The sequence below is a fragment of the Dasypus novemcinctus genome, chromosome 16 (assembly GCF_030445035.2).
Source record: "Dasypus novemcinctus isolate mDasNov1 chromosome 16, mDasNov1.1.hap2, whole genome shotgun sequence".
Classification (NCBI taxonomy): domain Eukaryota; kingdom Metazoa; phylum Chordata; class Mammalia; order Cingulata; family Dasypodidae; genus Dasypus; species Dasypus novemcinctus.
Genome location: NC_080688.1, coordinates 46,705,227 through 46,777,315, shown reverse-complemented (window position 1 = coordinate 46,777,315; position 72,089 = coordinate 46,705,227). Strand labels below are relative to the sequence as shown.

Sequence of the window (72,089 nt, the reverse complement as noted above, 5' to 3'; positions counted from 1 at the left end):
GGATATATCTATGTAAATAAATAGAATCCTATTTTTTATAAACTTTAAAAAATACATGTTATTCACATTAGTAGAGGAAGTCTACATGCATTCTAACAAGTAAAACAGTACATACTTAATTCAGGGAATGGAGTAGCCTAATTCAGGAGGAGGGCAGCATGGTTGGTAGCAAAATCACAAGAAATATCACTGAAAGGCAACTGAAAGCATATGGCAGGCATCTACCGTATCTGTGTGTTATCTGTCAACTGCATGTTTTCTTATTTACATATACTTTTATGGATGGTTTTTAAAACTGTTACTCTTTTCCCCAACTGCTAGGCTTAATTTTGTATATAATTTGTCAGTTAAAAACAAGTTAATGAATTTTTCTATCTTTCAGCTGTATGGTTATGCAACCACCTCAGATGGTTATGCTCCAGAGTATCCACTCCCCTTAGTATTCAAAATTGAAGATGATAATGACAATGCTCCATATTTTGAAAACAAGTTGACGACCTTTACTTTGTTAGAAAATTGCAAAACCGGTATGTCCACATTTTAGAGTGGTGTGATGTTTATTTGATCTTAAGAGTTGTTATAATTTTTAAGTTTTTAATTTATCATTGCTGCTTTCATAGTTCTAATTAAATTCACAATTTCTCTCATTAGAAATTGAGGTTATGTGATATTGCTATTAAGGTTTAAATTACTCTGAGAAAATTTTCTTAAAGTGAGGCAAGTTTATAAGACAAAATTCCATACTTTTTTTCTCTATAACATGACGTTATAATTCCAGCAACATTTATTTGACACAGATCTCAGTATGATGGGTTGTTATAAAAGGCGGTGTTTGATTTACTTGTGTATGCACAGGAACTTTGTAGTGGTGGGAGGATTGCTCATTGTAGGAAGTTGTTCCATTATGGGAATTAGTTGTTCAGTATCAAAGGGACTAGCCAGGAATTTGTAGATGATATGATAATGGGAGCTATGAATGGGCCGAGAACCATTTTGTCTTCCAGAGAAAAGACATTTTTCATTCAATCATTTGTTCACTCATTCATTCATTTGTGTTTTTAGTTACCATTAACCTAGGATATATGAATGGCTAGATATAGAAAAAATTAATCTTTTCCAAGTTAGGAAAGTACTGCCAAGGAGAGTTATGTAACAAAAGATATAAGAGAGTCCATTTTAATGGTGCTAAACAATATTTTTATCTAACAGACATTTTCAATACAAACGGATTGCATTTTTTGAGCCTATATATGTACAGTACCAGTTTTCATTGAAGTATTACAGTATCAGTGTTGCTTTTCTGAGTACTCTTTATTAAATGACTGTTGGATATTAGTTTGCATTTTAGTCTAAGGTGATAAGCAGTGTTTTCAATTTAATTTCCTATTAATGTTTTTAACACAATCGTGTAAAACATTTTAAAATTCTGAATTTCAAGGATACCCTATAGAAAACTTTATAGTCTTGTGAGATCATACAATTTCAAAGGCAAACATTTTATACTTATTTTACTAGGCACATATAGAAGGCAGCTAAATAATACATAAAGTTACTAACTAGTTAGATTAATCCACACGATCTGGAATGTTTGACATACAAATGCTGTTTATAGTCTCCTTATTTTTACCATGTAAACATGTATCACATAGGTACTTACGAAGCAGTATATCATTTGAATCTTGTTAAAGAACTTTCCACATATTTTCAAGTACTCAGAATTATATCATAACATAGACAAGTTTATCTGACTTATAACAACATATACATTGCTTTACTTAACATATCTTCGAAAGAAATTTTAAAGTATTTTGATAATATGTGCAGTTAAGATTGCAGCCAAGCCATGCCAAAGGGCATAACAAGACTGTCCCGTTCATTTTAAAAATTGGCAAGAAATGTTTTAGTCCTTGTGGCCTTCTCTGTTCTGTTGCCTTGCACATGTGAATCTATAATATTGCTCTCCCATAATAAGTGGTCTGCTAAAACAGCATTTCCAATTCTCTGATATCTAGGCCATGAAGATTGTCCAATGATACCGAGAGTGGTACCGAATAATGTTTGTGATATTGCAAAACCAGTCCGTTACTTGTACATATTAATACATTAGCACATTTATTAATAAAGTGAAATCATGAAATCTTTGTTGTCATATGCAAAGCTCTGCTATCCCTCTAGTTAAAATTATTAAGTTGGGCTGTAAAAGAGGCAAGGTATACAGAGAGAGTCCTTTCTAAAAAATGGTCCATGAACTTGGGCGGGGAGGAGGGGTAAGAAATTTGAGAACCACTCTTCCTGTGGGCAAACAACAACAACAAAAACGCTTCTCCTAAATGTAAAAAAATAAATCAGTTAGGTAACGAATCAAAGTTCACAAGTAAACTGTTGGAAGGGCTTAGATAAATTTTAGAAAACATTTACAAACTCAATACCTAAAAATATTGTACTCTGGTCTTTGGGGAGAATTAGCTACAACAATGCCTTGATTTTATTTCAGTCTGCAATTCACTTACATTACTATTTCAAAATTTTGACATTGGACTTATCTAAACAGGAACTTCAGTGGGACAAGTGACTGCCATAGACCTTGATGAACCTGACACTCTGCATACTCGTCTGAAGTATAAAATCTTACAACAAATCCCAGCTCATCCAAGGCATTTCTCCATACATCCAGATACGGGTGTCATCACCACAACTACACCTTTATTGGATAGAGAAGTAATTGATTGACTAATTTCCCAGTCACTAAAATATATTTGAACTGATAATTACTCCCAAGTGGAGTGATAATCTCTCTGTGACCTCCTCTTCAAGCATGCTTCTGTATGGGCTATAACCAAGGCTTCTGGAGCCTTCCTTTGTACCTACAGAGATGCTGGGAAGGTACAACATATTAGACGAGATCTCACTTGAGATCATTGTCCTGATATGATGTGTTGATGCTAAAATAGCTCTAAATTTTGACATGCTGTATTGGACACAGCTTCGGATTGTACTGGTTGGTCAATCTCTTGTTACTTATTTATATTTATAGTGCTTTGTTTTGTTTTGAGAAAAATATAATAAAAAGGATGCTTGAAAATAACCAGAAGCTACATAGTGGCTATGAGAATTGCAAGTTATAAGAGACAGAAATGTTCATCAATGTACCTTTTATCCTTTTTTTCAGGCATGTGATACTTACACGTTGATAATGGAAGTACGAGATATGGGGGGCCAACATTTTGGTTTATATAATACAGGAACAATTACCATTTCACTTATAGATGAAAATGACAATGCACCATATTTCACAGAAAATTCCGTGAGTATATCTTTGTATTCATTTATTTAGATTCATTTACTTTTTTCAAAAAACAAACCTAGAAGTTGGTAACTGTGAGATCACAAACTTTGTTTCTATAACAACCAATTACAAATAACATTGGGAGTAAAATATGATTTCTGTAAAATAATTGAAATGCCAGCTATTCGTGAATGCTAGAGAATAACTACTCTCTAGGCTACCTAAAAGCTTCTTAACACTTGATGTAGTTCATGTAATCAGTGTTTTTTTTCGGATGTCAACCTCTAGTATCTGATTATTTGGACTTGAATTCTTTTTGACGGGTGATGAGGGAGAGGTACTCTCCTCTATATTTCAACTTCTTAAGATTAGAAAGGTACTAGCTTTGTGTGCTTTCTGCATCTCCCCTGGTGGGAAGTCAATAGTACAGGCAGTCAGTAGTTCAGGTAGTCAGTAGTACAGGCAGGCAATAGTACAGGTTGTCAGTAATACAGGCGGTCAGTAGTACAGGCAGTCAGTAGTTCAGGTAGTCAGTAGTACAGGCAGGCAATAGTACAGGTGGTCAGTAGTACAGGCGGTCAGTAGTACAGGCGATCAGTAGTACAGGCAGTCAGTAGTACAGGCAGTCAGTAGTACAGGCAGTCAGTAGTATAGGCAGGCTGCTAACAACACTCAGGGTTCTTCTGCCCCATGTATCAGCAGACATTTCGTTAGGCAGAACACAATACAAAAATGAGGATACTTCCCAGAAAATATTATTTTTGCTTGAACCCCTGGTGAGTAACCTTCCATTTATTCATTAATCTAGGAAGTCAAAGCAGGAAGAAAATAAGAATTGTTGAAATTCCAGATACAGTGATAGGCACATTAACATTTTTTTCCATTAATCTGTAGAGATAACTTGTGAGGTTGTATTTTTTTTCCCCATAATTCATATGAAAAGGTAGATGTTCAGTGAAGGAACTTCTCCCAAATCACATATGTATTACCCAAACGAGATGAAATGCTAGAATTAGACTCTAGATCTCTTATGGTTACAATCATGCTTTTATGAATTCATCTCACATCTCTAGCGATTCTGATTCACTTCTTTTATTAGTCTTTAAACACCTTTCTTATGCTTCTGTAGCCATATTTCTGGAGGGGAAACTATCAATTCTCAAAAAAGGGACAACTTTTCTCTTAAGTTATTTATCAGTGTAAATTAATGGAAATAAAAATGAAAGTCAATTTAAAAATGATTGTATGTGGTAAGTTATCCAAGAATAAGAAGAATCCAATATATGTTGTAATTGTCTAAAAATATTGAGGGCTTAATAAATACATTTATTAAGTGCTTGCTATGTCTAAAAAGGTAAAGATTATAGCGGTTCAGGTTAGATACAAATAGGAGGCCTTGAAGTTTCAGGAAAGTCTTTTCAGAAAAGTTGAGAAATTGAGACATGAGTTAGTCTTTGAAGAGTAAGATTTGAGTAATAAAACAAAACAGTAGGGGGGAAAGAAATAAGCCATCCATTAAACTTGTAAATTCTTTTCCAATATATGTGTACTCATTTCCACATGCTTTTATTTTCCTCTTCTTTAATGGCTAATTTTAGAACAGAAACTCACACTGTTAAAGTTATACCTTAGTAATAATAAGAGACAATTATTTCAGTATTTTACAGAGGTAGAAGAAAACAGAATTGATATGGAGATTTTACGAATGATGGTACAGGACCAGGATTTGCCTGACACTCCTCACTCAAAAGCTGTGTACACGATCCTACAGGGAAATGAAAATGGAAACTTCAAAATTACCACAGATCCAAACACAAATGAAGGAGTTTTGTATGTTGTTAAGGTAAACAGTAAAATAATCAAGCAATCTGTTAAAGAATTCTAACTTATGTGTTTGGAAATTGACATATTAAAAATAACTCCTCTCTATATCTGAATTTCAGCATGATGCTGAAATGATTTACATTGGTTTATATAAATTTTTCTTTTCCATTAGAGGAAAGGCATGGTAGGCACGTAATTCATTATTTAATATATGAGGAAAACCAAGGCAGAGAAATTTTGAGTTAGTAATCTATTAGCCTTCTAAGAGGTCTTAGCCCACTTGTTCAAATCCATCATTTTATAGATAAAGAAAATAAGACCGAGAGAAATCAAAGAATCACTATTTCAAATTCAAACCTCTTGACTGTTCAACTCCTTTCATGCTCATATTATATATTACTTTTAACGCTTCACAACAGAGTTAAAGACAGTTGTATTAAATGTTCACAACTATTCCCAGGAATCCCCCCTATATTCAAGAGAGCTAGCGCTTTGGTTTATTTTGTTGTTGTTATTGTTTTTTAAAGTAATTGCAATTGTTGACCCTAAAATGATACATTAACTGGACTTCTTTTCTGATCCTTCTACACAAGGCCTGCATAGAAGCTCTTGCATAGCTTCTGCCCTCATTAATTTCTTAGAGATGATATATTTTCTTCGAAGCTATGTACAAAAATTATGTTTCTGCTAAGATTTTTAGAAGATATCTTTTTAATTATTATAATGCCTTTTTTTCCCTTCTAAGTTTCTTTCTCTAGCTTCCCTGTCTCTTTTTAATTCTGATAGATTTTAGTGTCTAACCATTTACCTGTTGTTTCCATTCTAAATAATCAGTGTGGGGCTGAGGATTTTGATTAGAAACAAATAAGTCCAAAATCTAATATGTTTTGAAAAAGTTTTCATAGATGCTGCTAAATAATATTATTATATGTGTTGACTCATTATACTCAGTATCTACTCTATTATGGCCAGAGCTCATATCTTAGTAGTCAATTCTAATTATTTTTATCTATTTGGCTTGGAGGTAACTTCTGCTGCTTTTGTTGTCATTGTTATTTCAAATGTTATTTCAAATTTTGTTGTCATTGTTATTTCAAAAATCATGAAGAATAAGTAGTTTATTTGAATATTTTTCAAACATTTATTCTGTATTTCTCTTAATATTTAAACTTGCAATGAAAAATGAAGGTGGGATCTTTTCAACAAAGAATGAGAAGAAAAATTGACTAAGTATTAGTCATTAACTGTATATTAGCGCTGACTTCCAGTAACATTTTATACATAAAAACATTTTTCTCTTTTGTGCTAAATCTTGCAGTCATGATCATGAGTTTTCTATTTATAGTGTTATATGTTGATGACAAAAGTATTTTTCTTGAATAGCCACTGAACTATGAAGCCCAACCCCAAATGGTTTTACAAATTGGTGTACTTAACGAAGCACAGTTCTCTAAAGCAGCAAACTCACAAAGTCCTTCTATGCGCTCTTCAACTGTCACTGTTAAAGTTAAAGACATTGATGAGGGCCCTGAATGCCACCCATCAGTAAAAGTTATTCAGAGTAAAGATGGCCTTGCAGCTGGCACAGAACTCCTTGGATACAAAGCACTGGACCCAAATTCAGGCCGTAGTGGAGGCTTAAGGTAATGTACTTTTGTAAAAGGTCCTTAGTTGTTATTGCAACGTGAATTAATTGCTTTTAAATTTAGAAAATTCTCTGTATTTTTTTTAATAGCAAATTTTAAGATATGCCCCCTCCTTGGAATGACTGTTTATATTTGATTTCTAAAAATTAGGTATGTGAAGACAGAAGATGAAGATAACTGGTTTAAAATTGATGAACAAACTGGCAACTTGAGAACTATGAAAGTTCTGGATAGAGAATCAAAATTTGTGAAAAACAACCATTATAATATTTCAGTGGTTGCAAGGGACGCAAGTAAGTGCCATTTTCTGGAAATAAAAGTATAAGATAAGTTTTTAAGGAAATCGTGGAATGAAGTCTACTTTCAGATCAAAATATAATGCAAACAATGTTTGAAGTATGATTGCCCAATTAATTCAGAAACACCCAATTTAGGTTCTAGTGGTTTGGTAAATACTGTACCTGGGGTGCGGTGAGGGGTGAAATGGTCAAAGTCAAAGTTTCAAGGACCTCTGCTGTGGAATAAGGTGCCATACTCTAGGATTTCAATTTTCAGAAGTACGGGTTTAGCTTGTTATGATTTGAACTTGCTGAAAGAGATCAACCCACCTAAAACAGCTGGCTTGTTCTGAGCTTCCTTAATCAGGAACAAAAGATTTATTCAGCTCCTAAAGAAATGATAAAATTATGACTCTTAAATGAGTATTTTGCTGAGGTTTGCAATCTCTCTACAAGGTTGATTCTAGAACTTCTCTTGTTCTACAAATGTCCTTCAAATGTCATAAAGAAGTGATCTCAAAATGCTTCTGAAAAAAAAAACCAAAACTCTTCTGAGCCTACACCCCTATCAATAAACCACCTTTGAATATGTACCTTGATAATTTGCTTGCATGTTTATTTATAAACATGTAACACTAAGATATTATATTGCATAAACATAAAAATAAACAAAATAAAAATCAAAAGAGGATGATAAAAAATATATAACTAGATGTTATACTATTTCATTTCCTCACACCAATTACACACACTCCCATTTGGGGCAAACTGCCATAAATTATAGAAATGAATGAACTTGGAATTTTATGAAAGAGTCTATCCTTTTTTATTTGCAAGTGTTGGATGCTCGAAATAAACTAGGTCATTCAAAAATACTGTAGTCTTTTTCTATAGAAACATTGAATTTCTAAGCATAAGCATAAATACATGTCAAATTTCATTTGAATTAACAAAAAGCAAAAGTAAGTAGTATATGTTTCATATTTGCTCATTTCCCACCTGGATATTTTGATAATAAAGTAAAGAAAAATGTTGTCCTCACATATCATTCCATTTTTTCAGTAGCCTTAAAAAGATGTTTGTCTGACAAGACAAAGATTTAAAATAATGAAGGTGCCAGCTGCTTGAATTCATATGGGAAGGGCAAATGAATTCATACACATTTGTCCCCATTCTGTTTTTATTTTCTTACATCTATACTCGGTTTGTTCCCTTCCTGTTTCCCTTGGAATAGAATTACTGTTCTGTAGCTCCTAATCACTTGGATGATCCAACATTTTAAAGAATTCTTCCATCAGCTGAAAACCCTTAGGTTTCAAAATCTGAAACATCTGAAGAAAACCTAAACGTGAATATTGTCACTCAATCACATATATCTTATCTTCCATGCTTCTTGATACCTTGCACACATACTATTAATGTAGGCTCTTTCAATGTAGGTAGAAAAACTACTGAAAAAAGATGGGAAAATAGTAGAGAAATGTATTTAATTTTGCCACTACTCTATAATCCTGGGTGATTTGCTACTTTTTTTTATAAGTAAAAGTAAAATCTAAGTAGTTCAAGAGCACCATTATGATGTCAAACAAGGATTAATATTTCTTCATTTATTCCACAAATGTTGACTGTTAAGTTCCAAATACTAGGGAAGTTGCCATAGGAACAACAATCCATAAGACAAAGACAAATCCTCACATAAAATCAATTAAAGGATTGTTAGGTTCTCATAAGAGATTCTGAAGATATGGAAAGTTTCTTTCATCAGAAAATAATGTGTCAGAACTGGAAATTCCAGATTAAAGGATAAAGGGTTGTGATTTCACAGAAATGCAGAGCCTTAATAAAAGGACAATGAAATACTATTTGGAGAGAAGGAATATATGGAGATAAAAAATTTAAGAAATTCATTCTGTCTCTTGGTGCTAAGAGTCTGTAAGTAGAATAAGCATAGTACAAGGAAATAAGAACCAATGCTGAACTGTGTGAGTATATATCCCAGGGTCATGGGTAAGCGGGATGTGCTCAAGAAAATGTAAAGATAAGGATGTTAAGATATGTAATGGAAGACTATATGGTGACATGAAGGATTTTTTTTCTTTGAAAATGAATCCATTAATATATTATTCCATAAGCCAAATACATAGTAATTATTTTTAGTTCTGCTTAAAAATTTACTTTTGTATTTTTTTAGATTTATTTCATTTTATTTCTATCCCACCCACCCCCCCTCCGCCCCCCAGCTCCGATCCCCCCATTGTCTGTTCTCTGTGTCCATTCGCTGTGTGTTCTTCTGTGTCTGCTTGTATTCTCATTAGGCAGCTCCGGGAATCAATCCTGGGAACTTCCAGAGTGGTAGATAAGTGATTACTCTCGTGTACCACCTCAACATCCTGTTCTGCTAAATCTTATTTCTCTCCTTTGCATTTCTTGTTGTATCATCTTGCTGTGCCAGCTCTCCACATCGGCTCACTCCTGTGTAGGGCATCTTTCCTGCATGGGGTGGTATTCTTATGCAGGGCAGCACTCCTGCATGAGGCGGCATTCCCATGTGGCCAACAATCTGCGTGGGCCAGCTTGCCATGTGGGCCAGCTTGCCCTCACCAGGAGGCCCTGGGCATTGAACCCTGGACCTGCTCTATGGTAGACAGGAACCCAATTGGGTGAGCCCCATCCATTTCCCTGAACATTTAGTTTTGATGCTCATAAATATTTCTGGATGATGATCTAGCTACTCTTCTAGATTATTTATCTCACTTATATCACTGCATTTCTTGTGTCGATCCTCTTTGTCAGTCAGGCTGATTTCCTTGCTGTCATTCTAGAAAACACCATTTTGTATTCCCTCCACCTAGAATGGCGATGCCCATCCTGTTTGAAATTCAAGTCCTTCAGCTCTTTAAAATTTACTGCAGTGACAACATCCATGATTGTTCCCACTAGTTTTTGTTCATTTCTTCCCTAGTACCTTTTAAGTATGCCTGCACTGGGCATAATACGTGAATATTCACATGTGATGTATCTTCTCTTTAAAAGGATGCTTTCATTGCTTTTCCGGTATGTTTCCCTCACTACATTGATTGTGCCCTCCTTTGTGTGAAGATCCTTTTTCTTTGGCGGATAGTCCCTTCAACATGCATCTGGGGCAGAGATTTGGCATGTTGTTGCTAAGTGCAGGTACTGGTCTCTTTCATCCCTCTGTTGTCTGGGAGTTCCGTGACTCTCCAAGTCCAGGCAGTGGTTTCACTCAGAAGAGCTTTGCAATTCCAGGGGCATCACTGGCACTATGAATAATTGGTTTTCATATAGAAAACTGAGTTAAAAAGTCTAGAAAATGCTTTGCTGTATTTGATTTCTGTAAAAAGATTTTTCTTAAAATAGCAAACATTTAAGGGTTATCATGGAAAAGATAACCAAAAAGAATGTGAACGAATGGTTGGAAATTATGAGGAGGCTTATTGTGGCTTGATAAAAAAAGACTCTAAGAACGTTCCAACAATTAACCAAAGAACTCTGCCTGTGGAGTGGGCTGATTGATCATGCAGTGAGTTTCTGATTTCTGAAAGCATTTAAGTGGAAAAGGGAAACCATTATTTTCTTGGAGTCCCTATTGTGGACATGTTGTGAGATCTAAGATGTACTTTCCAGCTCTTGGATTGTGATAGCCCTTATTTGCTGATCCTTGACATTTGCTTTTGTGTTTAATTTAAAGCAAGGTTTAGAGGAAGATAAACATGCCAAAGCAGTTACCTTTTCACAGTCTTCAAGCATTCTCAGTAATTACTTGGTTTAACTCTATTTCCTAGGGATAAAGTTAAAAACTTAATTTTAGAAGCCTTTGAGATTTTTAGCTCTCGCATTGACCACCATCCATTTTAACAATTTCAGGCTCCATTCATTCCATTTTTAACAATATGCTTAAAACAGAAACTGTGAAACAAAATAATAGTTATGAGATAAATGCTGATTGAATATAGGAATAAATGAGTGCTGATTTTCCTTCTAGTGGATGCATATTTCTTTGTCAGATTTTTAAAAGCATGCTTTCTTTGCTATTTTTATATAAAGAGAAACTACTCTCTATTAAATTTTTCTAAAGCCCAATCAGAATACAAATGTCGACTTAGGTTTAGTGCCTGTACCTACATTTCTCAATACCACCCACAAAAGCTTCTTTTTCATATTACTCACTTTTTGTTTGTTTGCTGATTTTGTAATTGTTAGTTGTAATAGAATTTCTTACACATTTTCGGGAGTCTTACATGCTGTTGCAGATTTCTTCTTATAAGAGCTAAATCTCTCTTCTCTTTCCAGATATTTAAAAACTGGCTCAGATAGAATATTTTAAAAATAGATACATTTAGTACTTATTTAAATAATTGACTTAAAGTCACGTTGAATAAATTAATTTGTGGTTATTCAACACAAGAAAGTTTCTCTGAAATATATTAATGATATTCTTAAATATTATTTCAAACTAAAAAGAAAAAATGGGTTATATTTGCATATGATTTATTAGTCTTTATGTTAAATTCAACGTTCATGTTCCAAACTTTAGACCAATGTTCAGGACAAAACAATGAGAACTTTTATCAATTATTTTTCTATTTATTTAAATTTTCAAATCCTAACATTATTGTAGTTCATTACCACAAATAGAGTTTAAATATGCATTCTGAACTTCATCCTCTCTTAAATACAAACAGTGGACATTGTGTTTAGCAAAAATATTTATGTATTGAGACATATGTGTGTGGCATCAGGGCAACAATAGTGATGATTTAGAGAGGATTAAGAAACCATTCTTATTCTTGAGAACAAATTAATTGAATTAGAATGGGAATGCAAACTTATTTTTCTGGTTTATTCAATTAGATTCTTGCAAAGTATTAAAATAATAATTGTATTACACCAATGTGTATTAAGTTAAAAGTTAGCTAAGAAATTCTGCACAGATTACCGAGCTTTCATGATGAATAAAACAGACCTTGTTATTAACATGTTCAGGGTTTAGTGTGTGAGCCAAGCTCTGAGAAAAGCGTTCTGGGAAGTTAAAGGAGAAAATGATTTTCATCGTCTGTGGATGTCACAGTAAGTTTCATGAGATGACCCTTTGAGCGAATTCTTGAAGGATATAATAGAGTTTTGCCAGGCAAAGTAGAGTAGGCAAGTATTCCTGGCAGTGGCAACTGTAGGTACCAAAGCAGAGAGTAAGGAGAGCACCTAGAAGGTCTAATGGGAAGCTTTACAATTTGAGCAAAGAGGATATGAAGAAAAGGGTCAGGAGAGGAAGCTGAGAAGGTTTTTGAGGACCAAATATTGTATTCTAAGGATAACTACTTGCCCTTAAAGAAAGGCAATGCAAAAAATCAATTTTAGTTTAAACTCATTGTTCTGTAGTAACATTACTTGAAATCTCATACCTCAAGAGATCATCTGACCCAGACATCTGCTTTCAAAGAAAGGTAAGATGTCAACATTTTGTTCTTATAGCTTTGGAGTCTGAGATCCAAGAAGTATTATGTGCCAACCCAAGTTCACACAGCTGGTAGAAAGCGGACACCACTTATAGATTATAGAGAATGTTGAAAATAAAAATTTTAAGCCAAGAAATAACTTATTTGCTATTTTTAGGTGGCAGATCTTGTACTGGAACATTAGCAGTTCTTTTGGAAGATTATAATGATCATGCACCACAAATTGACAACCATGTGACAATCTGTCGTCATGGAAAAGATTCTGCTGTCCTGACACCTGTAGATTCAGATGGTCCTGACAACGGTCCACCTTTTCAGTTCTTTTTGGATAATTCTGCCAAGAAATCTTGGAGTCTAGAATCAGTAGATGGTATGTAATTATGGTAAATTTTGTAATGGTAGGAACGTAAGATGTCTGATGGTTTTGACTTTTACTTTAGTTCATCTTAATAAATAAATATTCAACTTGGGAAATTATTTTATTAATTCTTATTAATTTCAAAATAAACAAATGATAATACTTGCTGTTTTAAAGCAAAGAATTTATTTCTTTTAAGCTCAGGTGCTTGTTTCAATATCTTTTTTTTTTTTTTTTTGGCGGTACCAGGGATTGAACCCAGGATCTTGTACATGGGAAGCAGGTGTTCAGCCACCAAGCTACATCTGCTCCCCAATGAGTGTTGGGTTTTTTTTCCCATCTGTTTGTTTGTTTGTTTTTAGGAGGTACTGGGGATCAAACCCAGGACCTTGTATAGGGGAAGCAGGTGCTTAACCACTCGAGCTACATCCACTTCCCTCCAATATCTTTTAAGAAAACATGAATTCATGTTGAGATAACATATGAATAAAATTTTAAGTGTATATTATTCTAATTTGAGTATAAAGCAATATCAGGCATTTTTCCTGGTTTTAAGAAACCAAACCATTTTTAAGAAAGAGAAATGAACTACTAGAATTTTCTTACCTAACAGTTTTTTCCAAGCACAACAAGTAGGAAAAATATTGCTATTGAAAGGTCAAATCAATATATATTTTAATTCTTCCTTATTTTCCCCTAGGTAAAACTGCCATTCTTCGTGAACGGCAACCTCTTGATTATAAGTACTATTCTGTGCCTATCCAAGTAAAAGACCGACATGGTTTGGCTGCAAAACACACATTATCAGTGAGAGTGTGTGATTGTACAACTCCATCTGACTGTAAAGATGAGAGAGATGTTAAGATGGCAAATGTAATACTTGGAAAATGGGCTATTCTTGCCATGGTGTTGGGTTCTGCATTGTTGTTATGTAAGTATAAATATCTATAATGTGTTTGCTGAGGTTTTATCTAATATTACAAAGAATTGGATAGTTCTTTACATCAAAAACGTGTAGCCTTTTCTATGGTAAATGCATGCTTTTAAAAATCTTGTCTCTATGACAAGATTTGTGGTTCTGAGTCACAGGAGAAGAAAATATCACTAACAGCTTAAAATTTGAATTAAGATGCAGAATTTATAGTCATAGTTCTTCCAATACTTGGCTGTGAGACATTGGGTAAATAATTTCCTCAACTGAGCCTCATTTTTCCACATGTAAAATGAAGAACTTGGACAAGATATTGTTAAGATTCCCTCCCATATAAAATATTACAGTCCTTCAACCGGCCAAGTTTAGGGAGGATATGCACAAAAAGAATTTGTGAATACAAGGTAATTCCAAAATTTTCTTTAATGTTGATGTTCTATGTTAATAAATGAAAACAAGTGATTTAGCCTATATCTTATGAAGGCTCCAATGAGTGGGAAATAGTTACTGAGGAAAAACTAATGCATGCAAAGAGCACTAAGACTTTGCACTCTGCAGACTGTTGCTTAGAGATGCAAAAATAATAGAAAACATTGTCTACAATTTTTTTTCTTTCAGAATCTGTTTGACTACACAGTCCCCACGTGTGTTTACAGACTTTTTCTCATAGCCTTTACTGTGTCCTAATTCACTGATTTGCATTTCAGGTTAAACTGGATGTTTATCTTAGCCCTGTAATAGTTAATGCACATTTTCAAAACCAGACACTGATTTTATGCAATTGTCTTTCTTCTTTGTATTCATGCTTATTGTTCTTTGTTTTGCAGTTCTAAGACCTTTTGAGTTCTATATACTTTTAGATACCAATAATATTAACTTGTATATCTACTGAGGGGTAAAGAATAAGGGTATGAGAAATAAAATAGGAGGGAGAGGTCTGTCTGAGAGTTGATGACTGAGAGTCATCAGTCAAATGAGGTTACTATTTCAGTGTGGAAGAGAGAAATGTAAGTTAATTCTGCATTTGGGAAAAGAAGCTATTAATATACTATGCTTAATTCATCCTTCTTACTTCATATCAATTTGTTTTTTGTGTAGGTTAATGACATTATCTCACTAAGGAAGAGCTATTCTTATATTATTACACTGGTTAACATTCTGCCTTAAATTTTATAACCCAAAGTCATCTCAATTAATGGAAAGGATTTTTAAAAAATATGTTTTTGTTAGAGAAGTTGTGAACTTCAAAACAATCATGTATATATGTGAAACTCCCATACAACACCCCTCCACCAACATACTATATTGTTGTGGAATATTTGTTACAGATTCTTACCACTAACTATGGCGTACATTTGATATATTTTTTTCCATACCCCTCTATTTTTAACACAGTCTGTCTTTGGAATTCATGCAAGAATATTACAGTATTGCTGTTAAATATAGTCCATATGTTACATTGATTATATTTTTCCCATACTTCTCCACAATCTTACCTTGGAAATGATTTTATTAAAGTGCTGTGAGGAAACTTTAGACAATCCTATAATTCAAATGGTTTAATGCATACCAAAATCAAAAAATATTGTTTTACCTATATCATTTCATCTTTTCTTAGGTGTTCTGTTTACATGTTTCTGTGTCACTGTCAAGAAAACAGTAAAGAAATGTTTTCCAGAAGATGTGGCCCAACAAAATTTAATTGTGTCAAATACTGAAGGACCTGGAGAAGAAGTGACAGTAAGTGAAATTTCACTCTCCCACAAATTGTGTGGTGATCCAATGATGACAGTCTGATTATAACATAACAATCGTAGTCATAATAATAGTATTTATTCAGCATTTAGTATGCCAGGCAGAGTTCTGAGTGCCTTTTTAGGTGTTAATTCATTTAAATGTCTAGTCCTATTATATGGGTACTATTCTTAGCCTGACCTTATGTATAGGGAACTGAGAGACACAGCAATGAAGTGATTCGACTCTGGTGGGAAAAAGATGAAAGCAATTTGTTAGTTTCAATTTCATTTGCTCCTTTTAATAACTTTATTTTTAAGAAGCAAATATTAAACTCCCCACACAGACTTGTAACATTTGTGATACAAGCATGTCTGCTGGCACTCTTGGTGGCCAGGGAATCAAAACACAACAAAGTTTTGAAATGGTCAAAGGAGGCTGCACTTTGGACTCCGGCAAAGGAGGTGTGGTGGACCCCGGCAGATGCGTGTATACCGACTGGCACTCTTTCACCCAACCTCGGCTTGGTGAAGTAAGTTGCAATTCTTTCCTAAGTTGCAAGTTCATGTTATATTATTTAAGCAATTGAATAGTTAAATAAGGCTTCTAACTCAGAAATACTTGGAAGTTTTACTCTTTACACACCTGGAACTCATAGTCATTTTTTCATGTTAAATTATCATGGATAAGAATGTCAGGCCCAAACCCAAAGAGAAAAATCAACTCTTAAAAGTTCAGTTTTTAAAATCAGGTTCAGAAAACTTTATCCAGGAGTGGCAATATAGTTCTATTTCGGGAGGATTATCAGGAAAACCACCTGGAATGAAATATTTGTGATAGAGTGACAAATGCATCATAAAGTAAAAATATTTTTATTGTGCTTCAGGCCTCTATGTGGCTATGAAGTTCTGGCTGTAAAAATGGGCCACAAAAAAAGGTTAGGATTTTATTTTGGGTTTGCAGGTCCTTATTTTGTTTTATGTTTAGATTGATAAGTACAGGTTGACACTAGCTGGTTCAACATATGAAATTATTACTGCTATAAAAAATAGTGTTTAAAGATAGGAATCATAGCCTCTATTGTTTTCCCCACATATATGAAGATGTTTCAGAGATAAAAATTTCAGCTAAGCAAATCTTATGCTCAGATGGGGCATTTAAGTTAGTTGTGTGATAAATGTGTAGCTTTCATGTTCATAAATGTGTTCACTAGGAGCATATATTTATTTGCTATATTTTCATAATGAATATAATGCAGACCAATCATGTGCATTTTTTATATGTAGGAATCCATTAGAGGACACACTCTGATTAAAAATTAAACAGTGAAAGGTAAATCAAAGACATTATTTTTATGCTTATATGTTAAGGTGTTTTTTAAAAAAATAATAAAATGTGCTCTTTTCCGCTACAGAAGGTGTATCTCTGTGGACAAGATGAGGAGCAAAAACATTCTGAAGACTACGTTCGTTCATATAACTATGAAGGAAAAGGGTCTATTGCAGACTCAGTAGGCTGCTGCAGTGATCGGCAGGAAGAAGAAGGGCTTGAGTTTCTAGATCACCTGGACCCCAAATTTAGGACGTTAGCAAAGTCATGTGTAAAGAAATAAACGTGCTTTCTAGTAAGAGTAACAGCTATAAATGGATATGCAGGAGTTTGCTGAATGTAAAATGATGGCTGCATCTGCTAATGTTTTTGTTATTGGAGGTAAACTTTATTGGAGTCCTGTATGGATAAGGTTTTCATAATATGCGAGGTTCCCCTAAATTTTCCTTGTCTGATAGGACTTCCCTGTTCTGTAGAAATAAAGGTATCATTTGCTAATTTTCTTTTATATGCATATATATATTGCCCCTTTCAGGATTGTGCTGTGTGTTTTCTTGTACCTTCTATTTGAAAACTTCAGTTACTTTGTTTGCTATGGAAGAGAATATGGGAGAGCTGATTATTGTGGAGGCTAATGAAAAATGAATTTTCATTTTAGATGTGCTAATTACATTTTTTCTTCAAAATTTGGGGGAGAATTATGCTTTTAGAGATTTTGTTTCGGTGCCAGATAATTGCTTCTTCTCTAACCCAGTGGCTATAAAAAGAAGGATTTTTAAGTATTCTTTGGTGTAGTCTCTGGTGGGTAAATAAGAGCTAATTTCTCACTTCATTTTTCACCCTGCAGAGGTGTCCCCAGCACCATCTGCTTTCAGGAGCCTTCAGAGCTCAGTTCTTGGATCTCTGATGTAGACGAGTTATCAGGTTCCTTCAGCTTCTAAGGTTGTCGGAAAGACATGGGCTAGAACAAGCACACAGTACCTTGAGCTGCAGAGATTTTAAAAGGATTGAAAAGAGGATTGCTATGAAAGAATGGCAGCGCTGATGCCCATAGGTTGACTTAAGCTTGCAAATTTGGTGTTCTTTTTTGCCCAACATGATGCCCTGTTAACTTTTAAAAATAGAAATTCCTTAGCAAAAACATATAGTCCCTAGATTGACAAAGGCCCATGCATCTCTGTGGTTTCCTGTGTACAATTAGCCAGGAAACCCTGGCTAATTGCAACCCTGATACACAGTGCTTAACTCTCTATATATGTCAAAAATTGAGTTACCATCTATGCTGGAACTTGATATTCAGTCTATATTGGTAATTACTTTAAGGGAATGAAATTTCAAAAACAGTGGGTAGGTAGTTTATATGTTTAAAAAAATGAAATCTATTAAAGCAATATTTACAAAAGATCAGTTGAATGATGGATAAGTGAATGAATACATGAGTAAATACATTATTTCAAGGAATAACCTTTTAATAGGGTATTCATCAGAATTATTATTCATCAGAAATAATCTGTATTTTTAAATCATGTTTTAATAACCTTTTGTGGCAAACTTTATGTATACCTAAACAATAGCAGTATACATCACAGAAATTTCTTATCTAAACAAAAATTGTTTTCTTATATCTTTTAGCTATTGAATAAAATGACTGGTCGGTTTCTAAAAATAATTGAGGGGTCTCATTGTCAGTTGCAGTTTCTAAGTAAATATGTTCTTGAATGAAGTTGAATATTGGAACAAAAGGGAAAAAGTAGTTTCAACAAGTCAGATATTATGATTAATATGATCATAAGGTATAATTTGTATAGTCATTGTAAAATAACTTATTTAGGTAATGTAATTTCTTCTGTCTGAAGGAAGTATATAAGTTACTCTGACAATGACACCAGGCTTGATATTTGAATATATATTATTAAACATTTGGAAATATAACATGTTGATAAGCTATTTTCTTGAATGTAGGTGCAGAATGCTTTCTGAGGAATTAAAAAGTATCATTAGCCAGAACCTTAATTTAATGTGTTTATGCCTTCATATTTCTCTTGCAATTCCTTAAGTATGAAAAGGAAAACTTATATCTGAACATAAAATACAATTAAATGCCAAAGGTGTATTTCTCCATCAACAATGTCTTCACATTCTAAAAGCATTAGGATTATTGGAATGTATGGGAAATGAATTTGTTTTCATCAGTTTCAGCTATTTAAAATGTTTCTGAAATATCATAAAAAATTTGTCTTACAGAGGAATGATGACTTCCTTATTTAGACAAGTTAAATTCATTCTCTATTCAGACCCAAATTAAAGATTGTTTGATAGATGAAATTCATGAAACTCTACCAGACTGTTTAGAAATTCACTTTAATAAAATATAAGTAATTTGTTAATAAATTCATTTTGTTTATACACACACACACACACACACACACACACATATGGTGGTACATATCTTTAGTCTCTGTTATCTTCTTTTCTAATAAATATGAAGGGACATTTTATTTGGCCAGATACTGTAATTGTCTTTCTACTTATGGAGGGAGAAGGAAAAAGAAGTCTAGTGGGAGAAAGCATTACTAAGAAGGGAGGGACCCTTGGATATTTTTTTTTTTGCAGAGTCAATAAAACTTAAGTGAATGTAATTTTAAAAAACTTTTTGAAAGGACAGTACTGCAGAATAAATTTTAAAATGCTCTTAAATGAACTCAAATTTTTATTGTCAACAATAAAATAATAACCACTTTCAAATATATGTGAAGAGACTATTTTAAGTGTTTAAAAAGCATTGTGAAAACAAACGTGCAAAGTTCATTAATAATATACAACTTTTGTGAAAATAAATCAAACTATTTTAAAATTCCCATTTCTTAATGTATATTTTTTACTTGATAGGAATAAAATATCTTTTGTTAAATCCAAATGACAAAGTGAAAAGTTGTTTATTTCCTAACTATAGAGGGGGAAAGATTAAAAAGCAGTGTGGTATTCTAATAGTCCTTAGTTAGTCTAAGAAGATAGGATTTCAAAATGTATTTAAAGTTAGTTTCCAGTGTGCAGCAATTAATATCTCTAATTGTGGAGTATTACTTATCTGTGTTTAGAGACTTTTCTTCCTTTATTTTTAAAGAAATTTTAGAATACTTAAATGTTACATCAAAAATATAGGGGATTCCCATATACAACACCCCCCCACACACACACAGTTGCTCCCATTAACAACATCTTTCATTAGTGTGGTACATTTGTTACAATTGATGAACACATATTGAAACAAGACTACTAACCATGATCTAAAGTTTACATTATGGGTGTCTAATGGGTACCTACTGAGAGCCTCCTTATTGCTCAAATATGGCCTCTCTCTAAGCTGAACTCAGCATATAAAAACAATAACTTCTCCCCAGGGTGGGACATAACTTCCGGGGATGAACCTCCCTGGCACTGAGGGTTTGCTATCAAGTATCAACAAGAAAAGCATCTGGGAGAAAAAAAAAGACCTTGACCAAAATGGGGGAAAGCTAAAGACAAATGAGTTTGTATGGTTAAGAGACTTCAAAGTGATTTGGGAGGCTATCCCATAGGTAACACTTATGCACATCTCAACAGGATCTCATTGACAACCAAAGTAGATACTACCCCAAATAGCAAAGGTACTCTGGGATATGGAGACATCCAGACACTATAGTCAGGGCAGATAGCTTAGGAATTTGGCCCCTTGCTAGTGGAACTTTATCTGGCATTTATGCTTCCCAGTGTGACAGAGTTAGACTCAGTGGTGGTTTCCCTATGCATGACTCTTCGGTCCCTCTATTTGAACCTATAAATAATACTAGAGTTGGTAAGTAAACATCCAAGTGACTTAAATCTTTAGGTTGTCCATGTGCCAACTGAGCCCTGAATCTCAAAGGACTTGCAACACCTACTCTCCAGTTCAATGGACTCATCCAGGATAACTAACAGGGAGAAGATGATGGACAAACAACATACTAAGGAAATGAGAGTGCCTAGAACTGCAAGCAAGAGAGTCCCATCCATCAGCTGTATGGGATTGAAGCCCCCCTCAATTAATAGTGGAGTGGGCATCACCATCCCAGAGTCCTCAGGACTGAGAAATGAACTAAGGACTAATATAAATTTACTAGTATTGTACTATAGACTTATTGTGATTCTAGCAATGAAAGAATAGAATACCATTGTTGTGTTGGCAGTGACCCATAGATATTCTGGGGTTAGGGAGAAGGAAAAACAGGTGTAATGGGGGCATTTTTGGGACTTGGGAATCATCCTGAATGACTACCACAAAGAAAAATGCCATTATATATCTGGCCATATCCTACAAAGTTGAATGGGAGAGAGTGTAAACTACAACGTAAACTATAATCCATTCTTTTTTTTTTTTTAAGATTTATTTATTTCTCTCCTCTTCCCCCCGGCCCCAGTTTTCTGTTCTCTGTGTCTATTTGCTGTGTCTTCTTCTTTGTCCACTTCTGTTGTTGTCAGCGGCACAGGAATCTGTGTTTCTTTTTGTTGCGTCATCTTGTTGTGTCAGCTCTCCATGTGTGCGGTGCCATTCCTGGGCAGGCTAAACTTTCTTTCATGCTGACTAGCTCTCCTTACAGGGTGCACTCCTTGCACATGGGGCTCCTCTATGCAGGGGACACTCCTGCGTGGCATGGCACTCCTAGCGCACATCAGCACTGCGCATGGGCCAGCTCCATATGGGTGAAGGAGGCCCGGGGTTTGAACCATGGACCGCCCATGTGGTAGACAGACGCCCTAACCACTGGGCCAAGTCCACTTCCCTATAATCCATTCTTAGTGGCACTGCTCCAAAATGTGTTTATCAATTGTAATGAATATACCACACTGATGAAAGATGTTGCTAATGTGGGAAAGTGTAGGAGGAATGGGGAGCAGGGCATATGGGAATCCTTTATATATTCTCTACCATTTATGTAATCAAAGTATCTTTTAAAAAATAAAGTGAAAAAAAAGTTTACATTATGGTTTACACTTTGTACTGCACAACTGTATATGTTTTGACAAATATATATAATGAGCTGTACCCATCATTGCAATGTTATGCAGGACAATTCCAATATTCCAAAAATGCCCCTATGTTAAACATATTCTTCCCTCTCTCTACCTCAGAACCTCTGGTGACCATTGTTTTTATATCAATGTTACAAGTTCTTCCATTACTAGAATAATACTACGTCTACTTTAGTCCATAGTTACATTCCCCCCTTATGTTTGTTCATTCCTCCATCTTGAGGATTTTGGGAGGTGATGCCCACTCTGTTTCTGATAGAGAAGGAGCTTAGATTCCATGGAGAAGATGAATAGAACTGTCTTGCTTGTAATTGTAGATATTCTCTGCTCTTTTGGGATGGGCATTCTCCATCATCATTCTTTTGTTACTCATCCTGGGCAAGTCTGATGAACTGGAGAGTATGTGTCAGCAGCAACTCTGCTGAGATTCAGGGTTCAACTGGCATATGAAGCCAGAAGATTTAAGTCTCTGGGACATATATTTAAAGGGTATAGTACTAATTATAGATTCAGGGGCAGAAGAACCATGTGTAGAAAAATTATAAATGAGTTTAACTCTGATACATTGGGGAAATAGGTAATCACATATTCCAAGATAAGGCTCACTGATGGGATGCTGATTTCCTGGGAGTTGTGTGCCCTGCCTATAGTATCTAGATGGCTTTAGAGCCCTCAGGAGAACCCTTGCTTGAGGCACTGTTTACTATGGCAGTCAGTAAAAACCTCCTCTCACTTAACCTCTAGAGGTTAAGGTTGTCCTCTAAAATGACCTCCTCCCTCACTTTGAAATCTCTTAGTCATAAAAACTCATTTGCACTTAACATTTCCCCCTTTTAGTCAAGGTCATTTTCCAAATGCATCACTCATTGGTTCTTGGTAATAATCCCTTGGTACCATTGAGACTCATCCCTGGGAGTCATGTCGCAAGCTGGGGAAAGGTAGGGGATTCCCATAAGCCCCATCCCTTCTTGCTTCTCACACTTTTCCCTATTAATAACATCTCACATAAATATGGTACATTTGTTACAATTCATAAGCAAATATTGAAGTACTGCTACTGACCATGGTCAATAGTTTACAGTATGGTTTACATTTTGTGCCATACACTTTTATAGGTTTTGAGGAAATTTAAAATGGCCTGTGTCCATTATTGCAAGATTATGCAGAATAAATCAAATGCCCCTCAAATGTCCTGTGTTACACCTATTCCCTTCCCCTCCCCTTGGAACCTAAGCTAACCACTAAGTTTCAAGTTTTGAAGAATAAGGTTCATTGTTACATGCATTAATATTGAGGGCTTGAAATAGTGGTCTGTTTTTTTTTGTTAGGCACAGCCTATGTTCTCAAGAGATTTCTTGGTCTTCTATTTGAGAACACAGTAGGACTCCTCAGGATGGGAGTTTAACATTTTCCTGTTTATTGTGTAGATCTCCACCCACAAAGATAATCTATGACAAGATGAACACACATATTCTGTCGAAGTATGAAGTATGCACAAGGTGCACCCTTTCCCCCCACTGCCAATATCCCCCCACTGCCAATGCCCTGCACCAGTGACCCTCCCCTGCCATATTTGCGAAAAGAATATTCCCACAATTGTAGTTTCAACCATGGACATACAAATCCCAAGAGTTCATCTGTTCCTTCCTCCAGCCCTTCCCCCAGTTCCATGGATAGTCCAACCCCTCACCCTGCTCACCCTCAAATTCCAACACTGTCAACCCCACTCACATCCCTGCACTACCTTCATCCCCCTTCCACTGCCAAATCACCCCCTTTCACCTTATCATAGGTTTTGTCTGGATTGCACATTTGTTCACCATATTCTATTTCCTGTCTCCTGATAACCTAACTTCCAGACTCTAGCCCTATGAGTCTGCTCAATATGATTAGGTCATATCAGACTTTTAAATGTTATAAAGAGGATTATTAATGTTGAAAAGAAACTTTAAGGCTTGTTTTTAGAGTCATGAACTTTTACTAGAATTCTTAATTAAATTCATGTAAAGTTATTTTCTATGAGGCATAGTTCAAGTAAAGCAAAAGAACCCCTGTGATCCAAAATGAAAGAACTGACTTGTTTTATTGTTGTCTCTTAATAATACATAGAAAACTTATGAATTAAGGTGGGGTAACATTTATACAATCCAGACTCTCCCGTTAAATTCACGTTCACAAAGATGGTCTGGGCATAGTTGAATCCTACAGGAGGGATATCATAATGATCTACTTCCACCACATTTCTTACCACTTTGGGATCCTAAATTTCTAAATCACTCATTTTCAAAGTGTGATTCTAGACTAGTAGCCTCAGTATCACCTCAGAAGTTAATTCTTGGGTCCTTCTCCCCAAATTTCCTGAATTGTAAACTTTAGGGGGGTGGGACCCAGCAACTTGTCTTATCTAGCATTCCAAGTGATTCTGTTGCATGGTTGAGTATGAGGACACCTGTATTTATTATAGTCGTTTTTTTTTTTTTTTTTAAAGATTTATTTATTTATTTAATTTCCCCCGCTCCCCTGGTCGTCTGTTCTTGGTGTCTATTCGCTGCGTCTTGTTTCTTTGTCCGCTTCTGTTGTCGTCAGCGGCACGGGAAGTGTGGGCGGCGCCATTCCTGGGCAGGCTGCTCTTTCTTTTCACGGGCTTTCCTCAAGGGCGCACTCCTTGCGCGTGGGGCTCCCCCACACAGGGGACACCCTTGCGTGGCACGGCACTCCTTGTGCGCATCGGCACTGCGCATGGCCAGCTCCACACGGGTCAAGGAGGCCTGGGGTTTGAACCGCAGACCTCCCATATGGTAGACGGACGCCCTAACCACTGGGCCAAAGTCCGTTTCCCATTATTATAGTCTTCACCTCAGTACCCTAATGCTTTGGTACTTGTGGTCTGCAGACCGATAGCATGAGCATCACCTGAAAGTTTGTTAAATAATCTATACTCAGGCTCCATCCCAGCCCTGTGGAAACACACTCTACATTTTAATAAGATTCCCAGGAGAACCATATGCACCTTAAACTGTGAGAAGCACTGCATAGATGTCAGGTAGGAGTACAGGTAACTAGCACTAAAAGTTAGGTGAGCAACACAATTAGCCAATTAGCAGACATAGCAACACAGCAACACAGGTAGCCTCTGGTAGCAGATCCACAGAAACTATATGGTACTTAAAAATTTGTCCCAGCTCAATTGGTAACCCAAATTCAAGACCTCCCTTCACCACCCACAAAGAAGCAACCACCACTCTGGACTTTGAGGTACCTGGATCATTGACTCTCTATAAACTTCATAACTAACAGGACCATATATTAGAGGGAATAGAGTGACACATAATGGAACCAAATTTAGGTAAATGAGATGCTCATTGCCACTTAGTAAATTTATTTTGGTAACTCATAATTAAGAAAAATCAGCTTGTCTTTGGTTGTTTTTGGTTGAGCTTATCCAACAAATTCACCCATTTATCTTTAAAAACCAACCTGAATAACTGATAGTTTAAGCAACAACCTGCAATATCCTGAGATAATTTTGATAAATAGGTGTTGTCTTACTATGCTAGGGCTGCTGTAACAAAGTGCCACCAACTATGTGGTTTAGAAAAGCAGAAATTTATTGTCTCACAGTTCTGGAGGGCAGACATCTAAAATCAAGGGCCATGTGCCTCTGAAGTCTTGAGGGAAACATCTGTTCCATTTCTCTCTCCTGGCTTCTGGAGTTACCAGAATCCTTGGTGTTCCTTGGTGTGTAGAACCTTCTCCTCTGTGTCTGCCTACATCCAATTCTCCACTTCTTATAAGGACCCCAGCTATAATGAATTAGAGCCCACTCTTTTTTTTTTTTGTCTTTTTATTTAATGTTACATTCAAAAATATGAGGTCCCCATACACCCCCCACCCCCCTCACTCTACTCCTCCTCCCATAACAACAACCTCCTCCATCATCATGAGACATTCATTGCACTTGGTGAATACATCTCTGAGCACCGCTGCACCTCATGGTCAATGATCCACACCATAGCCCACACTCTCCCACAGTCCACCCAGTGGGCCATGGGAGGACATACAATGTCTAGTAACTGTCCCTGCAGCACCACCCAGGACAACTCCAACTCCTGAAAATGCCCCACATCACATCTCTTCCTCCCACTCCCTACCCCCAGCAGCCACCATGAGGGCCCACTCTTAGCTAACTATATCTTCAAAGATTCTATTTCCAAATAGGGTCACATTCATGAGACTATGGGTTCGGGCTTGAAAGCATCTTTTTGGGGTATATAATTCAACCCATACCAGGTGTCTCAATGTAGCCTCTTCTGACTGAGCCACTTTATCATCAAGTACATTTTTAAAGTTTCATTTTTATGGGTGTACCTGACTTACACCATCAAAGGTGTATCTAAGAGCCTGTCAGAACCAGATGCATTGGATTATGTTAGCATATTCTGCTATAATTGCTTCTTTTTGTTTCATATTGTAAAATCAGTAGGAAAAAATAAGACCCATTTTTAGAGTTATTTTAATAATAAATCTATTTACAAGTAAACTTCAAGTCTGCTCTTTGGTATTTTGTGGAAGTCATGGCAGAGACTGCTGGCTGTCTATCAACTATCCCCTTACCCCTTTCTTTCTTGGAGCTCTGAATTTGATTCCAGGTGGCTATGTCCCTAGCTCAATCAGTCAGCCAAAGGGGTGCTAATGCAAAATACCAGAAATTGGTTGGCTTTTATAAAGGGTATTTATTTGGGGTAAGATCTTACAGATACCAGGCCATAAAGCAAAAGTTACTTCCTTCACCAAGGTCTATTTTCATGTGTTGGCGCAAGATGGCTGCCGACATCTGCAAGGGTTCAGCCTTCCTGGGTTCCTCTGAGCTCAGGTCCTCTGTTTTCTCCACAAGGTCCACTGTAGACTATGAGGCTCTCTGGGCTTTGCCTCTCTCCCCAAGATTAGCTGTAGACTATCAGGCGAACAGCTCTGTCTCTCTCCCTGGGGCTCCAGTTTAAGACCAGCATCAAACTCCAACATCAAAACTCCAACATTAGGAACCCCTCCAACTCTGTCCTTTGCCCTGCCTTTTATCTGTGAGTCCCCATCCAAGGTGTGGGGACTCAATGCCCTAATGAGGTGGTCCAATCAAAGCCCTAATCATAACTTAATCATGCGCAAGTATGGACCAGATTTTAAACATAATCCAATATCTATTTTTGGAACTCATAACCATATCAAACTGCTGCACTAGCTAAGAGGCCATTATTTCCCATCTGCCTTGAGCTCAATGTGATCGTGTCCTGAATTCTGGCCAATGAGAAGCAAGTGAAATTGCTGCACATAAGACTTCTGTGTAAATGTCTTAAAGGAGTTGATAAAGTAGGAAGATTTGGTTTTGCTCCCCTCAGTTCCACTTCATGATATCTAGAAAGTGATGCCTGCTGCTTAAGTAGCCATCTATGGGCTTCAGACTGAGAGCCACGTCCTGGGAATGGTGAAGCAAAGAGGGAGCAAAAGACTACATCTCTGAGGACATTGTGGAGTCTCTAAAACAGCCTTGGAGTTCCTGCCTCTAGATTTATTTGTATGGGTGAATAAATCCTTGTGTGTTTAAGCCAACGGCATTTTAGGTTTTCTGTTATCTGTATCTGGAGCTAATCTGCTATAAGGAGAGAACAGAGATTGAATGAAAATAAGTGATTTCCCAAGTCATGATTCAGTGAAGTTAATCTGCCTCAAGAATTCTTTTTTTTTTGGCCTGAGAGTTCTTCAAAATTATTAATTATCGCAATATAAACATAACACAAATATAGTCTCCAAACATCCTTGAAGTATAGGGATTTCATAGTAATGAAAAAAAGTATAATTAATGGGTCACTTGAAAACACTGTCTTCCATTTTTTCTAAAGTCAGAGGGCTGCCTTGTAGGAAGTCATGGATCTGGATTATTCTATTAATCTGCTGTGTAATCTTTATCAAGTTATTGAACCTCATTTATTGCAGTCCCTTCAACCATAAAAGGAATTTTATTTGTTGGTTTTACCAGACAGATTGTGATGCTCCTTAAATCAAGGATGATGTTTTATTCATCATTTTATTCTTGCTTACACCTGTGCTTGCGAATATATTTTTCTTTTTAGTGCATTTACACAGCATTTAATATTTACCTGTTACATTAAATTTAAAATTGAAGTGAAAGTATCTTGCCTAAAGCTACACATTTTAAAACATAGAACACTATTCCCACTATATTGTTCTCTACTAATCATGTGACCAAAGAAGGGTGCTTCTTTAAATCTGAGCTGCATTTTAATAGCTTCAAGGCACATTTTCATTTGTAAGTTAATCAGGATAAAGATTAAAACTAAGTAAAATTTATTTTTGTATTAATTAATCAAATGTATTTTGATGGCCATTAAAACTGTTTTATTTTCTTTTTATGCCTACTTGAATCAACTTCAAAATGATTAAAGCTGGGTTTAACAAACCCAGGGACACAGAGAATTGTGGGGATTTAAGTGTGTGACAAAGAAAACAATTTTATGACTTTGCTGTAGGACAAATGGTGATTCCATACGTTGAGTTGGAATTCCTTTGCTCCACATTATAGGTAACCTAAGACAGCATTGTTTCTTTGAAGTGATGGTAATAGAACCTGAATTAACAATGACTTAAACAAGGTAGAGATTTACTTTTCTCTAACTTAAAAGAGAGTCTTGGACTTAACATGGAGGTTTCTTGCTGCCGTCAATATCCCCAGAGCCTTCTCGCTGCTCAACACTCCTCTGTACAGATTACTTCAGTCACAATATGGCTGATACAACTCCAACCGTTACATGTGTGTCTAAAGCAGAAAGAGGAAGTGGGAACCTTTCTTCATAAGCGCTCTTCAAGAAGCTCTCCCCAATGACTTCTGCCTAAATATCCCTCTTCCTAACACACATATCCCTCCCTATCTGCAAGGGAGAATGAGACACATGGGTTTCCAGCTGAGCAAATTGCTAGCCTAACAAAATCAGGATTCCGTAACTAAGGAAGATGTTTTTTAGTAAAGCGGGGGTAATCTGGGGGCAAATTTGCAGGAAGAATGCTGTTTCTTATATTTAACAAATATAACCTTGCCTCAGGTCAACATGATTCTTAGCAAAAATACCAATCTCTTATGTAAGAGTTAAGGGACAATAAGTTTGGAGTGGAGAGACGTGGTCTTTCACTTGCCAAGTTTTATATGACTAACTTTTTTTTAATCATGTAAAAGAAGAACTCAGGCTTGCCCTTTTCAGAGACACTAACTTGTTTACCATGAGACCAAAAAGGGCCTGCAAAATTCATCCCTTCCTTCCGCCTTTCTGTCTTTCCTGTCTGTCTCGTCTGTCTTATGTCTTCCTTTCCTTCTTTCTTTCTTTCCTTCTTTATTTTATTTTTTATAATTTAAAAGTGTTATGAATAAGTTCTTAGGACATTTCCCCTAAAATGAAAATTTCTACTTCTTTTGAAAAATTGGAAAGTCTGGTAACATTGAGTCCATATTTCTCAATGCCATCAATTGGCTGGAGGTGGTAGTGGCTTTCCCTTTAGACCAATCTCTATAGCTTCTGGTTGGTGCCCCAGCGAGGAAGCCTATCAATTAGCATTTTATCATAACTCTTGTGTAGTTGTTTCCTGAAAGTAGATTTAGGAAAAAAGAGACAGAGTTTCTGTATTTTTCTCTTTCTCAGAGTAGAATAATAAAAGAAATAGGAGGGCTGCTTTTTTCAATAAATTTACTTATTTACTTATATACTTTAGTTTCCTGGCTCCTGCAGACATTGGAGTTTGCGACTGCTTGCACTTTGTGAATTCACCAATATCAGGTATCAAAAGGGTAACATCATTACAGGTCATTTTGAAAACAAAAATATTAATGAGAATATTATAAACAACTTTAGAGAAACCTATTAAATAACAGATGAAATGAACAAATTTCTTGAAATAGAAAATACAAATAGCCCTATATATTTTCAATTTTGAACCATAATTAAGAATCTACCCACAAAGAAAAGCCTACTCCAAATTGCTTTACCAATGAATTTTTCCAAACCTTTAAAACTAATATCAATCTAACACAAATAGTTCCAGAAAAATTAAAAAAGAAAACAATTCTAAATCGTTTTGTGAGGTCAGCAAAAGTTGATATCAAAATCTGACTAGAATTTTACAAGAATGGAAAATTCCAGAAAATTAATTTTGTGAATTATAGATGCAAGCAATTTATATAAAATATTATCACATAGAATTTAGTTATATGGGGAAGTGGACTTGGCCTAATGGATAGGGCATCCGCCTACCACATGGGACGTCGACGTCTGCAGTTCAAACCCCGGTCCTCCTTGACCAGTGTGAGCTGGCCCATGTGCAGTGCTGATGTGCGCAAGGAGTGCCCTGCCACGCAGGGGTGGCCCCTGCATAGGGGAGCCCCATACACAAGCCCCATACATAAGGAGAGCTGCCCAGCATGAAAGAAAGTGCAGCCTGCCCAGGAATGGCGCCACACACACGGGGAACTAACACACAGCAAGATGATGCAACAAAGAGAAACACAGGTTCCCGGTGCCGCTGATAAGGATAGAAGTGGTCACAGAAGAACACACATCGAACGGACACAGAGAGCAGACAATTGTGGGGGGGGGGGGGGGAGAGAGAGAAATAAATAAAAAATAAATCTTTAAAAAAATATTTTAAAAATTTAAAAAAAGAGTTTAGTTATATATATGTAAGTAATAAGACATCATAATCAAATGGATTTTAGTTTAGAAATGTAAGGGTGGTATAATAAATGAAATATACCACATTAATATAAAAAACTAGAAAATCATCTTATTTGTATGATAATGTCAGGGAAAGAATTTGGCAAATACTATATCAATTCACGATTTTAAAAAATACAAATCTCTTCATAAACCTGGATTAGAAAGTAACATTCTTAATCAGATTTGTATATTAACCAAAAAAGTACAAAAGAAACCATGGCAAGCCTCATACGTAATGTGAATTTTTACAAGTTTCTTTACAAAACTGGGAACAAGAAAAGGATATACTCAAATTGCACTTCGATTCAACATTGTGCAGGGAATCATAGCCAGAGAAATAAGGTAAATAAATGCCACTGAAAAACATAATAATTGGAAATAAAGTAATAAAATAACATAAAGAACAATAGTTAAAAATCCAATTATACTTATTCCGTATCTGTCTATAGATAAGATATGAATTGAATCCTAAAAAAAGACCAAACTATCCCTCCAAAAAAGCAGGAAAGGAGGAACTAAAACTCAAAGAACAGAGGGGACAAATAGAAAAGACATAGCAAGTTGCGATTCTTAAAACCGACCATACCAATAATTACATCAAACAAAAATGAATTAAGCACTCCAATTAGAAAGCAGAGATGTCAGTCTAGATTACGAAACAAGAGCCATATGCTGTTTAAAAGAGACATTTCTTGAATATAAAAACCTACAATGGGTTAAAAATAAAAGAATGGTAAAAGATATAGCCTAGATTAAGCAAACAAAGCCGGGGAGGCTATATTACTATCAGACAAAGTAGACTTCAGTAAAATAAATATTATCAGGAAAAAGGGGTCATTTCATAGTAATAAAATAATTAAGCAGATTCGACAATCATATAGGTGTGTGAACCTAATAACAGAACTTCAATGTTCAGAAAGCAAAAAAATCGATAAAGTGTTAGACAATTCCACAATTGTAGCTAGAGATTTATATATTCCTCTCAGTAACAAGTAGCCAAAAATTGGTCAGTGTTTAGAAAGTTTGAAAAACACTATTAACTAATTTGAACTAAAGGTTTATGTAACATTTTATCTAATGTCTGTGCATTATTTTTTTCTATGTATAAATGGGAAACTCACCAATGTAGACCATAGGCTTGGCAGTAACATGGCTCAATAAACCTCAAGGAGTTGAAATCATACAGAGTTAGTTCTCTGATCATGACAGACCTAAACTAAAAATAAATAGCAATGATATATTTAGTAAAGTCCCAAATACTTAAAAATTAAATAATACAGTTCATGGATTAAGGAAAAATAATAGTGAAACTGAATTACAAAGGAAAAAATCTATTAAAATTTGTGAGGTACAGTATAAGCTGTCCTTACAGGGACATTTTCACTTTAAATTCTGGTATTAAAAAGAGAAGAAAGGTTTAAAATGGATAATTTAAGCTTTCATTTAATAAAGCTAGCAGGGAGTGGGTGAAGCTCAGTGTTTGAGTGCCTGCTTCCCATGTATGAGGTCCCAGGCTCAATCCCCAGTACCACCTAAAAATAAGTAAGTAAGTAAGTAAGTAAATAAATAAATAAATAAATAAATAAGTTTCAGAAAGAAAATAACTATAATGACGTTAGAGATTGATCCTCTATCTTCAAAGCCAGCAAAAGCAACCCAAGTCTTTCTTACCTCATATCACTCTGACACGCTTCCACAATCGTGTCTCCTCTGACCTGACTTTCCTGCCTCCCTCTTCCACGTTTACGGACCTTTGTGATTACCCTGGGTCACCCAGATAATCCAGGACAGTTTCCCTATTTTAAAGTCAACTGATTAGCAACCTTACCTCCACATGCTACCTCAGCCATGTAATGTGACATATTCACAGGTTCCAAGGCTTAGGGCATAGAACTCTTTGGGAGACTATTATTCTGCCAGCCACAACGTGCTTATTGAAATCACCAAGAATTATGAGAGGAGTAGTTTTAGAGTATTAGAGCTATAGTTTGGTGACATGAGATTCAATGCTGGGGAAGTGGCATTCAGGGCAGTGGGTGGAACAATTATCTGGAAATAGAAAAGAGAAGCAAAGAGTGCACCTATCTACCCTGTAGTCCAAATTGTTGTAGGAAAAATGTCCCCTATGTAAGTGGACTAATGCCATTAGAGCAAGGAGTTGAGGGAACAAGAAGAGGTTGAGGATGTAAGAGATTTTGCTGAGTCTTCAAGAGTGAACAATGGAAGGATTTAGGGTGTAAAAAAGGGGTATGTCTAGAGCTTTAGGAGGAATAGGGTCTAAGGGATAAGGGGTACCTGGGTGACTAAGGCTTTTTTTTTTTTATGTCTATCAATTCTATTTATTTATTTGTTTGTTTGTTTGTTTGTTTTTAAGATATTGACATTTATTTTAAATATGAACTAAACAGTGTAAGGTGTTACAGAAACACAAATACAACAGCCCAGAAGCAGGTCGTTCTGAGGACGGATAGCTTAGGCAAATGAAAATTCGTTTCTCCATTCTGCTTCCCCTCCAACTTTCTTTTTTAGCAGCATCATTTCCCATGTATCTCCAGGACTCCTACCTTATCTCTTTTTTTTTTTTTTTAATTATTTATTTATTATTGTTATTTTTTAATTACATTAAAAAAAATGAGGTCCCATTCAACCCCACCGCCCCCACCCCCCACTCCCCCCACTCCCCCCACAGCAACACTCTCTCCCATCATCATGACACATCCATTGCACCTGGTAAGTTCATCTCTGAGCATCACTGCACCCCATAGTCAATGGTCCACATCATAGCCCAGACTCTCTCACGTTCCATCCAGTGGGCCCTGGGGGGATCTACAGTGTCCCGTAATTGTCCGTGAAGCACTATCCAGGACAACTCCATGTCCCGAAAACACCTCCACATCTCATCTCTTCCTCCCATTCCCCAAACCCAGCAGCCCCCATGGCTACCATTCCCACACCCATTCCACATTTTCTCTGTGGACATTGGATTGGTTGTGTCCATTGCACACCTATGTCAAGTGAGGGCTTAGATTCCACATGGGTACTGGATGCACTCCTCCCGCTTCTAGTTGTAGACACTCTAGGCTCCATGTTGTGGTGGTTGACCTTCTTCAACTCCATGTTAGCTGAGTGGAGTAAGTCCAATAAATCAAAGTGTAGGAGCTGTAGTCTGTTGAGGCTCTGGGCCTGGGTGTCATATTATCAGTCCAGAGATTCAAATTCCCTACATATATCTTAAACCCAGCACCAACTACAATTCCAATAAAGTAGCATGCAAGTCTTGTGAAAAGAGATCCCCTCTGAGTCCAATTCCATCACGCAGAAATACCAGCTCCAAAGAAGGGCCATCTGTCATGGCAGTGAACCCCTTCTGCCATGACCATAGAACCCGTGGGTCTCTTTATCCCTCAAAAGAACCAATACCTGGGGTTGTATCTACCTTATCTGTCTCTTAGACTCTGTTCAGTTGTACTTAGGGGTATTCCTTCTGACAACCTCCAGACTCTTTTTTAGAGACTCACAGCCTTATAATCTCATTTCTCCTTTCCATTTCCCCCTTACATTAGGTCAAACCGCTTCCCGAAGTCATGTTATTATATGTAGACAGGTATATTCTGCTGTTCCGCATTGAATCTTTAATTCAAGGTCATTTTCTAGTTGCTTCTTCAGCTGGTATGTGGTAGTGATCCCTCGGTGCCAGGGAGGCTCATCCCCGGGTGTCGTGTCCCACGCTGGGGGGAATGCATCGCATCTACACGCTGAGTTTGGCTGTGAGAGTGGCCACATTTGAGTAACATGAATGCTGTCAGGAGGAAACCCTCAGGCACAATGCTACTCTAGGCCTTGTTCTTATTGCAGGTGTATAGGCTCAAAAGTGTAGCCATTAGTATCAAGAGCCCACTGTTGGGCTCTCCTTCCTTCCTGGTTCTTGCCGTTGCACCTGGAGGATTGCCGCTGCTCTCCCAGGGCCCACAACAGTGACCCCCCGGCCGGGAGTAGGGCTTTTTTTGAGAGCTAACATGAACAGAATAAAGAACCTGAGGAGATTAGTGTTATAGCCTCAAAATGACGAGAGACATTGAGGGTTGGATAGAAGGGTGAAGATCTTGTCAGGGGCATATAAATTTCTGGGCCTCCCACTTGACCCCTGCTAATGAAGAACAGTAGAAATATGGCCTTAAGTTTGGTAAAAACGTAAAAATACATGTAAATAAATTTAATATATGTGTAATTTAATCCTATTAAATTTTCAGAAGTAGGTCATTATTATCTTCATTTTACAGAAGAAGAACCTGTTTCTTCTTAGAAGTCATTGAGGACAAAATTGACATGTTCTGAAGCAGCAAAAGTCCTCTTCTCTCTTACCAATTCCTAAAAATATTCATCCTACTGCAACTATTTAAGGACTGCAAACTCTATTAAGTAGACTTGGCAATTGGCACTGTGTTCTAGGAAGTGTGATCTTCAAAAAGCTCTTGGAGCAATACATGCTTTAGATCTTATGTTTACTCCAAAGGTCAAATAACCAGGCAATAAGGGAAAGGTAACTTTGTTAACTCCATTTAGGAAAGCATGGTAAAACAAATATTTACTACCTACTAGGAAACCAGGTAGGGGCTAGTCTCATATACATTTGGCCTCTGGTTTAGGAATTAGAGGCAGATGCTATATATATTCAGTTGACAAGGAACAAGACCAAGGCCATGAGGAAGAAAAATAACTGTAGCCTATAAAACATATGAAACCAAGCAATCCTACAGTCAGGTCTCCACACAGTTGTATTTAAAAACAAAAAAATAGTCGACTTGAAATAAATTCAAATCTTTACTCACATCTTGATAACCTCCAAAAGAAGGTGTAAATGCTAAATATTCATTCAAACTAGTTTTTCCTTACTCTGGGGCTGGTGCACCTTTTATTATAGCACGATGGAAATGAGTTCATGTCAGCAGACTTGCCTGCATAGCTAAAAGACGGTCACTTCTACCCACATCTTGATTTCTCTTTAAATTTATGTTCACTGCTTCAAAACTCTCTTATGGAAGAATCTATTTCAAGGACTATATAATCTAAACTAAATACATTAAATAAATTGGGCCATTCATTTAGAATAATTTATATTTCACTCATTTTTTGAAAAAAAAATAAAATCACCATGTCAATAGCCCCCAATCAATTGCTTAGTGTGAAAGATGAAAATGATTGTCCAAGACAAAATCTTTTCAAATTACTCCCTCCACCCTTTCCTGGAATGAGGAAAAACATGAGCCACCCTGTAGGCATCAGCAGTTAATGGGTAGGCAAGAGTTTGGAAATGTCGTGTATCAAAAGCTATGATGACAGTCTGAGTAGACTTCTAGAACCTGAAACTAGTTAGCTTTTCCAGCCTCTGAAAAACCTCAGGCTGGAGATCATGAAATCATCATTAGTGGGATGATGTGTATTTATGAAAGCATCCAGCTCACAGTCGGTGCTGGAAAAACATAAGGGTTAAAAACATGGGAGCGGAAGGATGTCATTTACAGTCTCATGCCAATGGTCCAGGTTTATTGTACCAGCAAAACTGAAATGATAATTTTATGGATGTTGAGATGACAGAATACATCATTAATAAAACAGAGCTGGGATTTACACATAGAATATAAGGCATGTACTGTTTGACATTAATCTTGAATTTAAATATGTGCTCAAAAATAAAATAATTTTGGTGCTATATAAATTCTGATGGTAAATGTTTTTAAATTGAAATAGTGTGAGCATTATGGCTGGCTTTTCAAACAAGTTTCTCCAAACATCCTTGAAACTTAAATCAAACAAAATGGAACAGACAAGTTTCTCCTTTGTGGTCGGACTTACCTGGCTTAAGTCAGTAATTGAAAAGAGGCGCAGGAGGGTGAGTCAGAATATCACGCCATTGCTTTCTGCAGAGCTGAAAGCATAGGCTTTTTAGATTTTCACTTTCCCAGGTTAAGCACTACAGTAATTCATCCTGTTAAGTACACTTCAAATCAAATGGAAATTATCCCATTCTTTTTCTTTACTCACCGTAAACTCTGGTTTGGGTAGTAAAAAAAAAAAGGAGAAAATCACTACCAGGTGATGTCCGGATGTGCAGTAGTGTAAAATAAATTTTAAAATTTGTCTAGGAGGCCAAGACAATCATTTTCCATACTAAGAACTCACATTTGGTTTTATTATTTTCCCATAGCCTTGATTCCCTGGCTTGCTTGTTTAAAATGCATTTATTGTTTTTAAGATAATCTTCCTGTATTGTTGTCATACTGGCCACGACATTTCCAAAATACAGAAATCCCTAAAGAAAGGTGTGCGGCAGATTAAAATCCTCTCTGACCTTCGCTTGGACTTCTGTAGTACGAGTGTAAAATATTCTCCCTGGAGTCAGTCCAACAGGTGGGCCACGGACAGCTGTGACATAAAGCCCCACGTCCACAGCTCGTGGTCCGTCCTCCTGCGTGTGTAAGTGACCCCAGCCCTGGACAGGCCGACAGGACCGCCGGCAGGGCGGAGTCGGGGCCGGCGAGCGAGCCCGTCCGGCACGCCGGGGAGTGAGTCTTTGTACAGTCAGGGCTACTGGCGGGCAGGGCGGGCTCCTAATCCTTCCAGGCGGACACCGGGGCGGGGTGGGGGTGGGGGTGGGGGTGGGGGTGAGAGGGCGAATAAAGGTGGCGTCCGCCGATGAGAAACACCTAGCACAGGTAAGAAGGGTGGAGGCCCGAGGGAGTTCCCACCTGCTGCTTTCTTAAAGAAATGAAGACTTAAGAAAATGCCAAGGAGGGGCCGCACGGAACCTGGCGGACGCGCCTAGAGCCCCACCCCCGTCCCAAGGAAAAGCCCCTTGGGAGAGAGGCCCGAGCTTCAGAGAAACCGAGAAGAAAAGCGCTCTCCCCGCGCGCCGCCTCCTCCGCCGCGCACTCCTGCTGTGTCCGAGCCCGACGGCGCCCGGCCGCGGCCCTTCTCCCGCCGGGCCTCCCACCCGGGCATCCCCGCGCCTCGCCGGCGACCTGCCCTCCCCGCGCCTCGGCCGGCGACCTGCCCTCGGAGCCCACTCCATGGCGGCAGCCAGACCTCGAGGCTCCCCGAGCGGAGCCCTCTGCCGGCTGCTGCTGCTGACCCTCACGGTGAGTGGCCGCCGGGTCCCCGGCTCCTAGGCGGGGGCAGCGCGCAGGTAGCCGCCCGTGCACAGAGGGGCAGCGGGGCTTGGGGGCGCAGGGGTGAGACCGGCGGGCGTAGCTGGGGTTAAGGGGCTCCCTTGCCGGAGGGCTGCAAAATGGAGTTGGCGGGGGTGGGGGAGCGCAGACAGGAAGAGGACACCGGCCCGCGCGCCGCGATCACAAAGGGGAGGAGAAGGGTGGCTCCGGGAGATATCATCAGCGCCGGCAGACAGACGCAGGCTGGAGCTGCGAACGCCCTGGCCAAACCGTGGCCTCTGGTTACGAGGCGTGCGGCTGCGCGCGCCGGCGCTCCTCGGCGCTGCTCCCCAGGAATTGACTCTCCGACCTTGCCTTGGATTGCGGTTCAGGCCGCGGAAACGGGCGCCGCTGGGAAAGCGGGTGGACCTCGGGGGCTGAAGAGAGGACTGGACCGGGGGATTGTCCCGGCGTGGGGGTGGAGGAGGGAAAGTGGGGGCGTCTCGGCTCCCTGCGCCAAGGGACAAATGAGTGGGCCCTTAGGTGACCCTTTGTAGCGTTTTCATGCTTTGTCAGCGTTTGAGGTTCGGACCCCCTCAGTGTTTGAGGAAATTTTCTCGCTCTCTTGTCCCCGGTGGTGGCGTCTGTCCCCCAACCCTCCCCGCCCTAGCTTCTCTTCCACTTTAAAGAACCCAAACCTACGCGGTCAGCCCCTTTCCAGAGCGCAGAGTGAAAGGGGGTCGCCTTATTTGGGACGGGGCAGTCCCCTCCCCCAGGCAGAACAAAAAGGATCTCACTGGGGACCGAGAAGGTGCCGGAACCCGGGCGGGGGAGCAAGCAACCCCTGGGGGCGTTTGGGATCAAAGGTGCCTCAGACTAGGCTTCCTAGTTTTCCTTAAAAGGGGAAAAGAAAAGGTAACTGGACCCGGTGCTTCAGGAGTGCGCGACTCGGTGGTGTCTGGTTCACTTTGAGCCTCAGTCGTTTAGGTCAACCCTAAAGGTCGGAGGGTGGAATCCCGGGAAACCGGAGAAAGAGCCCCGGGTCTTGGGAGGGGGCGGTGCCGAGCGTTGCCCGGGGCGTGGACTGCACCGCCGAGCGGAAGAGGTCACTGCGAGCGGACGGCGGTGCCACAGCCCAGTGTGGGCACGAGTCCCCCGGGAGTGGTGGTGTTGGCCGGGGGAGGGGGGGATGCTGAAATATTTGGATAGTTTCCCGTTTTACCCCTCTCGTTTTGCAGTGGATCACCTAATTTTCTCTAAGTAAGGAAATTGTGGGCATTACTTACATTACAATGTCTCTCCCAAGGAATCCAGTGGACTTCCAACTGTTGACATAATTCCCAGGGTTATATTATTAATGATATGGAAAGGGCCAGGTGTCCAGGACTTAACACTTCACAGTTGAGCAATCAGGAAGGGGATGAAAAACTATCACAAAGTGTGTTAATGACAAAACAATGAGTTTTGGTTAGATTGCTGATAAAGTCACCACTTCTTTTTAAACCATTGTTTGTTATTCTTTGAAGGACAAAGCAGGCTTAGTCTCGTGCCATAAGTAGCATTGCCGGGCATCTACTTACACATAAAACTTGGTGTCATTTCAGATCCTTTTTAGTAGCAGGAGGTAAGTGAATAAACTCAGATGACATCAGCCCTATTCTTTGGTGGTCCTTACCAGCAGAGCTTGGTGGAGACCGGGACTGCTCTCCTCACTCTGCTTTTTACCTGGAAGGCAGGGATGGAGTCGTTCCATCCTTCTGTACAGAACTAGGCAAAGTCCTGCCTATCCCTGGTGGTGGTTGTAGCTGTGAGTCTAAGTGTGCAGACTGGTTAAGTGTAAGGTATTATTTAATAAGAATGGCTTTCGGGGTGGATGGGGTGACAAAATGCCCTTTATATTTTCTTCTCACCGAAGAAATCCTTCACTTTCTATAAATCAGCTTTTCCCTACTTTTATTGCCTCACCTCCTCCCTGTCTTAATCATCTGAATTCTGGCTCTGCCCAAACAACCTAGTGAAGCTTCTCTTTTTAAGGTCATCAGGGATCTCTGTTGCTAAATCCAGAGGACACTTTTCATTCCTTAAACAATTCCATCTGTAGATTGTGTCCTTACCTTGAAATTCACTCCTGCTGGTGTCTCTTGAGCTCCCTGATCACTCAGATTTTGACTCCCTGCCTAGTTCTTTTTCCTCCACTGTCAAACTGTTCCTGTTCCTTAGAGCTGTAGTCTAAGAGCCCTACCTTCAGGACTTTGCACCTTCTCCCGAAGCCATCTCACTCACTCTTATAGCTTAACATATCATTTATAAAGTGCCTACATATCATAATTTATATTACAAGTCCGGATGTCAACATTGAACAATAGGCCTTTGTATCTATCTACGTACTATGATGTGTCACACAATATTTATTATTGCCCCAAACAATGTTGCTTTTATTGTCCTATGTTTCATTAAATGGCACTACCATACACCTTGTTCCTCAAGTAGGAAGGGAGGCATGAAAGCTGTTTTTCATTCCCTCCTCACTGCTCCCCTCCCTCAATCCATCATTAAGATCCATTAAGTCTATCTTCAAAAATATCTCACAGATCTGTTTATTTCTGCCCATTGACTCTGCTATCAAATTTTGCTATTACAAACTGTCACAGCAAATAAACTTGTACATAAGTAATTTCATATATGGGCAGGATATTGGTAGGATAGATTCCCACAAATGGGATTGCCACAGCAAAGTGTAAATGACTCTCATTTTGGTAGATATTGCCATCTCCCCCTCCAAAAAGATTGTATCTTGTACTTCCACCAACAATTTATGTGAGATTGTTTCTCCATATTCTCGCCTGTAGAATGTGTTAAATTTTTGGATGTTTATCAATGAGAAATGACATTTTAATTTGGTTTTTAACGTACCTTTTCTTATGAGAGAGGTTGAAATAATTTTTATATGTTTATGGGTCATTTTTATTAATTTTAAGATGAATTGTTCAGGGTCTTTGGGGTTGTTGGAAGTTTTCTTCCTGATTTATAAGCACTCTTAGTACATTAGGGAGATTAGCCTTTTAAAATATGAACTGCAAATATTTTTTCCAGTTTATCAATTACCTTTTGACTTTTTGTTTATGGTGTTTTTGTTTTGTTTTATTTTTTGCCATGATTTAAAAATATATATAATTGACTTTCTCAATTTTAATGAATTAGCTTTTGAAATTTGGGTTATATACGCCTTCTTGACTCCAAATTTATGTAGGAATTCATTCTATTATTTGGATGGTATCATATTTTACATTTAAACCTTTGATCTGTTTGGTGTTTTAGGTGGTATTCTGTGTGATGTGTAGATTTAACGTTATTTTTTGACAAATGACTGCTTAGCTCAAGTGGTCCCGGTGTCATGTAAATATCCTCAATGATGTGAGATGCCATCCATCATCAATTCTGTATATACTTGGTTCTCTTTTGTCTATTCCTATACCAATACTTCACTGTCTTAATTATTGAGGCTTCATAGGATGTTTTAATATCACCTAGCACTAATATCTTTTCATTGCTCTTCTTTTTCATAGTTTTCCCTTCTATTGATATTATTTATTTGTATTATTTGTATTTTCCTTATGACCTTTTGAATCAGCATGTCTAGTTTCTGAAAAAATTCTTTTGGGATGTTTATTGGGGGTCATATAAAATTCTTAATTTAACTTAGTGAGAATTGATATCCTTATGCAATTCATTTTTCTACCCAGGGTCATGATAATGTCTTTCTTTTTGTTCAAGCTACTTTTGTGTCCTTTGGAAATGTTTTCAGGTTTTCTTCAAATAGACTTTTTATGATTCTTTTTAAACTTATTCCTTGGTATTCTAGCATTTTATTGCTTTGGAAAACGATTTCTACTCTTCCATTGTGTTATGAAACTAGTTTTGTGAATGCATATGAGACTAAAGATTTCTATATTTTCATAGCTATTTCTTCTACCTTACTGAATTCTTTTTTTTTTTAGTTATTTATTGGTTGATTTGCTTGAATTTTCCAAATAAACAGATCAAACCCAAAAAGAGATTGTTTTACCTCTTCCTTTCCAATATTTCTCTTGCCTTAAGCAATATTTCTTATCTTCAATTTAATGTTAATGGTTACCTTGTAAAGCCAGTCTCATTTCTGTGTTTAGTGGGATTGCCTCTAGTGCTTTCTTATTGGGATTGTGACTATAATACATAAAAACCCTACTAAAGAAGTACTTATCAATTTCTATTTTTTGAGGCTCTTTTTTTAAGAATGGGTGTTGAATTTGGTCATAGGCCTTTCGGTATCTCTGGAGATGATTCCATGCCACAGCTTCTTAAACTAATGGTTTGAGGTTACTAGACCAAGCAGGTGATGTGAGTGTGGATCATACATCCACGCAAGGGCCAGTTTACTTCTGGCTTAGCATTACAATGAGGATATAACATTTGGGGTCCCTTATAAATGGAAAGAGGGTCTTCTCTTAGCTCTTGGGTAGGCCCTATGCTTTGATTTCACTCTTTTGTCAGGTCAGAAATCTTGTCTGGGTTCCAGCTTTACCTTCAGTTTTCACCTAGCAACTCCTTGCTGTTTTTTCAGCCTTTGATGCTTTAGGATGTTTGTTTGTTTTTTTTTTAAATTTTTTTAAACATTTATTTATTTATTTATTTATTTCATTCCTCTCCCTCCCTCCCGCCCTCATCCCAGTTGTCTGTTCTCTGTGTCTGTTTGCTGTGTCTTCTTCTTTGTCCGCTTCTGTTGTTGTCAGCAGCACAGGGAATCTGTGTCTCTTTTTGTTGTGTCATCTTGTTGTGTCAGCTCTCCCTGTGGGAGGCGCCATTCCTGGGCAGGCTGCACTTTCTTTCCCGCTGGGCAACTCTCCTTACGGGGCGCACTCCTTGCGCGAGGGGCTCCCCTACACGGGAGACACCCCTGCATGGCAGGGCACTCCTTGCGCGCATCAGCACTGCGCATGGGCCAGCTCCACACGGTCAAGGAGGCCCGGGGTTTGAACCGCGGACCTCCCATGTGGTAGAGGGACGCCCTAACCACTGAGCCAAGTCTGCTTTTAGGATGTTTATAAAGCATTTTGTCCATCAATTTTAGTTAGTTTTGGCATAAGTTTGTCTGAATGGCCTAACATGCCATTATTGGAAATGAAAATTGTTTCCCTGCTGTCCATTCTCCACACTGTTCAAAGTTTACTCCAACAAAGCCGTTTATGTTTCTTTCTCTTTCTGAAAAAAAATCTTTGTTTTTTTAAAAGATTATCTTTAGGAAAAAAAATCCGTATTTTTTAATACTATCGAGTATCTCTTTCCTACCTACTTCTCTGAATCCATTTCAGTCTTCTGTCCCCCTTGTGCTTTCTGGATTTCTTTTTCAGGTCTGGGTCATCTCTGGGCCTTGCTGTATACTGTTTCTATGTTTGGAACATATAAGATCTGCCTCCTCTTGACCTGGCTAACTTGTAGTCGCTCTCCAGGTGACCTCACCTGGCTCTTAGGCTAGGCTGGCTCTCCCTCTCTGCACCCCATAGCACCCTGTACTTCCCTTTCATAGTGTTTATCTTACTTTATTGAAATTACAAATATGTCTTATCTTTGGATTGTGTGTCTCATGAGGATCTTATTTACTGTTCCGGGCCTGCTACCCAGTAGGCACAAGAAATATTTGTTGAATTCACCAATGAATGGATATCCAGACTGGTTATACAAAGTATTTTCTTAATCCAGCCATTCCTGAACTTCTTCTCCACTATTATTATTTCAGCTCAAGTCACCACTATCACCCTCCTAGAGGCCTGCAGTGGCCTCTAAATTGGTTCCCGGCATCCCTCTTGCTCCCTGACAGTCTGTTTTCTACCTAGACAACATAACATGCACCAGATTGTGCCACTTCACAGCTCCTAATCCCTTTATTGCTTCTCTTTGCACCCAGAATAGAATCTGCACTCCTTCCCATGGCCTTTTAGACCTTACGTGATATGCTCCTGACTGTCCTTTTGCTGTCACCTTGCACCACTCATCCTTCACTGGCCCTACCTCGTGGTCTCTTTGTTGTTCTTCTAACACTTCAGGCCAAGTTCCCTTCTAGGGCCTTTGGTCTTTTTTGACTCTTCAGTTAGTGAATCTGTTTGCTTGTTCACTTCATTCAGGTTTCTGCTCTTTCCTTTGTTACCCTCTCTCCTTGCTTTATTTTTCCATAATGTTTGTCTCTTTCGGACTTATCATTATGTAATATTTGTGCATTTGTGTATTTTGTTGTGTGTCCCACATTGTCGGATAATCTCTGAGAGGGTGAGGATTTTGCTTTGTTCTCTCATCTAGGCCTCCAACACTGTCTAGTACCTAGTAAGCAACTTAGTTTGCTGAATGGATAAGGGGATGTATTTTCTTTTTCAATTTCTTGGAACTGGGATCCTTAGAATCATCTGATTCTACTCCTGTTCTCTCTCCAGTATGCATCCAGTGAAAATCTTTCTCATGCTTTTAAGTTATAATTCAAATAAAGTCTCTTTAATGTGAAAAGATTGTGTCTAATTTCCAAATGAGACATACTCTCTCCCTTGCCTGACCCTTTCTACATAATTTAAATTAGATAATTAAAGAAGCTTTAACATATATTGGAAATAAAAAAATTTCATCCAAATTTTAGTGATGGTAATTTATGGTTACGGACTATGCAAACAATATAAATACTTGAGTTGGCTCTCCTGCCTTTGCAATAGTGTAGAAAAAAGATTATGAATCTTTTAGAAGCATACTTTGTAAGGTTTCAGAGAGAACAGAATTAAATTTCAGCCTAAAGTTCAAATGTATATTGCTTTGGAATTGGTTCACTGTAAATCAGTAAATCCTTTAAATATATATTTTTTGTAAACTCCTTTCTAAATTACTTTAACTCCTTTATGAGTGGCTGCACCTTCAAAAAAAGTTCATGTTTCAGATCATTTTGTGCCTTATTTCACTCAACATGATATCTTCAATTTGAATAAGTGAACTCATAGAGTCAGAATCTAGAATGTAGGTTACCAGGGACAGGATAGGGTAGGGATAGGGAATGGGAAGCTAAGGCTTAAAATATGCTATTGGAATGAAAGAAATGTTTGGTAATGGATAGTGGTGATGGTAGCTCAACATTGTGAACATAATTAACAGAACTGGAATATATATCTGAAATTGATTAAAATGGAAAATGTTAGATTGTATATATAGTAACAGAATAAAATTGTTTTAAAAAAGAATCGATGGAGCTACGTTACACTACACAATGAACCTTAGGTTAAACTATGGCTATAGTTAATGGTACAACTATAAAAATATGCAATCATCAATTGTAACAAAGGTTCCATGCCAAAGCAAGGTGTTAATAATAGAGTGGTATATGGGAATCCTGTATTTTTATGCATGATTGTTTCTGTAAACCCACAGTTTCTCTAATAAAGAAAAAAAAAAGTTCATGTTTCAAAGTTATATGCTTATTCATGTGGGATAATATATAAATATCCTCTGAATCACTCCATGGCAATAAGCTAAAGCATTGGGTTTTTGTTTAGGATGTTATGATTTGATACCACAGTTCATAAGGCAAATTTAATGAAACAATTGTACTGGCTCATTAAATTTTTATTTTTCTTTCCTATTTCTGTCCTGTCTTTTCTAAGGGTTTTCAGCTCTCCTTTTTAGATTGTCACTTGCTCCTCACTGCACCCAGTGATTTAGTCAATAAAGTTATTATTAACTACATTTCACATAATAGGAAAGAAAGCCCAAGAGGATAAGTAATTCTTCAAGCTTTGATGCTTTAGCTAAGAAGGAGGGAGCCATGACTCTTAGTCTAGTATTTTATTTTCCCCTTGATACAATTTTTTCCCTTGATTTCTTGATTCTAGGGTATGTTCATTTTATTTTGTTTTGCTGACTATATAAATTGATAGGTGAATATTAAAAGGATCTTTTTTATGCAAAGTACTTGTTTTATTTTTTAGATCTTAACGTTTGCCTGTGATGCCTGCAGAAAAGAAACACTTCATGTTCCTTCTAAGCTAGATGCTGAGAAATTTGTTGGTAGAGGTAAGAAACTGCCAAAATCCAAAATATTTAAAATACTGTAATTTGGCATAACCATTTAAAAGTTGGTGTACTTTTTAGAAAGATAACTATCTTGGGATCAGTAGTTAAAATTAATATAGTACATTATCATATGTAATACATCTGTTGTCATTCTAATGAAAGGAATTTTGCTCTTCATTGAAAGACATTATTATATGAAGTAGATAAAAAGGTTTAGTTTGAATAATAAAATTATTAAGACACTCATTAGGTGAAGGATATAGTATATATTATAAAATGCTTTTTGTTAAGTTTAAAATTATTTTTGGATTTTCATTCAACATTTTGGTATCTTGACATTTATTTCTACATGTTTTTGTTTATAATTAAATATTTTCACATAACTGTATGAGAACACATTAAACCAATGAGAATTCAGAAGATGATGACTATTTAGCAATAGATGTAAAGAGTTCAGTAGTAGTTTAATTTATTAATTGCCTATTTTAATCAGCTAGATTCTGTTTAGTTTACTTCAAGTGTTCTTATGTTCCTCTATGGCTTATGTCATTTAATAAAGATAGACATTTTTCCAGGGTTAGTTTAAATATTCAAGCCCTGGACTTCAAGTGCCTTTTTCTCAGGACAAATGTCTCTTCATTAAGAGGATATTATGTAGTCATTAGAAGTGTTATGTATGTTTAAGTACAAATTAATTAACCATGTGGATTCATATGCTCTTTTAAAATGCAAAATCTATAAGACAGCATCATTTAAGTATGTAGCTCCCCTTAGAGTCACAGATTATAGTAAAACTATATATGATTTATGTTTCACCTTAGAAATGATTGCTATGTATATTTTCTACAGTTAACCTGAAGGAATGTTTTAAATCTGCAAATCGAATTCATTCAAGTGATCCTGATTTTCGAATTTTAGAAGATGGTTCAGTTTACACAACAAAGGCTATTGTTTTATCCCAGAATGAGAGAAATTTTACCGTATTACTTTCTGACACTGAGAATCGAGAAGAGAAGAAAATAGTTGTCCTTTTAGAGCATCAAACAAAGGTATACCCGGCTATAGAAATGAAGTTTTTTTCAGGTATAGCTAACATTACACGGGAAGATGTGGAAGCAGAAAGTATGTGGGATAATTTAGCTTGAAGAAGAATGAAAATCATGAGGAACCTAAACTGTTGAAACAGAAAAAGGTTGCACAACACTGGTTATTACAGATTGCTATTCCCTTTCATATGAAACCTAAAAAGAAGAATTGGGATAAATGACAGCAGGAGAATTTGAGATTAGACATTAAGAAGCATTTCCCCGTCTTTAACTTAGAATGGATTTCCCAAACCAGTTTTGAAACTCTTTTATCTCTGGACGTTTCATCCTATCTTAACACATATTGTAGTTTTAGAAAATAGGGGACTATTGTGGGCTGAGGTTTGGCCCTCGTGCATGCTTAAGGTACTGGGACAGCCAAGATCAAAATGACTTCATTCAACCACTGCCATTACTCACTGCAGCAGTTTGAAAGTTGTCACCCTGTTTCTTTCTTGGTTATGACACAGAACTCTCTGTTGGCTTCCTGCCTGTGCCTAGTTTCTGGTGAGTGGAAGATGCTTGTGGTAAATTCAGAAGGGCACATACTCTGCTTATTTTCTTTGTCTCTCTGTCCTCCAGTGTTAATGCATGGCGATGTGATAAGAGTGATTTAGCTTTTTTTCCGTTTATTTTCTAGGCTTCCAATTCCATTTCTGCCCCCTCCATATTCCCACCCAGTTATTCTTTCAAGAGGGTTGCTGTGGTTATAGTTAGTGCAGCTATCATTCTTCTTTTTCTTTTTTGCATTGTTGACATGTACAGTTTGTTTCAAGTACTACCATTGTCTTACACATCCTAGTTAATCCTTAAAAGAAGAGAAAAATGTATCAGCATTCTGATGTTTGAGAATAAAAATAGCCATTGACTTTGTTTCTTTTTCTGTCTTCTAAATTGAGGTACTTAAGAAGAGGCATTCTAAAGAAAAAGTTCTCAGCCGTGCCAAGAGAAGATGGGCTCCTATTCCTTGTTCAGTGATGGAGAATTCCTTGGGACCTTTCCCACTTTTCCTTCAACAGGTGCATTTTAATTTCATACTGTGGAATCTATGATTTCCAAGGTTTTTAAAATTTGGATACTGAGTATACACTTATTTTAAAAATAGTTGTGTATGGAATAAATATATGCTTACCAAATGTTTCAGTATATTGGCATAAATATTTCTGTATCTGCAAACATTTTGTTGCATAGTTTTAGTCATGGAGAGGTCATTTACAAAACTGTAAAACATATCTCAAACTTGGTTCCTTAATGAATTTTCATATCAGCAAGAATATCACAGAGCCGGGCATAGCCTAGGAAACACCCCAAAATATTACATAATAGGGAATGACAATTGCTGATAAAAAGCCACATGCCATGAGGAGAAAAATATGTCTTTCTAGTGCTTATTCCCAAGTCTGCTTCTATACTCACATTGGATCCATGTCTCTCCCATTTTCAACTTTTAGTGGAAACCGCATCAAATCTTCTTGCCACTTTATTACACTAAGAGTGTCTGATACCTTCTTGTCACTTTATTATACTGAGAGTGTCTGAAAATAATTGTGTTAGTTATCCTGACATACAGATAATCAGTATTTCCCTGAAAGGATGAATAGTTTGCTTTTTGAATTAAGGGCCAGAATGCCACATTTGCCAGGATCTTACACCATTATTACCCATCTACATATGTATTTTTGGCATATACATATGCCTTGGGTCCTATAATAACAATGTTGTTGACAAAAGTAGAAACTAATTAAGGAAATAATTTCCCAAGTTTATGCCCTGGGGTCAGTAGGCTTTAAGCCCAGTATCTCAAATATTATGTCTCATATAATAAGAACCATGTTGTTTTTTTAATTGTTAGGGGCATTTTTCACATTTGGAATACTTTTTTCTAAGGGAGGAAAGTGTCATCATCTAAAAATGTTTCATCCATGTAGGTGCCAGTTAGCCTTTAAAATGTTCCTCAATTATTCTGAAAAACTAGTAGGCCACTACATTATTTTCCATATACTTGATATTTTCATTTCTCAATTTTTAGACTTTTTTATTCTACTGCTGCTTTTTATTTACAAGATAATTTAAAAAGGTCATTTTTCTTCCTTGAAATTATTTATTGCAATAAAAATGACAATGTGTTTGCAAAAGTATATAGGTGAAAATTCTGCTGAAAGAAAACTTTGTCTCATGTATAAAATATCTACTTTCTAGATTCAATCTGACACAGCTCAAAACTACACCATATACTATTCCATAAGAGGGCCTGGAGTTGACCAAGAGCCTCAAAATTTATTTTATGTAGAGAGAGATACTGGAAACCTATTTTGTACTCGTCCTGTAGATCGTGAGCAGTATGACTCTTTTGAGGTAAAGTAAAAAATTTACATATTGTATTAGTTATCATTAAGTTTGACCATTAGTCTTTTATTCTCAATTCATTTATCCTTTTCTGTTTTCTGAGTTTGTCATTTTTATGCTCTGGGTTCATCTGATATAGCACAAGCCTAACTTCACTCAAGGGCAGTTTTCATAGAATAAATAACATTAATTATATAAATTTTTCCTGATGCTATAGTTTTACTAATTTTTTTTTAAAGAAAAAAAGGAGTACCAGTATTTGGTTGGTAAAAAAGATCTGTGAACCTCTTTGTGGTAGAGAGATCTCATAGTAGGTAAGTGAGGTTCAGAAATTATACCTCATTTATACCTTTGCTATAGGAGAACAAAATGGGATTGATATTCATATTTTAAAACCATATTATAGAACCAAAAGAAATAAATTACATTGTACATGCAATTTATAGCCACTCATTTGTTTCATTTCTGATTCTCTCTTTTTATTTTAAATATTTTTACAAAGAGAATTATCTAAATGTAACCATCATTATTCCTAAAATCTCAATTAATAGAAAATAAAATAATATCCCAGTTAAGTGCTCCTGGAAAATTTGGTATCCCAAGGAATCCAAAGTTAATAAAAATGCAGAAAGTCATGAAAATCCACTCATCTGAAGTTTCAGACACAACAGAATCCTTGAGACTGTTTTGGGAAAATAATAATGAAAAATATCAGTCATGGGAGTGGATGTGGTTTGAGCACTTAAGTGCCCACCTCCACATGGGAGGTACTGGATTTGGTTATCAGTGACAACAAGCAGACATCGAGTGCAAACAACAAGCAAACAGATGAAGGAGCCATTTGGGGGAGTGGCGGGGAGAAAAACAAAACAAAAAATGTTAGTCATGAACAGCAATAAAAGAATGGTGAGGAACCTAATATATGTCTGTAATATTGTATTAGATCAATTTAAACGTAAAATGCTGTCCTCCATGATGAATTTAGCCACCTCTTTTGATATTCAAGTTAATGTCCACATCCAAAATCAGTAACAAATGGTATCTCTACCACTGCAACATTCAACATTCTAAATTAAAGCCAAAACAAAGCTTGAACCATATTGTTTAATAGATTATTTTCATTCTTTTCCCCTTATTTTACTTTCTTCACAGCTAATTGCCTTTGCAACAACTCCAGATGGGTACACTCCAGAACTTCCTCTGACTTTATTAATTAAAATTGAGGATGAAAATGATAACTATCCAATTTTTACAGAAACAACTTACATTTTTACAATTTCTGAAAATTGCAGAATTGGTGAGTACCTACCAACAACATATGGCAACTTAAATTGTTTCCATTCATAAAATGAGTTTACTTTGGCCAATGGTAGGTGGCAAGAACAATAGACTCACCAGTCAGGTTGCTCTGGGTAGGATTTTACTCTTTTGCTAGGTGTGTGACTCGGGGCAAGTTTCTGCATCCTTATTTTACAATCTCTGTAAAATAAGATGTTGATATGAAAGATAGTAATGAATATTAAATGATATATAATACACATGGAGTGCCAACATAGTGACTCAAAAATAGGAGTTACTTGATAAATGTTCCTTTGCCTTTCTGTGTGAGGCAAAACTTAAATATGTTCTTTTTTAAAGATTTATTTATTTATTTACTCCCCCTCTTGCAGTTTGTTTTTTGCTGTCTGTTCTCTGTGCCCCATTTGTTGTGCCTTTTTTTTTTCTGTGTCTGCTTGTGTCCCTTTGTTGCATCATCTTGCTGCGTCAGCTCTCTGTGGTGCGTGGGCCAGCTTGCCTTCACAGCTTGCCATGTGGTAGAAGGGAGGCCATCTGGTTGAGCCACAGCCGCTTCCCAAAACCTAAACTCTTTCTGAGAGAAAAAGAAACAAGTTGTCGAGCAATTGAAGACTAAGCTTTGAAGATTATCTACTGATAATTCTATAATGATTTCATGATTGACTATATTCTGGCCATTATCATAAAGATTATTAAAATAATACCAATGTTTGTTCATTTGTGTAAAAACAGTCCATTTTAGCCAGAAGTCAGAATGCAGCTTTTGAGACTTCCTCGAGAAAGAGTGAACTGAACCAAGAATTTCCAGTGAAAACTGACTCAAACGGCCATTTTAAGTATAGGCTTACAAATAAAAAATCTAAAGAATAATTAAAATTCTTTAGTCTAGAAAGACAAATGCCAAGGAGGGAGATGATCAACATTTACAAATTATAAATTAAACACAGAAAATGTTCATATGCTCACCAATTCCAAAATGTTAGAATATTGGGATGTTTAAAAGGAAGCGATACTGTCCATACCAATCTACAAACTTATATAGTCGTTACTCTGATATGTAACAAAGTGGTCCAAAATATTTTGGAGGTAGGTGGAAAAGCATGAAATAAAGGGGAAAATTGAAAATGTTATAAAAGTTTTAGAAATTAAAGAAGATTTTTCAATGTTTAGGTTCTACCTTGGGTCAGGTGTGTGCAATTGACAAGGATGAGCCTGACACGATGCATACACGCCTCAAGTACTCCATCATTGAGCAGATGCCACCATCACCCACCTTATTTACTATGCATCCAACCACAGGTGTGCTTACCGTGTCATCATTTCAGCTAGACAGAGAGGTAACTTGCAAATATTAATCTTAATTAAAACTTAATTATAACATGAGTAGTTCAAAGCACATGTATATATGTCCCTTGATATAATATGTTTTAGAAAGCATATTGAAATTTATTTTTAGAAAAATGATTATTTTAAATAGGTAAATGGAGATAATTAAGCACCTTTGTTTGTAGTAAACCAATTTTGAAATGTGAATTTGTCTTCTGCTGATCTGTATGCTATATAAAATCGAATCTCCTAATTTAAACATATTCTTAGTAAGTACAGGAAATATCAAATAAGGAAGTGCAATTTTTGGAAATGTGCTATCTACAGATAAAGAAATGCTTCTTTTAATATCTTTCATCTCTTCCTCCACAATCTCATCTAAATTCTTGCCCTTAGGTAGATGACAACAAAATCTTTATCTCTCTAATCTATGGTTTTTCAGATTTCCAATTGACTTCTAGAAATCCTTAATTGGATATCTTGCTGGCACTTAAGATGCAATCCATAGAAAATTGAACTTTTCTTTCATTCTAAATATTCTCTCCTTCCCATGTTTTCTGGTTAAAATAATATTAATACATTCTTTTCCTGTTAATAATTTGGGTTCATGTTTTAGAAATTTTATTTGCTGTCTCTTGCACAGTAGATCAACTTAATTTTCAAAATATGCTGATATTACTTCCAAAATATGTTGATATTACTTCTAGAATTATGTTGCACATTTCACTGCTACCACCCTAGTTTAGTAATTATTCATTTAATTACTCAGCTATTACTTCTTCCACTAAGCATTTATTCATCTGAATTCTTATAGCAGTTTGTCTTTTTTATGTACTACATTTACAATCTTTAATTTTAAAATCTAGTAATATATGTTTATCATTTATTGGTTTAATTTTTGAAACTTCATGTCAGATTCACTTTCCCTTCCTCTCCCTACTTTTGGATTAGAGCAGTGGTTCTCAAACTTTGATTTCAGGACCCCTCAACACTTTTAAAAAATTATTGAGGATTCCAAACATCTTTTTTATATGTGGGTTATATCTATCAATATTTACTCCATTAGTACTTAAAAGTGAAAAATGTTTAATACTTACTAACCCATTAAAAATAATACATGTTAAAATAAATATTTTGGGGGGAAAAATAAGTAAATTTTCCAAAACAAGAAAAAATTTAGGGCGAAGAGTAGAATTGCTATACATTTTTTCAAATCTCCTTAACATCGACTTAATATAAGACAGCTGGATTCTCATATTCCTTCTGCAGTCTGTTGTAATTTGTCATTTTAGCTGAGGTCAGTAAAGAAAATCTGGCCTGCTGTGAAGTTAGAAACAACAGGAATATTTTAATAGTCATTTTAGAAAGTTATGGATATTCCTTGTTATGTATCAAAACTTGACAAGTAGTAGTTTCCCAAATATTAGTTGCACTGTAGACTCTGAAGGATAAACTTTTGTACTTTGTTGCATTAAAGTATATTCATCTAACTTGTACTGTGAGTAGAATTTTTACCCATGTATGATTTACAACATCATGCATTGGTGATTTGGAAAACACTGATTCACTGAGTTATTGAGATCTTCTGAGAATTGATAAATTTCATTAAACAATATTTCGAAAAAGCATATCTTCATGTCCATTAAAATCACAGTGATTGACATAAGTTTCCAGAGTTCTCATATTTGCTCAAAGATCGAATTTGTCATTGGCAATAGTCTGTTGTTGTCCTTGAAGTGGCAGATTGCATGTTTGACAAAATGGCTACCAAATACTTTAGTCTGAATAACTATAATTGTCTGTCAGTTATTCTTTCAAGTAAAAATGGTCTTCCATGAAGAAAAAGCAGCTAGTTCAGCTAACAAATCAAATAATTGCCCAAGTACTTATCCTTGAGCTAATGACAATATGGTGTTTACAGCACAAGTGTATTATGCATAACTTCCATTTACTGCCTCCATAAAGACATTCTTAAAATGAAACTGATATTTGTTTATTTTATTGTCTCTAAATGCATTTATTTTACTGTGAACATGTGCCAAAGAAGAATACAATAAATATAAAAAGTTTGAGTCACTATTTTGATTGCTATTGAGGTGCAGACAGTATTACTCCCCATTTCTTTTATACCATTATTGCAAATGTCAACACAGTAAAAAAAAAGCAGAGTAACATCTCAAGTATTAATATGAAAATAGTCTTGACTTTACAGTACCTCCTTCAAGGATTTCTAGGCTCCTCTGGGGTCTGGTGCACCTCACTTTGAGACCAGCTGGCTTAGAACAATAGTATATATGTTTTTAGGTATTCATAAAAGTTTGCAGAGTGAGTGAATGAATGTACTTTGGATAGTATATATGATTCTGATTAATTTTTAGGCAATTTTAAATGTGCTTTTAGCTATAGCTCTTATTTTTCTGTTGAATAAAGATTAAAACTACTTGAGTCTGTAGTCTATGAAGTTGAAAGCAAATGAAATTTGAGAAACTACTCTGATTTTTAGAAATTACTTAAAGATTATTAGTGGGAGGATATTAATCTTCTGCCAGCACATGAACTCTATGGAAGGTAATAATGTGATAATAGACCTCATAAGTTATTAATGCACTGAGAATTATAGAGTGTAAGTAGAGTTCATTTATGATGTTGCTTTCACTCATTAATTCAATTCTTACTTTCTTTTCAGGTAATTGATAAATACCAGTTGAAAATAAAAGTACAAGACATGGATGGTCAGTATTTTGGTTTGCAGACAACTTCAACATGCATCATACATATTGAAGATGCGAATGACAACCTGCCAACATTTACCCGTACTTCTGTAAGTGCGTGGCATTAAACACAAGAAAAATGTAGAACTCAGCATTAATTGCTAAATAAGCCCATCATTATCCATATGGATCCATATGGAGCACACCAGTGACATGACAGCAGTTTGGTCATGGGATTTAAAGTTATATAAACATAGTGCTACAGGAAGTAGAAGAATGGGGCTTATTTCACATGGCATTTGATTTTTGTGGGAGTTACTAACACAACTTTTTTTCTTTTTTTAATTTCAGTATGTGACATCAGTGGAAGAAAATAGAATTGATGTGGAAATCTTACGTGTTACTATTGAAGATAAGGATTTAGTTAATACTCCTAATTGGAGAGCTAATTATACCATTTTAAAGGGTAATGAAAATGGAAATTTTAAAATTGTAACAGATCCCAAAACCAATGAAGGAGTTCTGTGTGTGGTTAAGGTAAGAAAAAATTAATCTGTTATTTGTAGTTTACAATATCATGGATTATCATGCCTAGAGTTTAATAAAACAAAGTAATTCTGGTGAATATAGGAATAAAACAGATATATTGGTGCTAAGTTCATCATATATGTGATGGACTGTATATATTCATTTGATGGAACCTTTATAAAAGCCTGATTAAAAAAAAAACATTTATGTGTGTTCAATTAATATGACATAGTTTACACTTTGTGTCCATTGTCTCTTAACAGTTCAAAAACTAGCACAACTCTGATGCCAATTGGACAGTGTTTGTAGCCCAGTCTTTCTGTACCTACAGCAGGACGTCTCCATTTATTACTGAATTACCCAAATGATGTGTGACTCCTGGTCAGACTCATATAAAGGCTGTATATAGATAAGTCTGTCTGTATGATAGTACATTTTAACTTTAGCATCCAGATTTAGAATGGGAATCTTCAACCATTCAAATATGCAAATAATTCTAAAACCTCTTTCTAATACTAATCTCAGAGGAGTTTACTGCTAATTCAAGAGCCAGAGTTAATCTATAAAGTGATTTGAGCTCCTTTGGCCTTTGGCAAAGACATAGGCTTAACTTTGTGGCTTCTTTAACTGGAGCATGATTCCATCTCATGGGTATACAATAGAGTTTACTTTTTGTACTTATTCATAGGTGCATGGATCAAAAATGCTGAATCATTTTTTCCTTACAATAATGAAAAATAACTAAGGTTTATGGATTAATTTCTCTTTTAAAACAGCAAAGAAATGTCTTATAAATCTTGTCTCTATCTTCAGCCAACCCTTGCTCTAATCCTTGGTATTCTAAGAGGGAGGTTTGTCTTTGTGTCTTGCAGAAAGTATCCTTACTCATTTTCATTGTACCTATATATCAGGAAAAATAAAATAAAATCTTTCATCAAAGTTGATACTTCCAGTTTTTAAGAAAGTAACTGGGATGGAAGAGATAAAAAAGAAAGTGGTATTTCCATAGCTTTTTATTTTCATGTCTCTCCCCTCTTAAAAGCATTTTATAAACTTTGATCTACATTTTCTACCCCAAACCGGGCACAAATAACAACAGTCTTCCTTTTCAGAGGTTAGGACAGTTCTCCTAAAATTAAGGAAGTAATGACTGTTGATCAGGGTATGAACCCTAAAATCTTTATCAGGACTTGTGATACTACTTGTGTGAAATTTACAACTGAGGAACCTTTTTTTTGCTGGCTCCACCAAAATACTGTAGCAGCTGAAGGGTTGTCCTTCTCTCCCCCGCTGTGTTGCTGGGTATATATTTAATCTTCTCTTGACTATTCTCAATATAGCATTTACATATTTCCAAATCTAACTAGTCATGTACACTAATTAGCATTTCCAAATTTTAAAAGACTTGCTCTAATTGTCAACACTCTTGCTTCTCTAGCCCCTGAATTATGAAGAAAGGCAACAAGTGGTCCTGCAAATTGGTGTAGTTAATGAAGCTCCATATACTAGAGAGTCTGGGTCGAGATCATCCATTAGCACGGCAACAGTTACTGTTAATGTAAAAAATCAGGATGAGGGCCCCGAATGTAGCCCTCTGGTGCAAACTGTTCGAATTAAAGAAAATGTACCCATTGGAACAACGAATAATGGATATAAAGCATATGACCCAGAAAGAAGAAGTAACAGTGGCATAAAGTATGTATAATTATGTTTTGTTTATCTCTGAATTTGTTTTTCACATTTATAACTGGTTTTGATACTAATTTTATAATTTGGCTTATTATATTTTTCATTGTTTTAATTCATCACTGTTAACAGGTATAAGAAATTAAATGATCCAAAAGGGTGGGTCACTGTTGCAGAAGATTCAGGATCCATCACAATATTTAGAAGCCTGGATAGAGAGGCAGAGCCCATCAAAAATGGTATATATAATATTACAGTCCTTGCATCAGATAAAGGTAAGAACTTTGTTTTTAAGTCAGCTACATATACACAGCCTCAGATTTTAAAAGAACAGCATACATCTTTTAAGCCAGCTGCATACATCTTTTATTTCTCCCAGAAGGACATATAGGGTAATTTTGGGAGCTTTGCTATAATTTATTAACTCGTGTCTACTTTCTAATAGTATTCCAGGTTTAGATGTAATTGTAAAATAATTCATTAATAGAAATAATTGAAACTATAACTTAATATACTTAAGTAATCATTAAAAATTGAGTAGTAAAATTAGCTTCAATTTATCTAGTCATCTCTTTTAAAATACTCACTGTAGCAGGAAAGTTCTTTACAGGGAGAATGTACTTATTGCCACGTATTGTACCCTAGAGAACAGTTAATCTCCTTTTTTACAGAAATTTAGCAGTATTCTTTAGGGTTAGGTTTCTAACTATGGACATTGTACAAAAATGTTTCAGGTATTCCAGTTCTCTGTAAATTAATGAGATATGGCCTACTTGGTGCAAAATTAGTGATTGGTAAAGCTGTAGTTATTATTGATTCACCTTTATCTACTTAAAGTCTATCCTATAAGGTCTCAGTTTCTCTTGTCCCTTTACCATGATATTCTTTTGCGTCAAAGGCAAATGAGAAGAAAGATAACATGAAAATCAAATCCATTATCTTTACATTTTTAATAGCAGTTGGCAAATGGTTTGATAAGATAAAAATTACTGCCTGAAATTAGAGATTTAAATTGTAAGTTTATCCTTTATCCTCCTCTGTTGCGATTTTTAACAGAGATCAAATCTGGGGTTTAGATGCTGGATTGGTAATCTTCCCTGTAGTCTATTTGTGTAATGGGGCCATACAGGCTGATTTCACTTGGACCTTCCATGCTTCTTCCTCATTAAAACGTCCTCTCTTCATGCTACAGACCACCGTGGCTTGTGTTCAGTTCCCATCCTCCATAGCACTTGTCTCCATGGCGCGTTTGCTCTTTGTAAAACTCTCTGAAGGCTTCTCTGTCTATACTTTTCCACATATTCTTCTCATTTCTGCATGTTTTAGGTTTTCTCTCTTCCCCTCTCCTAAACATAGGTATTTCTTAAGCTTTGAGTGCACCTTCTCTTCTCCTCTTCTCCTTATCTCTTCTCATTGAAGAGAACTACATTGGCAGTTTCACCCAGGTATCATCTCTATATAGGTGAATTTGGGTTTCTACTTTTGTTGTGTTATTTTAGCCTTTGGATGGTTACTTTAAAATATTTAAAAACTTTTCTCAAAGAGTACCTTGCACATAAGACATGGACCCAGGGGTAGTACACCTTATGTGACTTCATATTTGGAACTATCATGCTTCCATATAGAATTATTCTAATATAGAAGTTGAGCATTCCATGTTTTGTTTCCAGTGAATAAAAGAGGTTCATTTATTTCATTAACAGATGAAAAACAGAAATACAGAACACTGTAAATTAGGTGTCTAAAATCTTTAGTTTAAATGTCCTATACCAGCACTATTCAAAATGTGCAAAAAATTAGTTCATGAGCAGCTCTAAATGTTTAATGGAAGAGAAAGTCAAGCAGTTGGCACAGTAAAAGAACAAACTTTATAAAAGTCAATTTTAAAAAATACAGTTAACCAGATCAATAGGAAAGACATGTGCTTTTAACTCTGCCTGTGAACCCAAGTGAGAAGAAATGTTCATGGCATCCAGTAGTCCCAATGTTTAGAGAGAGGAAAAAAGTATCACATAGCACAAGGATAAGGGACTGAGAGACAGATTATTCTATCCTAATAGCAAAGTATGCCAAATGGCTAAGATACACATCTTCCTGCTTCCCATGTCTAATATAAATCCTTTCCTTTTTTTTAAGTCGTCCAAAGTGGTAGTTGCATTGATTTGCATCTCATTTCTTCCCTCCTAGTTCCCTTTTTTTCTTGCAAGTCCTTACTAGTCCTTTGAAGATGGAATGTGGGTGATAAACTATCTCAGTTTTGTTTTTCTGAAAAATATTTTTTTAAATATTGGCCTCCCAGTTAATTGATAATCTGACTTGGTTTAGAATCTAAGATGCTGCCTATATTCCTTCAGCATTGTACAGATATTAGTTCCTATATTTTCTGGCATCTCTTGTTGCTTAAGTGTATTCTACTGTCAAGCTAGTTATTGTCCCATAATAGGTAATATGGCCTTTATTTCAGGTAGCTTTTATACTTTGCTAAGTTGTGTTCTAAAATTTTAGTACAATGTGTATGCTGTGTTTTTTGTTTTTTTTTTTCCTAGTAGCAGGAGACTTTATTGTGAAGGGAAAGGACACTCCCAAGAAGGGAGTGAGGGCGTGCTCATACAAGGAGTGCCTGCTGAGGCTCGGGTACTGTTTCATTAAGGCTGTGTCTGTCCCCCCGCCCCCCTCCGCCATGTAAACGAGGACTTGTAAATCCAATGTTCTCACTGGTCACACTTGTGCAAAAGAGGGATTGAAAGCTACAACTTTGTACTGGCTCCTTGTTCAGAGTGGGAACTGTCCAGGGGAGGAGTTGGTGAAGGATATGGTGGTCGTTTGATGCATGGGCCTTTGTCATCTGGTTCTTCCGGCATTAGGACTTGGGCAGGTGATTTGTCACTGTTAGGTATTATCTGATGCTAATTTTCCCTTCCTGCTTCCCTTTTGCTAAGTTATCTCCTTTCTTCTACCATTCCATACCTTATTCCCCCCTCAGAGAATTCCATCCCTGTTCTTAAGGGGTGATGAAGGAGCATGATCTGTCTTCTGTAACTACTTCATGCTGTCATTGGGACGTTGTCCCTGCCTATCATGGGAGTGGAACTCTCTGCCTACCAAATCTAAAAATCTCAAGGGAGGATCAGATGAGAGAATCTCAGCTGGGATTGGAGAAAATCCTTGCATGATCATTATCTTAAAGTGGAGCTGTTGAAGTCTGGGAGATACAGGTTTAATTAATAGGTTGAAAAAGCAAGACCTGAAGATTAAGAGTAGAATGACCAGAACTAATGGTTCAAGGAGGGGATGGAACTGAGTGAGCGAGGGGAAAATGGGTTTTATAGCCTCCCAGATGGATGAGAAATCAAGTCCTAGTTTATTGGTAATTTGGCTGGCTGTTTCTGTATCACCAGTGTATGCTGTGATTTATTTTAATTTATCTATCACTGCAGTTAGAGTATACTTTAAATCCAAACAGCCATACTTTTCTTTAATTCTGGAATATTCTCAGCAGTGATCTCTGAGAATATTCCAGAATTAGGGGAGGATTACTCCCCTACTATTTTATTTATTCTCTTCTTTGGGAATCATATCCTCTTCTTTGTAGATGAATGTTGCTGTTTATATCTATTGGAATTTGAGCTGTAATTTCATTCTTGTTTAAATAATTACCATTTTTTATGTCTTTAAAGATCCTAAATATACATGTTTCAAAGTCATCTTGCATTGGATGGATTAATCATCTGATTGGTGATTTTGTTGGATTTCCTTCCTGTTAATCTTGTTTATTTTGGAGTTTTCATTTGCAGGTTTATATTAAATAGGTGGTGTTTAGCTTGTTTTCTGTTTTTGCTTTTCTCCTGTCTCCCACTTAACCCCATGTTAACAGACAGTCTTGTAGCCACCTCCACCTGGTCCTTTTCTGTGCCTGAGTTCACAGCCAGTTCTTGACTTGGTGGCCTGGGCTCCAGTTCCAAGGTGCCCCTGGAAATATCCCAGGTCCAGTCACTGAGCCACGGTTGGGCTTGGCTATGTCTGGTCCTGCAGCTTCCCCTAGGCTGGCAGCTTCTTTAGGCTACACTCCACGGTGACTATGTCAGTTTGTGAGTGGTTTCCCATTTCTGGAGTCTTATGCCCTTCAAGCATTTCCATGGACTATTTTGTTCTAATCTGTCAATTATATAATTTATACCATCCCATTTTCTTGCCTCAAAACCTTGCATGCCTTTTAAGCTCCCTCATCTGACTTTTCAAGAACCCCTAACCCTTCAAGAACCCCTAACCCTTCTTCCCAGTTTTAACGCCCATCTATCTGCCTTCCCCTTTGTTGTCTGCAGATTATAGTGTTGCATATAGCCTGTGACTGTGCTTATCACTGTAGCTTATACATTATACATTTTAAACAAATACTGTAAAAACGTTTCAATGTATAATTTCCTGGTGAAAACTCAAAACAAAATATGATATTTTAATTTGTTTTTCTAGATGGGAGAACATGTACTGGTACACTTGGAATTTTGCTTGAAGATGTGAATGATAATGGCCCATTCATACCCAGGAAGACAATGATAATCTGCAAAACTACCATGTCATCTGCAGAGATTGTTGCTGTCGATCCTGATGAACCTATAAATGGCCCACCCTTTGACTTCAGTTTGGGGAGTGCTTCTGATTCAGAAGTACGGAGAATGTGGAGACTAACGAAAATAAATGGTATGTCTTCCTAAACATTGCTTTGTCCTTTTCAGCATTAGGATGGCTAACATCTTTTTTTGTGATGCAATAGAAGAATAATTCACCATGTGGGAACCACCAATGAAAGAAGGCAAGCTTCTTGGTTTCAGTGTGGTAGGAAGACCTACATAGTGTCTATCTCTAATCGTGTGTCTGATTCACTTAGATGTTGTATGAATTCTTACTCCTTCTCCAAGCTCACACACACCTTTAGACTGGGTGTGATACTATCAGTTCCTGACCTGTGTACCTCCCACGTAGTAATAGGTTCTTTATATATTAAAGGCTTTCTGGGTCATAAGGGAATCCCCATTTGTTGCGGGTTTGTTTCTTCAGGAAGCAGACTCTGAGACAGCTTATTATGTGGTGTTTAATTAAAAGAGCATGATTGGGATCAGAAACTTTGAAAGAAAGGAGAAGCAGGATTGGGCAGAAAGAGAAGTTGAGCTGCAGTACAGGCCAGATGACAGCCTCAGCTAACCCCAGGGGACTCTGGAGCTAAAATGACCCGTAGAGTGGTCCCTAGTTGAGCCTCTGTGCTTCCTCATTGCTCCTCAGTGGATGGGAGCTGCCCAGAGGGATGTGGCCTTTGGCAAGAAGGCACAATCACTGAGGTGCTGCTGGGACAATCATTCCTTCATTGAGGGGCACCTGTGTATGCATCACAGTGTCCTCCACGCCACCTCGGCCATTGCAGTGTCTTCTCTATCGATTACTACTTTGGGTACTCCCCCCAACTTAGTTCCCAGTCTGTACTTCTGACTCTAGATCAATCAGGATCTGTAAGGGCAAGAATAACAAAAATGAAGGGGACCTCTCTCTGTACCACCATTCCATTACCACCTGGCTCAGCACATCCTCAGTCTTCTGCTTGCACTACCCAAAACCATCATACCTTGTCTACGGGACTCCAGCTTTCAGGACTGCAAATCGAGTGTAAACTAAATGGGGCCTGCCTTTGAAATGCTCTTAAATGTTTTCCAACCCCATGCGTTCAATGAATATGTCTCAATTTCGTTTTTTGACAAATGAGAAAAGAAAAGTTGTGAGAGAAGATAAAGGGAGAACATAATGGAGGAAAAAAAAACCAGGGTGTGTATAAGCTACAGTAGGAAGTGAAGGCACTGTTTTCCTGAGTCCTGCTCTGAGAAATGACACTGCATTATGAAAGCATTTTCATGTTTTTTTACAACAATATCCTGGTGCGTGTGCATGCACACATGTATGTTTATGTCAACTGTTCATTCTTGGAAAAAGTTAACCTTACCTTTAGATTTTGTCCTCCCTACTTATTTGGTATCAAAATATGGTTTCTTTTATAAATAATGTTGATGAAAGACAATAATTGTGCTTATTTTATCTTTTTAAATATTCCTACCTAGCAAAACAAAACATTGGCAGCATTATGCTGATTAAAATCTTACTTATTTTAAAGTTCTACTGCTCTGTGAAAATATTGAGAAGCCTGGGAAATACCAATTTCAGAAGAACTCACTGAAAAGAGGCTTTGAAGCCATATAGTCTCAGCATTAAACCCTGGCTCCACCACCTATTAGTCTTGCAAATTTGGTCCTGTTATTTACTCTCTATGAGCATGAATTTACTCATGTGCAAAATAGGATTATTTTGGGAAGTAAATGACGTGATGAGTGCAATAGACTATGGCATATTATGAATCATAAGTTTTGGTTTTGTTAGTATCATTATTATTATTTCTTATGTAATCGACTTAACAAATTAACCGTGTTTTCTTTTAAAATTGATGTAATTGAGTGATTTCTTTACCCAAACATTCAAATGTGTATTTAGAGCTTCAAACACTATAAAAGTATGGGAAAGTCACAGTGGGTAATTAAGTGGGATAGGGATTCTTTTCTGGCATGTGGCGTCTGCATTCAGAGTATAATTATGTCTTTGGCCTGATTCTAAGACTGTAGTGGCTTTTAGATTGGATATTTTCTACTCTTGTCTAAAAAGAAATATCAGAACTAAAAAATGCACAGTTGGTTCCCTTCAAGTGTTCTTGAATACCAGGAGGTGGCATTTCAATACCATGATTTATGGCTGTGTCTTAGTTTGCCAGAGCTGCTATAACAAATGCTACAGACTGACTGGCTTAAACAATAGAAATTGCTCACAATTATGGAGGTAGAAGTCTAAAGTCAAGGTATTGGCAGGGCATGCTTTCTTCAAAGTCTGTAGTGTGCTGGTGGTAGCTTGTCAGCAATCTGTAACTCAGTCCCTTCCCCATCAAGCAGTGATTTGTGTCACCTTCTGTCTCCTACTCCAACTTCCTCTGCTTTAAAGGTCTCTAATCAGGTTGGATTATGGCCCAACCTTACTTAGTTTGGCCTCTTCTAAATACAGTCTTCAAAGGTCCTGTTTACAGATATGTTCACATCTGCAGGACTAGAGGCTAGGACTTGAACATGCTTTGTAGGGAACATTACCTAATCTATAACAAACTGCTAATGTCGTCAAGGGTAAACTGGGTTCCATATTGCCAGAATAAATTTCTGGTATTAAATCACAAGATTTATGTTTGTTTGGTATAATATATAGAATCAAAATAGGGAAAACATCTGGAAATCCATATTATTCCTCTCCAATGAATTGTGTATAAAAGGGAATATACTCTAAATGGTATAATTAAATATTTTGAAAATATGCTGAAAACCAATCTCTCAACAAGTCCATTACCTATGATAGGAAGGACCTGTTTCTGAACAGATAAAATATAACTTTATAAAGCCAAAAGACCTTTAGGGAAGAGGCGGTGTACACATTTTTTTTTTTAAGAGGCACCAGGGATTGAGCCTGGGACCTTGTATATGGGAAGCAGGTGCTCAACCTCTGGGCTACATCCCCTCCCCAGTATACACAAACTTTTAAACGTTTGGCAATGGCTGTAGATTAGTCTATTCTCATGGACAATCTTATAGCAATTGTGTCATCCCAACAGAAACATCATCTTGTAGGGAAGCATGAAAAGTATTCTAAAAGAAAAGTATTCTATATTTGGTTACTTATGCTCAGAAGAAAATGTAGTGACTTGATGTAATGGTTGGTTTTATCTTTCAGATACGGCAGCACGTCTTTCCTATCAAAATGATCTCCCATTTGGACCATATAATGTACCTGTCAAAGTTACAGATAGACATGGCCAGTCTCAAGTCACTTCCTTAAATGTATATGTATGTGACTGTGTTACTGAAAATGACTGCACACTTCGTGCAGATGCAAGGACTGGCAATGGAGAAGTAAAACTTGGGAAATGGGCCATCCTTGCAATATTGTTGGGTGTAGCATTGCTATTTGGTAAGTTCTCTTGTGAATTCAAATAAGAACCTTTATATAACTTTGAAGACACATTATTAGAGTCAACAGTTATGTTAGATGTAACTATTCATGTGCATATAGCTACATTTCTATTCAATACACAAATGCATTAATTTATGTTTTAATGTTTTTATTTATAATCTGAGAGTCTTTTCAGTTAGTATACTAATAAAATTCAATGTAGAAATTTTGTTTGCCCATGTCTGTTTAGGGCAAACTTTTCTATAATGCACTACTTCAACACAAGCTCTCATATATAAAAAGCTGTCTTTTATTACATTAACTTTACTATTAGTAGTATTATAAATTCATAACTTCTTTTATGATAAACCTAAGTAATTTTTTTCTTCCTCCAGGTATCCTATTTACTTTAGTCTGTGGGGTTTCTGGGGCAGCCAAGCAACCAAAAGTATTTCCTGATGATTTAGCCCAACAGAACCTAATTGTATCAAACACTGAAGCTCCTGGAGATGACAAAGTGGTGGTAAGTAATATACCTTTTAAAAATAAATACAAAGATAATTGTCCTTATCCCCTATAATTATCTTTTCTGAGTAAAGTTCTTTGGATGTCAGGTAACTTAAAATATCTAAAATGTCATCCATCCCATGGAATAGATAAAATTGATTCCCATGGTTATGTTGTTTCAATTTGGTCACAGAGTTTTATTTAATCATAAGAATCTTTTAGCATGTCTTTATTTTCCTACTTCATATGTATTGTGGTTTCAACTTTAGACCTGGTCTTTTTTATGTACTTAAACTATTTATTCACAAATCACCAGCATAATTGCTTTCATTTTTACTCTGGCATCAAAAATAAAATCTTTACAAGTTTTGATCAGTATGGAAGAATTTTAATGGATTCGTCCTGGCCTCTTGTGGGTGAGAAAGGAGCCTGAGGTCAAATAGGTGAAGCAGCAATGCTAGCAAGTGCCTACTTTGCTCCAATTCTGTTTTCAAGCCCAGTACATGGAAGAGGAGCAATTAACTTCTCTATAAGAAATATAATCCAGGATTAGGGCAGGAAAGATTTAGAAAACAAATCTAGATTTAGAAATGGCTTCTAGGAAGAGAACCAAAAAATAAAACAGAATTTCCTACAAAACACAGCACAGAAAATAAGGGCAAAGCTTTGGTGATCTTGTTATTTTCCTTATGTGGCCCATTTTTATCTGTTTATATTGCGAGGATTTATTCCCGCATTTAGCATTTTTATGGCAACTTTATTTCTATTCTTTTTGCTTTAGTTAAAGGGAAACTGGATTAGATACTTAAAAAAATACTTATCAGTGTTTGTTTCTGCTCTAGTCAGGTAAAAGGAAATGACTTTAAACTAAGCAGGGTTAATATATGTGAGACAATAATACTATACTCCTGATTTTGAGTTGTGAGATGCTGGAGAGATTTAAGTGAAGTGTTAATATATTCTAAGAAGGCTTTAAAGAGGGTATACACATCAAACTTTCTGATATGTCAAAGTACAGACCACTTGACATCTGCAGTTTGTTTTCTGTGTTAGCAACTATATTCTGTGTTAGCAACTGTATCAAGTACTGAGGTAAAAATATTTAGGCATTCACAATTACCAAGACAGGAGTAAGCCCTACCCTCAGAAAGCTTATCTTCTAGCACTAAAAAAAAGTCATGACATTATCTGCATGGTGCTCTTTTTCATAATTCTTGTCCACCTCTTGTTTTTTTTTTCCCAATGCAAACTGCTTCCTTTCAGTGTTCCACAGGTGGCTTTACAACCCATGCCGTGGGCAGCTCTGCTCAGGGAATGTGTGGCACTATGGGATCAGGAGTCAGAAGTGGAGGTCAGGAAACTATTGAAATGGTGAAAGGGGGACACCAGACCTTGGGCCATCACCACACCCTGGATCCCTGCCGGGGAGGACAGCTGGAAACGGACAACTGCAGATACACTTACTCTGAGTGGCATACTTACACTCAGCCTCGTCTTGGTGAAGTGAGTTCTCCTAAGTGTTCCACAGACGTATTTTGATTGCTTTTAAACTGTCTCAGGGATTATAGTTTAGTGGCCTAACATCTCTATTTCAGTTAATTATTAATCTCTTCTTTGGAAAATTATTTTCCTTTAATTTTTGAGCTAGCTACTATGTTCAGATGTAAGCGGCTATTTGCGTTTTCTCAAATTTTGTTTTTAATTCTCTTACTGAAATAATGTGTTATATACATTACTTGTCTCATGACTTTGTGCTAATTTTTTCCACCTGACCACTTGTGTCTTAGAAACCAAGGTGTGGCAGAGGCAATACCAGTGTGCACAGTTGCAGTGCCTGTCTGCAAAGATCTGACCCACACTGATTTGGAAGACACATTTCATTTTTATCTGTAATTTTGAAAGGCGAAATAATGATGACTTAAAATGAACACTTGTATACTTGCTGCCACATATTATAGAAACATGCTATATACTGAATTAATAGTGTGATTTATGAAATACACCAATCATGTGCATTTTTTATACATAGGAATCCATTAGAGGACACACTCTGATTAAAAATTAAACAATGAAAGGTAAATCAAAGCCATTATTTTTATGTTAATAAGCTTTGGTGTCTAAAATAATAATAATAAAATATGTTGTGTTTTTCCCCTCGGCAGAAGGTTCAGCTGTGTAATCAGGATGCTGCTCACAAGCATGCCCAAGACTACGTCGTTTCCTATAACTATGAAGGGAAAGGTTCCGAGGCTGGCTCTGTGGGTTGTTGCAGTGAACGACAAGAGGAAGATGGGCTTGAATTTTTGGATCATTTGGAACCCAAATTTAGGACATTAGCGGAAGCTTGCATAAGGAGATGAGCATGTTCTTTCTAATACGGCTGCAAAAAAAAAGTGGCTTATCACCTTTTTTTTTCTTTTTTTTTACAATTATAAACCAGGATTTAAAAAAAATAAAAGATGTTGTTTGGGGACTTCCCCCCCCTTGTTTTGATGGACGCTCTTTGACCAAATGCACATTTACACAGAGACGTTGTAAATAAGTACACACATTTTTCAATTTTTACAGTTTTTATGTACTTGTCTTCTACCCAGAGATACCCACAGATAGAAAAATTAAGGAAATTCTGCATTTTTTACATTTACATTTGGATATAATAATAAGTCAATTCATAGTGCAATAAATTTAATTAATTCAAGTCTATATCAGACTCCTTGAAGTATAATCTAGTAGAAGAAAACTTGCTTTCACATTATCTTCAACTAACCAGTTAATTCATTGATTGTGTGGTGCTTGAAAACTGTATATTCTAACATGTATATACTGCATTCTTGATATTGTTTTATTCTTGTAAAATGACCTTTCTTCCTAATGCAAAGGGAAATTCTAACCAGGCATTGACTGTTACAATTCCATTTCAGTGGAGTTTAGTTTCTAAGTTTGATTCTCTGTAGAAATCCTGCACTGAATCTATATTTCCTTTCTATGCTGTCAGTGAAATTTAAGTTTCAAAAATTATTTCAGAGTGTATTTTTACTCTTGCAAGTTTTTGGTCTCTGAAATACCAAATGGCATCTCCCACTTCTCCCCATCCCCATTCCCAGCTCCACCCCCCCCCCCCCACTCCTTCCCTTCTCCCTCTCTTACCCTCCTCTACTTGGATTGGAGAATGCAAATATTTTTAAAAGCTAGCTCTTTCCTACTCTTATAAAGTGAATTCTGAGCTTTTTGTTTTGTGTAAGTGTATGTGGTCTTGGTTTTTCTTAAAATAATGTAATTTTGACTTTATTGTTTAAAATATCTTGGTGATTGCTTTAGTACATTCTCAAAAAAGAACCTTTAATTTTGTCATCGAAACCATACAAACCTGCTCTGGTTTTACTAGAAGCAACATTCTATGTTAATAAAAGAAATGATGAGTTAAAATCGGGATGTGGATACATAGCACATTTACAGTTCTTTAATGTAAGGAGATAGTTTATAAATGCAAAATAGTGATGTTTTTTAAAGTAAGCTTTGAAATAAAGGGATCTTGAAAGCTATCTAGGAATAATGATTTTATAACTTTTTAGATGTTATGACTAGTCGTATCTATGTTTGTAAAGTTATTAATAGTTGAAGATTACAGTTTTTAAAAAATGTAGAAGTGGGCCAAACTTATTAAATTTTGAAATGATAAAACAAAATTATAATGAATAGCCAAAAAAAATCCAGGTCAGATTTTATGGCAGATTTCAACCAATGAATTCTGGCCTTTTAAATATTTTTAATGTTTATGTTGTTAATAATGTACCTGTCTTTCCCAAGCTTTGATAATAACAATTATTTTTGAGAGTTGAGAGTTCAGTAACCAGTTTATTTTTTTCAATTGTTTCATTATTGTTCATCCAAAAATAAGTTTTCCAAAAGTTCTTTTCAATAAATTGTGTGCAAAATTCTTTTATAATACTAGTTATGATAAAGTAAATCAAGCAATTTTCAAAATTAGAGTGTTTGTTAATCATATGGTATAAGCTTAAGGGGTTATATTTTTCTTACTTAGAGAAGTAAGTCTCCTCTTTAGAATTTTGTTATATACATGTTTTAGAACTTTAGAGTTTAATTTGGATAGACCTTTGGCTTATTTTTTATCATCACATTTATATAATTATATATAATTATATAATTTTACTATTCTAGAGACTATGACGTGATTTTAGTTAAGTTGCATGAGTTGTCTGTGTCTTTTTTTTTTTCCCTCACCTTTTAATGGGGGTAATAATAGAACTTATTTTGCAGGGTTGTTGTCAGACACTTGAATAAAAAAAGGTTCTTAAGTATGAAAGTGATACAGAATGGTCCACCAAAAAAACATTCCTCATAATAACAAATGGTTTTAAATAAGTCACAATGTATAACTCATGTTAACAAATTAAATTAAGAAAATAGGATAATGGAAAGACTTTCTTTTTACTTTATAATGCTTATCGATGGAGGACATAGGTCTTATCAAAGTAATTACATGATAATTGGGTGTTATTTATCCAGATGTTCAAAATGTATATTGCAAACATTGCTGAAACATCTGCATAGGATTGCCCAGTTTGAAATGCCATGAAACTACATGGTTCTAATTAGATGGAAAGCAGGACATCTAGTCTTTAAAATGGGCGCTAATTCTAAAGCTCTATAAAAATATATATGATCAAGACTTGTGCTGTCAAGCCCCCTCTTGGCTGTTCTAGAGTTCAGGACTCTGGCAGTTGCCATGGTAACCCGGAGGGCACTGACTACAATAAGAATGTTTTGATGTAAATCCCGGCTCTAGTAATGTTGCCTGTATGACCCGGTGGGGTGGGGTTGGGAGTACGGGCTTCGGGGAGGAGTATACCTCATAGGACTGTTAGAGTTAGAAGAGTGAATTCCTGAAAAGAGTTGGCACAAAGTTAACACTTTAAAGTTAACACCTCAGTTAGGAGTAATTGTAGCCTCGCTATCAACTCCACTCTATATTTGACAAATTGTAATGATGCATCCCATTTACCTTTCCCAGAATCCTGACCGGTATTTCACTGACAATGGTCTTTGGAAATTTCATGGCTTAATAAAATAGGTTCCAGGTCTCCCATTCTTGGCATTCAAGAAGTTACATCTTATTCAGTCATATGCCCCGAATTAGTGTGACAAATATTGAAACTGAGCTGAAAAGGTAGGTAAAGTTCCCTAAGAGTCATCTTTTGCCTAAAAGAGGCAAAATCTCAGGGACTGACTGTAAGAAATGGATGGTGCTTCTTCACCAGGAGGGAGGTCACAGGAATGCGCCTGAAACTTACAGATTTTGTGCAACTGTCAGATTTTTCACAGAAAAGTTGAAACTTAGATATCATGGAACTTCTCAAGGCTTTTATTCAAAGAGGGTGAAAATATGATAGAGGAGCATAGAAGAAAAAGCAGTTTTAAAAATTCTCAATGTAACAGTTGAGAAGGGCAGAGGTCTGAAGTAAAGATTTCAATGTGAAGCTCAGGAAAATGGATAGATCCCATACTTCATACACATTATGCAAAAAGACAAACTGCTGTGTTCCCGTATCAAATCAGATCCTCTTGGATTTTCTAGATAAATGGTGTCCTTCTAAATATTTAGGCTTAAAATGGGAAATTCTTGATTTTCCCTTCTTCGTGTGGCCCACAATTGTGAAACAGAATTTTAGACACAAGTTCATTTACTAATGTATTGGTTGGTTTGACAGTCATTGAATGCCTTCCCAGTGCAAGCGGTGATTGAAATCTTCCTTCATATAGACCATGCTGGTGTGCGAAGGTGCAGGATGGGCCAGCTAGTCTCCCCACCACACAATCTAAACAGGACAAGGCATGGTGCAATTCTGAGTAGATGTGCATATGGGATGGGCCAACGCATGTAAGATATGATACCTGTTGCATGGCACGTAGTAGGTGCTTAATACAGATAAAAAATTTTTCGTGTAAAACAATTGACAGAGACAAACAGAAAAACTGCAGGACTCTAACTAGTTAGGTGCTTCGGTTACTCCTAAGACAAGTGTTCACGAGAATGAGGATGCAGCCCCACCTGTGCCATCCCTTGCTCCGCTCTTCACCACACTCCTGCCAGCACCGTTGGTCAAAACCGCCTAAAGAGAAGACAAGCAGAGCGTGCAGCTGGCATTGCTCAGCTCCAGTGATGTTTGTGCCTCCAGTCCCTTCTACTTCCCTCCTTCCAGCTGCCGTCAAAGAACAGATAGGAGAGCATTCTCCTGCTTAAGGGTTTACCATAGGTTTAGAGGGCAATTTCCAAACTCCAAATCACATTAAAATCCTGATCTCCTTAACCCCACAGACAGTTTTCTATCTGTGTCTTGCCCCTGGTGGTCTTGAAGCAAAGTCGTTACTCTCTACCCTCCTTCTGCTGTAAAAATGTCACTTTTGAAAGCCTAGCTCAAATATCTGGAACCAGAAGACAGATGTATGTGTAGCGCAAAATGCTTGTAAAGTTTTCTCTTAAAGGTTTATGTGTGTGTGTGTGCGCGTGCGTGTATGTGTGTTTCTTTTCTCATGCAGAAAGCTCACTGAGGACAGAAAAGTGTTCACATTTGTATGCCCATAGAACTCTTGGCTATCAAAACTTAGAGATGAATCAAATTGTGGTATCTAGGTCACAAAGAGAAAAAAAAGCCAACAAAA

At 36.7% G+C, this 72,089-nt stretch overlaps 2 protein-coding genes across 6 annotated transcripts in view; both read left to right on the top strand.

The window, feature by feature from the left end:
- Nucleotides 1-19,720, top strand: part of DSC1 (desmocollin 1) — a 32,874-nt gene extending 13,154 nt beyond the window's left edge. Inside the window, exons 6-17 of one of the 2 annotated variants that reach the window (XM_071208509.1) lie at nucleotides 383-527; nucleotides 2,552-2,718; nucleotides 3,170-3,304; nucleotides 4,944-5,129; nucleotides 6,494-6,753; nucleotides 6,907-7,049; nucleotides 12,666-12,878; nucleotides 13,567-13,797; nucleotides 15,416-15,537; nucleotides 15,878-16,063; nucleotides 16,818-16,863; nucleotides 16,946-19,720. In XM_071208509.1, the coding sequence (XP_071064610.1) occupies nucleotides 383-527; nucleotides 2,552-2,718; nucleotides 3,170-3,304; nucleotides 4,944-5,129; nucleotides 6,494-6,753; nucleotides 6,907-7,049; nucleotides 12,666-12,878; nucleotides 13,567-13,797; nucleotides 15,416-15,537; nucleotides 15,878-16,063; nucleotides 16,818-16,853 (1,824 nt within the window). In that variant the 3' untranslated portion in view covers nucleotides 16,854-16,863; nucleotides 16,946-19,720. The remainder of the gene's footprint in view (nucleotides 1-382; nucleotides 528-2,551; nucleotides 2,719-3,169; nucleotides 3,305-4,943; nucleotides 5,130-6,493; nucleotides 6,754-6,906; nucleotides 7,050-12,665; nucleotides 12,879-13,566; nucleotides 13,798-15,415; nucleotides 15,538-15,877; nucleotides 16,064-16,817; nucleotides 16,864-16,945) is intronic. The other variant, XM_058277576.2, reaches the window with a different exon arrangement.
- Nucleotides 19,721-37,230: 17,510 nt separating this feature from the next.
- DSC2 (desmocollin 2) lies at nucleotides 37,231-68,950 on the top strand. Of its 4 annotated transcripts, none has more exons than XM_071208508.1 (17): nucleotides 37,231-37,246; nucleotides 37,447-37,819; nucleotides 45,820-45,904; nucleotides 46,754-46,953; nucleotides 47,889-48,008; nucleotides 49,189-49,344; nucleotides 50,488-50,632; nucleotides 51,802-51,968; nucleotides 54,644-54,778; nucleotides 55,020-55,205; nucleotides 56,635-56,891; nucleotides 57,015-57,157; nucleotides 61,353-61,580; nucleotides 64,683-64,919; nucleotides 65,297-65,424; nucleotides 66,672-66,911; nucleotides 67,571-68,950. In XM_071208508.1, exons 2-17 carry the CDS (start codon nucleotides 37,751-37,753, stop codon nucleotides 67,766-67,768), a joined length of 2,694 nt encoding a protein of 897 aa, XP_071064609.1. In that variant the 5' UTR covers nucleotides 37,231-37,246; nucleotides 37,447-37,750; the 3' UTR covers nucleotides 67,769-68,950. The 4 variants fall into 4 exon arrangements, with proteins under 4 accessions (XP_071064609.1, XP_058133557.1, XP_058133558.1 ...); XM_058277574.2 differs by lacking the exon at nucleotides 37,231-37,246 and adding an exon at nucleotides 67,438-67,483 and having other exon boundaries at nucleotides 37,616-37,819; XM_058277575.2 differs by lacking the exon at nucleotides 37,231-37,246 and adding an exon at nucleotides 67,438-67,483 and having other exon boundaries at nucleotides 37,631-37,819; nucleotides 47,898-48,008.
- Nucleotides 68,951-72,089: the final 3,139 nt, after the last annotated feature.

Excerpts from the sequence above, each read along its gene's own strand:
- DSC2 (XM_071208508.1), top strand. The coding sequence starts at position 37,751 with ATGGCGGCAGCCAGACCTCGAGGCTCCCCGAGCGGAGCCCTCTGCCGG. Across the intron at positions 46,954-47,888 it reads TTTTAGAGCATCAAACAAAG|GTACTTAAGAAGAGGCATTC; the intron begins GTATACCCGGCT and ends TTCTAAATTGAG. Across the intron at positions 64,920-65,296 it reads GGGTGTAGCATTGCTATTTG|GTATCCTATTTACTTTAGTC; the intron begins GTAAGTTCTCTT and ends TTCTTCCTCCAG.